Genomic DNA, 72,089 nt, shown 5'->3' with positions numbered 1-72,089 from the left:
AGTCGCTGTCGGCGACATTCTGTCTGCCAGTGCTTACTTCTGGGCCGTTTTTTTCAGTGTGAGGCTTTGTTCCTCCACTTGTATTTGAGGCGTTGACCTCATTTTGTTGAGGTTTTGTCCTCATGTTGTATCAAGGCTTTGTCCTTGTTTTTTATATTGAGGCTTCGTCCTCATATTTTATTTTGAGGCTTTCGCCTCGTATTACATTATTTATTATTTTGGCATTTATAGGGGAGTTTTTTGCGTCGACTTAATGTCTGACAGACTTTCCCTGCCACATTTTTATTGTGTTATATAGTGGATTCGTCCATTATTTTTATTTATTACATTGAGGCTTTGTCCTCATATTCTATTTTGAGGCTTTGGCCTCGTATTATATTGAGGCTTTGTCCTCATATTTTATTTTGAGGCTTCGTCCTCGTATTATATTGAGGCTTTGTCCTCATATTTTATTTTGAGGCTTTGTCCTCATATTTTATATTGAGGTTTCGTCCTCATTATTTTATGTTGAGGCTAGGTTCCTCAGTTTGAGGCTTTGGTCCTCATTGTTCTAGGCTCCTGTTCCTTTGTTTGTACTGCTTATTTGATTTGTTTGCAGTGATATGTGTGTGGTTCTGTTGTTGTATTTTTGTCTAGGGTAACCAGATGCCAATATTATTTGGTTTGAATTTCTATTCACATTTTTTGCCTTTTTTGTCTATTTTTTAGTCTTTATTCATGCAATCCGTTATTTTGGTTTACATGCAGCTACATTAACTTTAATCTCCGGTTTTGTTGGCTCCCCTGTTTTGATATGTGTGGACATTACAGTCCTGCATTTATTGTGATGAGACACTGTTATACGTTGCTTTATGCTTTACTCTCCACGTCACATCAGTGCTTTTAGCTTTGTTGTTTCTGAGGAATTACGGTTTATTTGTTTTGTTTGGGAGATCCTGATTGATTTATTAATTGGTTACACATTGTTCTTTAATGGTAGCACATTCTGGCTTTTTTAAAGAAGTTGTTTTTATAGTTTTTTCATTTTACTGTAGGTGCTAAGGTATACACATGCAGCTCCCTTTCATGAACGCCTTTTGAATGAAGCCAGTCTTGAGCAGAGTACCAACCAGCTTTATCCAACCATCTTCAGCTTTCCCTTGGCATCTCTCTTAAGAAAGTCAATAGCTCTGCATTCTCTTTGGTTCCTCAATTCAGTTCAACATAGTATGCAAGAAATGTTCCAAAGAGTTGTACACATTCTGCTGATCAGTTTTCCAGGAGTTGCATCTCTAGTGTCGGGCTACTCAAGAGTAGCTGCTGCGTCCCTTGGCACGTGGCACCTACGTGTACATCTACTTGGGCAGAACTTTCCTCAGGCAACTTTGGCTTGCTGGGCATTGTGATTGGGTATACATGTAGCTCAAGTGTATAGGACATGTATGTCATTTGATACTTATGTGCAGGACATATGGGCAGTGACATTGTAATATGTAGACTTCTCACCACATGAGTCAGGGTCATTCGGCCATCTTACAGTATATTGATTTTTTCACTTTTAAATTCACCTGTTAGTTTCCTAGGTGATTTCTGCTTACAGTATAGTTTCAAGGTGACTGTGTGAGCAGGGGCCATACAGCCATCTCACAGATTTTCATTTGAATCAGTTACATCAGTGAGTTACGTCAGACTTTTTATTAGTATCATTCAGGGTGACTGTGTGAGCAGGGGCCATACAGCCATCTCACAGATTTTCATTTGAATCAGTTACATCAGTGAGTTACGTCAGACTTTTTTATTAGTATCATTCAGGGTGACTGTGTGAGCAGGGGCCATACAGCCATCTCACAGATTTTCATTTGAATCAGTTACATCAGTGAGTTACGTCAGACTTTTTATTAGTATCATTCAGGGTGACTGTGTGAGCAGGGGCCATACAGCCATCTCACAGATTTTCATTTGAATCAGTTACATCAGTGAGTTACGTCAGACTTTTTATTAGTATCATTCAGGGTGACTGTGTGAGCAGGGGCCATACAGCCATCACACAGATTTATTGTAATCAGCTACATCAGTTAGCTATTTCAGACTTTTGATAAGTATAATTTTGCATGACTGTGTGAGCAGGGGCCATACAGCCATATCACAGATTTCCAAATTTAATCCGTCCATTATGTCACTGAGCTATGACAATTTAGAGTAAATTGTTATTATTTAAATTCATGTTTACTCTGTGAGTAGGGGCCATACAGCCATCTTACCGATTTCATTTTAATCAGTTACATTAACAAGCTATTTCAGCTTTTTGATAAGGGAGCAGGGGCTATACAGCCAGATCACAGTTTTTTAAATTAAATCATTTCATTATGTCACTGAGCTATGACCATTCAGCCTAAATTGTTATCATTTAAATTCCTGGTGACTGTGTTAGCAGGGGCCATACAGCCATCTTACTGATTAATTTTCACTTCTAATCATTTCAACCTGGTTTAACTTTACAGCTTTTAAACACGTTTGAGCTTCGTATCGATGTGGCATTAGTGAGGCCGATATTATAAGTTGACTGTGTGAGCTGACAGGCTATGCAGCCATTTCCTTTATTCTAGCTACAGTAGCCCATTTCTGTTGGTTACATCAATCCACTTCTGTATCCAAGACTTAGGAAAACGTTACTTAAAACTCATTTGCTTATATAGGCCATTTTATTCCCATCTAGTGTCCAGTGCTTAGTGAATAAGTGCAATTTATGATGGCTGTGTGAACACGGGCCATACAGTTATCTCATTCATTTTCACTTTTAAACTGTTAGTTAACTTAAGTGATTCACACTTTTTAATCTGTATCAGATTCAATGACAGTGTGAGCAAGGGCCATTCAAACTTGTACATTTCTGTTGGTTACACTGATCCATTTCAGTAAGCAGGGCTTGGTAAACAGCCTTACCATTCTATTTCTATATGTTTACGTGCATAACCTCCACTGAACTAAACTGGTGGAACTAAGCTGTGAGTGACAGTGACAAAGAATGTATACAATGTCCTATTGCTATGGACACACATGAGCCGTTATGGCGCTAGTTGACGCTATTGTTGTAAGGTGTACACGGTTGGATGATTATAATACATGTATATTCATCTCAGCTCTCGCACATTGACCTTTTTTATTTTTAATGTGGTATCTTTCTTACCTTTAACCCCCAGAGGTTTTGTGTGACTGCATTGGTTGGGGGATACGTTCCCAATTTTTCCCATGTGGTTTTTCGGGTTTTCGTATCAGGCGGCGCACACCTTTTTCCATTGTACATTTTGATTTGTAGGTACCAGTAGTTTCTGTTGGCGGTCGTCTTGCTTTGGCCTCGGGTGGGGCGGCCCTTTCACTCGTTCCTTGCTCTGGGCTGTGGCGGGTGTGCCCTCACCTTTGCTGGTATAATGTTCTTATGTATCTGGTTTTCCCAGCTTTATATGCTTTAATTTAATAAACGGCCACTCCCGTGGCCAAAATATCCCATAATGGGTTTGTGATTATTTGTGTCCCAGCAAACAGAGCTCACCCAAAGCGAGACTCCGCCAACATCAATAACTTTCGTAATATGTAAAGGAACATGAAGCATAAATGAGATTTATTTCTAAAAGAAATAAATGGTTTTATGCTTAATGTGACTGATCATTATTGTATTTCTCCAGCTACCAGCAAAGGAGGGTTTCCTGTCATCCGGGTGATTTGTCACGAAAGTGTCATTTATGTCACGGGTCATGTAGGTCACAGAAGCGAGGCACAAGGCCTCCTTCCTCGCATTACAAGACAGTCAGAAACATTTTTCCCTCCCTTCCCTCCCGTTAGCTTTATTTTACCCTAGGGAGTGGCGGGTGTGCCCTCACCTTTGCTGGTATAATGTTCTTATGTATCTGGTTTTCCCAGCTTTATATGCTTTAATTTAATAAACGGCCACTCCCGTGGCCAAAATATCCCATAATGGGTTTGTGATTATTTGTGTCCCAGCAAACAGAGCTCACCCAAAGCGAGACTCCGCCAACATCAATAACTTTCGTAATATGTAAAGGAACATGAAGCATAAAGTATCATTATGAGAAAAAGATTGATCAAGTTTCTAAAAGACTAAACCTGACTGAGGATCAAAAGTATTGTTTATACAATAAACTAATGGCGATAGACAACCACGTCATGGAAATACTAAACAAACAATTTTGTCGAAAGAGAATGACAAGTATTTTTTATCTAATCAAAAAATTCTCAGAAGAAAAGGGAAATGAAAGGTACAAACTACTTTATCTAAAGATTTCTGGACAAACTCTGGCGAATTATGAAAAGAAGTGGAATAGTTATAAATCTCTTAACAATGCGGCGTAGCTAAGGGAGGGGGGAACCGTAGGTTCCCCCTACACGACTCCTCTGTTAAATCGCCAGTAAACAATTCCAGTTAGATAACCAAGTACTTCAAATTCTTTAAACGATGTGTTGGCGACATAAACACATCCTCGCCCAATGCAATACTGTTTCCAGAAAGCGCGAAAAGCAAGACTAAATATTAAATGATTAGCGAGAATAGATGAGTTTGATCTGCAACTATGTCTCGCGTCTGATAGTCTATAAATAATTTGGTTTATGTCTAGTTTTTGTGTGAAATACTTCGCATAGAGAAACTGATAAACAAAAAAACCCTTAATAAAGTTGTCGCAGTAAAACTGTGTTTTGTAGGTGGGAAAGTAAAAATTCACATATGCTACAATTATTTTGATCATTTCTATCTTATAAATAGATAGAAATGAGGAAACCTCAAATGAGCTCAGCTCAAATAGGAATAAGGAAACTTTATACATAAATTTTTTATTATATTTCTTAGCAAATCTATCTGCTATAGGAGTCTGATCAATTATCATTTCATCTATTAGTTTCATGCGATCAATAAACTCTTGTTTGTTAAGGGAGTCTCCCCGAAGAGCTGAACGCAGTTCAACGAGCACTTTTTCATACGTCGTAAATGCGATTCGACTCATCTCAATTTTTCTCTTGTAATTCTTTTTCTTTCCAATACCCGCCACGACAACCCCAGCACCATTTACAACTACGAGAACAACTGGGTTTAGGGGTTATTCCACCAGCGATCGTCCCTACAGCCACTAAGCATATTCCAGAGATCGTAAATGTTTCATCAATAAGTTTATATCTCAAATACGACCGTTTGAAACACCAGTATTTCTTGTGATAGTGGCTATAAAAGTCTTTTAGGGTTTTAATATCAGATTCTGACAGAGAGTTATCTATGTGATTAAATTCAAATATGTCTTTCATTTTAATAAATTATTATATCAATGCGGCGTAGCCAAGGGAGAGGGGTCGTAGGGGGGAACCGTAGGTTCCCCCTACACTATATAAAATCCATTTAACTTTTCTTGAAGCATTACTTTGTGATATTGCTCAGAGTCAAAGTCGTAAAAGTTTGGAGAAAACATTGATCTTTTTAACTCTCCATCTTCAGTTGTAAACTTCCAAAGTTTATTAGTGGAGTATTGAACGGCTGGTATAGTTAATGTTGAGCTGTAGTTACTTATTGAAGCTTTTGTAACATTTGCATCAAAATTTTCTGCCAGCCATAAAACAATCTTTTTTCCATTAAAACTACTTGGCAAGGTAAAATTTTGAGTTGTTTTATTGACAATTAAATTTACTGAATTGTTTGTTTTATCATAATTTAATTTTAATAAAATATTATTGTTTGTTGATATATATTTAGTTAGGCTAAAATTCCTATTTCTCCAATGATAAAAAACAATACATAAACTAGATTTCGAAGAATGTGAAGGAGAAAAAGTAAGATTATAACCATTAACATTTAAGCCATCTTTTTTTTATAAAACTTAGGTCTTTATTGGGTAGTGTAATATTAGGATTTAAAGAATTGAGATGAGATGAGCCACTGCTTAATACATAATTATCCGCATCAGCAAAGTCATAAAATTCTACAAAATGTTTTTTGTACAAAGCATATTTGGTAAAAGGAATTATCTCTTTTACAAATCCAACTATTGCCGCGTTATTATCAAACATTCGATCAAGTTTGATATTTCTAATTTCTTTATGATTTGCATTGATGCCAACATTGTATACCACTTCTGTTGGGAGGATGTCAAATGCTGTGTGGTAGTCGTAGGTTTTATCTGGATCGATATTGCTGGCTGTTCCAATGATTCCATAAGCAATCATGTAAACTCCTGAAAAGTTGTTTGGATACGCCGCCAGGTCAGTTCCATCCTGAGGAATATTAACAAGTATATGAAGAAAATAAGGGCTCAACGTTGTCTTGCGAAAATTAACTATTATTCGGTGGTAGTACATAAACTGTGGCTGATTTTTTGGGTCAAGATACCTGTGGGAGTATTTTCTTACACTAACATTTCCAATAGTTAATCCTTGTGAGGTGCCCCTGTCAACAGATGTTTGAGACTTATGCCACAGCTGATAATCAGTGTTGAGAATTTCTAAACAAAAGGTATAATCAGCATTTGCAGTTAGTCTGTAAAAATTAATTCCCATCTTATACTTATAACCACCCTGGGAATTTTTAATTATAGTCGTATAAAGAACTTTGTGGTTATAGTCATAAAAGTTTCCTTTGTTTGGTGGTAAATCACCTATCTTTATTATATTAAAACTATTTCCTCCATCGATTTCATCCGTCTATTGATTCGAGCTTGACATGAGAAAACCAAACTGATCTTTATAATGACTTGGTTGAATTGAACTGTGGTGAACGAGGTTATCAATATACTCTTTGGTTGTCGCGTCGCTATCTGAAGTGGTAGTTTTAAGATTCGTTATTTTATGACCGCCAACATTAAAATCTCCAGTCATTGGGACACTTCCATCTTTTTTTAGATAAGGACTGAGATCTGGGGCAGTTGTGTTGTCATCCACATACTTTTTGGTTGCGGCGTCTGAGGGGTCTATTGGTGACCTTAAATGAATTATACTTTTATTGTATTTGTTTTATTGTATTTGTTATTGTATTTGTATTTGTATTTATATTGTATTTGTTGCTGTTCTATCAACATAGGATTTATTTGATGCTTGGTCGTTTAAAGTTGGAGTCATTGTAAATGAAGTTGTCTCCCATATCCAAATATGTTTTCATTGCCTCTGCTTCGTTTAAAGTTTTCTTTTACTTCTTCGTAACTAACTAATGATTCAGTATCTGCTTTGAGTTGATTAAATGTTCTCTTTTTGCTGTTCTGAATATTGTAAGACTTTTTCAAATCAATATCAGCTGTTATATCACCAAACCCAGAGCTGTCCAATTGTTTGCGCGTAACAGCGTCACTTGGACTCACCCCATCACCAACATTTGTAAGTTTCTTACCAACCATATCATAATTTCCATCTGAGGTGAGATTAAATCCAACTCCTTGAGCACCTTGAATTCCTCGGGCAAATGGATTATTATAAGAATGTTCGTTAAATATTCCCATTTTAATCATTGCATATATAATCAGTGAAGTTTTTTGCAATGAATTTTTTTGGTTTATCCACATACAGAAATGTGAATGGTTTTCTGTGTCTGAAGGCATAAAGGGAAATAATTGTTTGAAATTTTTATCTGAGTCATCAGTGTCATAGTTAGGTATTTCCATTTTATGTACATATTAGATAAAATGGATATTAACGAAATCAAAACTTGGGCTAAAAATAAGATTGAATCTGATGATCTTGTCAAACAGGTGAGACGCCGAATAAATAACAATTATTCACCGAGGTGGAGGTGGCTAGTCTTGGATATTTACCGAACTGCGAAGCAGTGAGGTAAATATCCACGACTAGCCACCGACACTGAGGTGAATAACTGTTTCAGTATATACTAAAACAGTGAGATAATTGAGCACAAAAATGATGATTTTTAACTCAAATACTGTTGCCAACGATTACAATTTTGGCGCGTAATGACCGGGCGAGCGCGGCTGTCGCTTCTTCTTGCCGACAATTAAAACTTTTGAAGGCATTTGTTTAGCTCTTGCGGGGAAATTTCTTCAAAAGGAGTTGTGAATTCTTTTTGTATTTAAAATCATTCTATAAAAAAAGATTATTAAATTTAGTTTTAAGCTTATTTATGAACAAGTCAACTAAATAAAGTAACGCAAGACCCATCATTTTTCGAAATTTTCAATTTTTAGATGATTAAGTAGAGCTCATCAAGAGCTTTCTTTTAAAAAAAATTCCAGAAAAAAATGTTTTTTCTGTGCAGACTTATGGAGCGCAAAAGTTTTTTCTATACTAATTATTTTAACTGATTGTTGACAAGTCCTGTCATACTTGATACGCATGCCGCTGTTGAACCAAGCTAATCACGCAATTTGACAGAAATCGTGGTCTACAAGTATAGTGCTCACTGTTTTTCCCTGGATTTTGGAAGTGAATGCCTCCAAAGAAGAAAAAAGAGCTTGTTCGTTTTCGTCCTTGACTCCAAGACGAAAGAAGACGACAAAATCGTTGTGCAAAGAGTGGGTTTCGAAATTAACAGAGAGTGACAAGGGCTCCTACTACAATCAAGAAAAATGGCTAAAAGATGACAAAGCTTCTGAAAAACCCATTGAAACAACCGCGAAATCGAGTTTCACGAGTTTCTTAGTGAGCGGAGCGAGCTTTTTAGGTCGCGAAGCGGCCAAGCAAGCGACAAATTCGCGACCGGTCCCGCGCCATATAAAAATCGGACGAAGGACTTTTATGAAAGTCTATTGTAGCGGGAGAGCAGCTTCAAGAAAAACTCCAGGAAGCGGTTTGTTGTCGATTTTTCCAGGTAAGTGTCGAACTTTTAGAAAATGTATCGAGTAAAAGTTGGCTTGTTTCAAAATGAAAACTGCCCGTCGCAAATAACTAAAGATGCTTTCTCGACAACAGAAGGAACGAACAGAGCAGAGCGTTCGAAATAAATTGTTCATCTGTTGTTGGGTTTCGTTTGTAACCTTTTCCTGCTGTGTCACTATTGTTGTCCCTTTTCTGGTATGCATCAACATTGACAGCTTCGGTGTTATAATCTGTTATAATCTCGTCACGGGCAATACGCCGCCAAAAGTCTTTTTCCCCTGTTTTCTCGAAATGAAAATCAGAGCAAGTTGAGGGTACGTTTTAAACTCCAAGTCGGCAACCCGTGAACCAATTTGGCTGAAATTTGGCCAACTTACTGTCAAATAGTTTTTCTAAAAAACCGTGTCTGCGAATTTTGATTTCTTTTTTCGTTTTCGAGTAAGAGTATTTTTTTCACAGGTAGTGCTAATGATTTGCTATCCCTAACTTCAACTGCTTATAACAAAAGAACAAAACCACTTGACAAAAATCTGAGACACGGTTTTTTAGTCAAACGTGTTAAGAAGCGAATGCGATCTTAATTGGCTTCCTCCGTTTATTTTCGGCTGGCCTGGACTTAAATTTACAGCGACACCCACTTTCACAAAAAGCTTCTCATTTCTGAATCGCGTTAACATTTTGATTTTTTAAAAGGAATAAGCAATAATCTGGAACTATTAAGCTTTCAGAAAATGTACGGTTTATGGGGGTATTTATTAAAAGCAAAAGCGCTAGCGCCGATCAACGCGGGGAGGGTGCTTAAGGGTGGATGATACCTTAAACTTAATTTACATTTGTAAACAAAAAACTTTTTCACCGGTTTTATCGATAAATTCGTGTCAAAAAGACAAAGCTTTACCTGTTAAAACTTCCAATCCGAACTTCGTCACCTTCTTCGTGTATTTCGGAAACAGCTTGCTTGATTAGTTGTGAAATTTCTTTGTTTGTTTACGGCAGCAAACCGGGAAGGCATTTTGCTTGCAACTTACGCGAGTTTGGCGTTGCTCGCTCGGAGGAAGTGGAGGGGAATCAGTGAATAGTGCAGGATATTCACCGATTGAGTAGCCAATCAGAGCGCGCGAAAAACACTATCCACTGTTTTATTTTATACTAAAAGAAACTACCTGGGAGCGCCAGAATCAGAGAGATGGTTTTCGTGAGTCATTTAAACCTCTGATTTCCCAGTTTGAAAATCCTGGGGATACCGCAACGCGTAATATTTTTACTCAAAACCAAGAAATGCTTCGCAATCAGTTAGCTCTTACAGAAGGAGTTAGAGCCAATCAGCGGGTATTACTCAAGGTTTTAATCAATTACAGCGATTAGCTGATATAAGAGAATTACCGCCAATAGAAGGTGATAATCAAGAACCATCAACATCACAATCAGAAAAAACTCCGGCAATATATGACTAGAAAAAAAATTTAACAAACGGGATAGAGAAGTTTTAAATAATCTTGGTTATCCAAGACCAAATAATTTTATTGATACTAGCACTACAAGACTAAAAGAAATTTATAATGAAGTAACTAATGATAAACACGTTATGGGTAATAGAATTGGTGCTTTGAAGAGAACAAAATATAAAACAGAAGATGAAAAATTAGAACTTGATCTCAATACAATGCAACATGGCGTATTAAGTAAATATAAAAACGTTCTTCAACTTTATTTAACTTCACCTGATCTACAAGTAGGAGAAGGCATTAAGAATCCTAACCAACTAACTGACAGACTTAAACTGCTTGGGGGGAGTATTATGGCCGGAAACAACGGAGTTGTGCCGGAGTTTACTCAGATAGCAAACTATCTAAACTCGATAAAAGTTTTACAAACAAAAGAACTAAACAAAATGATGAAAACAATGAAAATCTATCTCGGTATAACATAAAATGGACGTTTCCCAAGCTAAAAAACTTTCACAAGATAAAATTGAGGCAGATTTTCTCACGCGGATAGTCAGACGAAACATAAAGCGTAAAGAGAGAGAGCGCCAGCAAGCGCGTGAAGCCTTTAGAGAAGCATTTGAAGTACTTTTGGATTCGCAAGGTAAAACCACTAAAACACAAAATTTTAATGTTAGACGAACTACGAAAAATAAATAAGCGAAAAGGAGAAGCGGGAGTGGCAGCGGCACAAGATGTTATACCTCCTACTCGTTCTCGCTCTCCCGGCCGAAGATACTTTGAACCGAGTGAACCGAGTGACTCAAGTGAAGAAGAAATCAAAGATGAGGATTATCCTAGACCTCATATGCGCTTACCAGGCCTGTTATATCAAGGTGCTGAGTGGGTTGGTGATAAGGCAAAACAGGGGGTCGCCAGTGCTGCTGATCTAACAAGACAAGGGGTCGTCAGTGCTACTGATTTGTCTAGCCGTGGTTTAAGGGGATTGTATAATTTATTACCCTCTAGAAGGCGTGCCGCTGCTGTACCCTAAGAGAAGTCAGAAGAATTACAGAGGTTATCTCAAGAAAGAGAATTAATAAAACAAAGGAGAGAAATTTTAGATCAAAAAACCCTATTATTTCAGGAAGAAAAAGAACTCAAAGAACTAGAACAGCAGAGAGAAGAACAAGAGCGAACCCAGGAACAACAAATAAAAGCACAACGAATACTAAAGCAATTAAAAGAAGTAATGCCAGTTACTCCAGAAATGGAGGAAGAAATGACGAAAAAATCACCAAGAGAATTAGACAAAATACAAGAAAATATAAATAAGTTAAAACAACTATCATCGCAAGAAACTCAAACAACACAGTTGTCTCAACAGACGGCAGCAACACAAACTCTATCGGTGCCACGTCCATCACAACAGACAGCAGCAACACAAACTCCATCGTATGAACAATTAGAAAAACTAAAATTATTAACAATGCAGTTATCAAAAGAAAAAGAAAAAACAAATGCCTTAGAAAAACAATTAGAGAAAACTAAAAAAGAAAAATCTGAAGAACTTTCACGTATTAGACAGAGGAAAAAAGAAATAGAAGCTCAAAAAGAACTTTCAAAACAAATTCAATTAATGAAGTCTGCTTCTCCCGAGTCAGATGTTAGCCACCTTACTTCTACTGCGGGGAGTTTTGCCTCGGCAGCAGCCAAAGCTTTAGGAACTTTAGCTTCATCTGATGTGTCTACTTTAGTAGTCGATCCTTTAAAAAAAGCTGCTGATGCTATAAAGAGTTCATTTACTCCTGTTAAATCTTCTGATGTTTTTCCAAGTTCTCAATCTGTTTCAACATCAGATGTGTTTCCTCAAGCAGGATTTCAATTTGCACCGACAGAAGGATTAGTAACTCCAAATCAAACAGGGCAATGGCCGTCTTGTCATCATTTTTATTATATGTCTGGTTCACCTTACCCGCAACTAGGAGAATATTCTTCAGATTTAAAATCACAATCAACCGCCATAGAGTCTGTTAACGTAGTTTTTTGGACTATGCTAGGAATTCATAGTTAAGGAATTTGCGGTAGCCTCGTACACGCCCAACAGGAAACTCGAATAGTAGATAAACCTCAACTTTAATTAAGTAGTTTAGTCTTACCCGAGATCTGAATTGGACATGTTTCATGTGATTTACTGCTTATCTGTTACACTCTTTCATGGTTATCCCGATCAAGGAAAGTTAAGAAAACTCGCCATAGAAGTAAGTTTATGATCAATGTTATAATATTGTCAATCATTTTAGTTTTGTTAGTTTTATATGGATTTCATGAGTTTTTGGATACTGACGATCAGTGACCGCATGGCATAATGATTGTTAAGAGTTTATCTCAGTTATTCCCGCTTCGCTCGTTTTAATTGTTTCGTTTATTACCAATTGAATTAGTTAATTAGAATACATTGTACATTTTAATTTCAGATCGAATAAATATATTATCAGTTATACGATTGCGAGTATTCTTCGGTAGTGGATCGTCTTAGTTCCCTTACGAAACAGATTCTACGTTACAATTGATCCAACAAGCAGCACAGCAATCTTGGGCACAGAGACCAGTTTCAGCTCAATCTGACACCTCATCTCGTTTGTCGTCACGTTTAACATCAGAATCTATACTCCCCCCACCCGATCCGAGCTCCCAGTCCTACAATCCTATACATGGAATTTATGTTTCTCCCTATGTGCAACCTCCTGTTCAGTCCCCACCGCAGGATTATGATTTTCAACAAGCACAAAACGTATTTTTACCACCATTAGAAGATTTAAGTCAGTATGATACCCGTTATTTAACACAATTGTCCCCTCAATTAGACAGCCAAATAAAATCTATAACATCAAAAATTAATGGAATGAAAAGAACAGGAAATCCAACTCCAGAATACCAAAATGAAATAAAAAGGTTTAGTAAATATAAACAAGATCTTAAAAACTATAGAGATACTTTTAGACAGCATTTAAACTACAGATACCAAACAGGCACAGGAATTTGGAATGAAAGCCCCATTATATTTAACAATATTTCTCCCCAAAAACTACTAAACAGACTTGAATTATTAGATGGCTCACTGAGAGCGGGAAACAATGGTGCGCTACCCGAATACATTCAGATTGTTCATCGCCTTGAATACATCGGAATTGTTTCTAGTACACAAGTTAATGAACTACTAAAGAAGTATATAGACTTATAAAATAGGGGAACCTACGGTTCCCCCTATGACCCCCTCCCTTGGCTACGCCGAATATAAATATATAAACATTAAGTAAAATGAATGAAAGCGAGATTCATATTTCCTCTGTTAAACGAGAGGCCATAGGAACAAACAAACCTCATTATTTTATGGTTAAATTCAATCCGCCTTTGAAACTTGATCCAGAATTTAGGCATTTTCTCGCCCTCGATAGGTTGTCGATGACTTACTCTTGGTACAACATCAGAAGTGACAATACCCTTAAATACACCCATGATGGATCAACCTGGCATACAATTACTTTTACAGATGGAATATATTCTTACTCAGATATCAACGATTACATTCATCAATACATCTCCCAGAAGTCTCATCACTCAACAGGCTGCAAAGGAGAAAAGGTGTATTCAATCAATTTGACTTTTATTCTGAGTACGTATCGAGTGTTAGTATCACTTGATGGTAACTATCAACTTGATCTGCGTGGAACAGACTTTGGAGACCTCATCGGATTTGAAAAGAAACTGGTGACTAAAACAGAGTATGGAACACGCCTCTCTAATATTACGAAATCGATTGACTCATTAAACATAAACACAACCGCTATAAAGGACTCCGTTGTAAATGGAGTAAGTACAAACACAATTGCCGTTATACCAACTGATAATCTTACGAGGAGTTATCCATTCACTTTCGAACCAAGAAGGCAACTGTACTGCCCTGTGGGTTCTAATTATATTTCTGAAATGAGAATATATGTAACTGATTCACTCGGAAAACCTATTGATTTAAACGGTATTGATTGGTTTATGACGCTGTTGCTTCGTCATACTGAAGAAAATTCATTAGTATAATTCTACAGATAAAATGATGCGACAATCAGAGTTTAAAACAAAATACGACCCAGAAATAGGAAAATACACTAAACAACACATCTATGGAGAAGGAATAATGGATTCAGTAAAATCCTTTTTAAAAAAACCAACTCCTAAAAAATCTCCACCTATACCGCCTCAGCCTCCCAAAAAAGTGACATTTGCCAACAAAAAAGCGGGTAATAAAATAGTAAAAATACTTTCTCGTGAAAATTCCCCTTCCACCAAAAAAACAACATCACACAAAAAAATGACTGAAAAGGAATATAACCAATATTTGGAAAACTTAAGAAAATTATATAATTATTAATATAAAAGTTTACTTGGCAAAATGAAATCGTTTAGAAACCCAAAATATCTTGAGAGATATGAAGATGTTATATTTGATCTTGAACAACCGCTAGTTACAGCAGACCCAGCGAATAACGCCGCCCAAGTCAGAGCGCCAAACCTTAAGTTTATCGCTGATAATACGGGAGAGGCTACTCCATTTGATTGGTATAACGCGCGTTTTTCAAAGGATTTTGAAGTCCAACTACTAGCCAACGGCGCTGATATTGCAGTTGATGACCACAATGGAATTGTAAATGGTTCTAACTCATTTATAAAAAAATTAACTATCCTGGCAAATGGAAAAGAAGTTTATAGTTGTAATGAGGCAAATCATGTTGCAAATATTAAAAACTTACTTGAGTACAATTCCTCTTACGCAAAGAGTATTGGAACCAAAGAATTTTACTATCCTGACACATCACGCGCTGCAGAGGAACGTTCTGCTCAAGCAACCTACAATGTAGGTTTTCATTTAAGAAAAAAAAGTACTATGTACTTTCGATTTAGTTAACTGTGAAATTCCTCTTAATAGGTACTCTTTCTTTGAAGCATTAGAAGATAAACTACTTCCCAACACAAAAATTGAACTAAATTTTGAAATCGAAAGTGACGCAAATCTGGTGTTCCAGGCTGGTGCTAATTGCAGAGTTATTGTTAAAAGACTTCAGTTATATATTCCAAAGTTAACTTTTAACGCAGAAGGCCAAAAGTTATACATGGAAAATTATCTTAAACCTTACAAATAGACTTATCTTAACGAAGTCGTTCATATATCAAATAACTTACAGCAACAAACAGGTCATTACAGAATTACAACAGCTATTTCAAAACCACGCCATGTATTTGTTTGGGCTATCACCACAGCAAGAATTTACGCACAAACAGCAAATCCATTTATATATGATACTTTTGTTAAATTACCAGCCAATGCTAACGTATCGCGATGTTATCTCGAAGTTGAAAATGGTAATGAATATCCTGATTTTCACTATAAACTATCTACAGATTTAACAAGAGTTTTTAGAGGCTTGCTGGAGTATGTTCACGCAAACAACGACTTTCAAGGTGGAACAATTCTTGATATGGACAGTAACAAAAAAGTTTATCCAATTATTTACTTTGATTTAACAAAACAAAAAATGGACATCAAAGATGGAGTAACAAAGCTAGCGTTTCATTTCGAACTATCAGCCAATCCAAACGCTGATTATAACTTGTATGCTCTTGTTCTTCACGAGCGAGAGTCAGAATTAAAACAAGAAGATGGAAAACTACTTCTTAGAGCTTAGAGCTTCGCTTTGTATAACCATTACATAAAATGAAATCCTTTAGAGATCATGTTGAAGGTTATGAAGATTTAGTTTTTACTCTCGAGCAACCTTTAATAATCCCTACTAATAATAATTATCAAAACAGAGGTAATTGTAGATTTGTTGTTGATAAGACTTCACTTGATTGGTACAATGCGAGGCTGTCAATGGATTTTAAATTAACAAAACTAACTGGAAATAATGTAATCATCAATGACAAAAATGGAATTGTTAATGATGCAAGTTCATTTGTAAAAAAAAATTAGTTTTAGTATTAATGGCCGAGAAATCTACCAGTGTAATTCTGACAATCATGTAAATATTAAAAATCTACTTAAGTATAATCCTCTATGCTGATAGTGTTGGAACAAATGAACTTTACTATCTTGATACAACAAATTCCCCAAACAGAAATAACTATTTAACAAGGCAAGTCCAACACGGAAGAAATATTACAAACACTGGTTGGACACCAAGAATTTTTATTGAAAATGAAGACCCCACTTTCAATGAGGGGTTTGCTGCAAGAAAGAAACAACTAGGAAATTCGAGTATTGTTAATTGTGAAATTCCTCTTAATTGATATTCATTTTTTGATACTTTTAAAGATAAAATGTTGCCAGATTCCAGATTTGAATTAAATATCGAATTTGAAAGTGATAACAACCTTATATGGAGAGAGGGTAATGACGTTTGTAGAGTAAAAATTACAAAACTACAACTATACATTCCTAGTGTAAAATTTGATGAGAGGTGTAAAATAACAACGGCAATAAAACCAAAATCTTGGACTTCTCTTAATGAGTACGTGACAAATTTTACAGATTTAAGACAAAGAGAAGGAAATTTTAGAATAACAAATGAGGTGTCAAAACCACGACATGTTTTTATTTTCATTGTAAACAGTGCAAATATAAACTCACAAACAGCAAACCCATTTTTATACCAAACTTTTAATGTCGCAAATAACTGAAAATTTAGAAGATATTACCTTAAAGCAAATGAAATGTTTACCCCAATTCATTACAAGCCATCTAGAGTTTACAGAGATGTTATGGGATATGATTTTCAAGGTGGAACACTTCTTAATAGAAATAACTTTGAAAGTTTGTTCCCATTTATTTATTTTAAACTATCAAATCCAGAAGATAAAGTGAAACTTTTATTTCATTACAAACTAAGAGGAGAACCCAATGCTGATTATACTATTTTCGCAATTGTTTTACATGAAAAGCTATGTCACATATGACCCCCTCCCTTGGCTACGCCGAATATTATTTAATATAATTTTATAAATAAATGACAACTTATATTAAATATAGGGTAAACCTAACAGACCGACAAAAGTCAAAACTAGCTTCTGCAATCAGAAATAAATCACCACTAACCCTTCGACTTCGCCATTCTCATCTTCGCGGATAAGATGAGTTAATGCTAACCCGCAGACAGATTGCTAAAATAAAAAAATCACTGGCAGCAGGTACAGGATCAGATATAAAAATAAGTAGAACACAGATTAGGCGATCAGTAAAACATGGTGGAAACTTGTTAGTAGTCTAGCATCTCTAGGTGATAAACTTCTTCCTTTTGCAATGCGAGGAGTTTTCCAAAGTTGCTCCTGCACTTGCTACTGGAGTCGCATCAGCACTCGGAGATATAGGAATAAAAAAACTATTTGGAAAAGGAACTGCAATTCCCAAAAAAATCATTCTAATGCTTCCACCTTTTGCAAAAGAGTTCACCAAAGCACAACGAGACCAAATTAACAAAGTTTATAAAACAGGTGGCCGACTGGTTATCAAACCAACTCGTAAACAGGTAGAAGGAGGATTCCTGGGAGCTCTTGCATCTATTGGAATTCCAATGGCAATTAGTTTAGTTTCAAAGATGTTTGGCTCTGGTCTACAGGTTGACCGAGGAGCGTCTAGAAATACGAAAAATGTTTATGTACCTCCAGTAACACAAAGTGAAGGCCAATATTTCTCAGGTTATCCTCCTCGCCCACCACCATTTTTTGGTACTTGGAAAGACATAGAAAATAGAGGGTCACTAGGAATGGGAGTTTAACAAAAAGCTGGCAGGCCGTCAGAAGGCAAGGGGAAGCCAGGGGCGGGCCTACTACTAGGATCAAAAAGCCCATTCAAAGGAATCCCCATATTAGGAGACATTTTGTAATTAAACATCTATCTAACTTTGATCTCATGGATTGGGTAAAGAAACTTGGTATTAAACATTTCAGAGGGGTGTTTAGTCGCGATGGTCTACCGCGAAAGATAAAAAAAGAATGTGGGATAATTAATCTAGATGATCTTGCTGGCCCTGGCACACATTGGGTTTGTTACAGAAATCTGGATTCAGTAGTCGAGTATTTTGATCCATTTGGTTTGATAATTCCAAATGAAGCTGCTAAGTATTTTAACCCTTCTAGAAAAAAACCCTTCTAGAAAACGCACAGTGTACTCAATAGATGAAATACAAAATCGCGATACTGTTCTCTGCGGCTACTGGTGTTTATACTATCTACTAGAAAGACAAATGGGGAATAGTATGTTAGATGTAATACACAATCCCTATTTTGATGATGACAACAGTGATTTTATAAAGGCATACTTCTCTTGAGGTGATAAGTTATTAAGACTAAATATAAAATTTATATTTAGTCTTTAACTATTTACTCTCCATCCACCGGCGCATCCTTTAGCTGTTTAACCCCTTCAACTTTTATATTCAAATCTTTAACACTATCAACTATATCATCAAATTTCGAGTAAATGTCAATAAGTCTAAAAAGTTTTTTCTTTTTATCACTCTTTATTTTCAACCAAGAATAGTTCTCATCTCTGATTTTTCCCCACATCTCGCATTCGCCAGCCATTAGCACTCTAGAAAGGTCATCATTTTTTGCTGGTGAAGTCTCAAACTCCTGGTTTATTTTTGTTCGGACTTTTTTCTCAAAATCTTTTAGTGTTTTGACATTTACACTTTTTTCTATTTCAGAAAAGAGTTTGGCCTCCATTTATTATTAGGCTAGACAAAATAACTTCCTTTTACTACCTGTCGAAGCGTATTTGATCTCTATATATTTTTATAAATCGTCTGTCATCTTCTAGTCTAGAATAATCAGCATATTCATAACTTATGTTTAGCAAATTATACATCTTTTGAAGTTCTACTTTTAAAAAATCAGATCTCCTTGTCATTTCAACTAACGCTATTTTATCTAAACATTATACTAAATGAAAGAATCATATTGCATTGTAGATAAAAGAGTAACTCCTTGCACAGAGCCAAGCGGTTACCAAAAAGATAAAAGAGGGCGTACTCAATTCTTTTGCAAATGCGCAGTTTGCGGAACTAAAAAAGTTAGATATGTAAAAATGGGGTCAGTTCCTCAAACTGGAAGTGGAAAAAAAATAAAAAAACGAAAATCAAAAAACTAATAAGCCCGTCCAAAGAGGCGGGCAAACAAACGGGAGGTGATGTCTTTGATACTGTAGTTGGCACAGCCGCAGAAGCTTTTGTTGAACATGCTTTGCCTTGGATGGGTCGCAAAGCAGTTGAAATGGGACGATATGGAGCAAGAGAATTAATGAGAAATAAAAAACTACAAAAGAAAGCTGTAAATTACGGAATTAATAAACTAACTCCTCTAATCCAAGATTCTGTTGGAACAGCAATGGACCACCTGTCAACCAAAGTAAGACCCAAAAAGAAATATAAAACTGATAGAAAGGATTTAGATGGGCGAGGTATTTATCCAATGACTGTTGTAAAAAAAGCGCCAGATATAGCAATGAAAACAACACAAGAACTAATTCCATCTTTGAAACCAGTTTACGATAGATATAAATCTGGGGATATTATGAAGTCCGCTTTTGGATCCGAACATGGAATTACATCTAGTAAGTTTTTGAGACGGCCAACAGCAGCGGAAGAGCAAGCAAAAGGAATAATACGCAAAGGTAGTAATCCTGAATTATTCTTTGCGTTTAACAAAGATGGAAAACGCTTTAGGCAATATAGGTCAACATTTTTCAATAAAAAACCAGAAGCTTTAACAGATATGAATAACATTATTTCATCTAATCCAGATACATGGCCAGATATCATAACGAACAAATACGGAATTAACATTGATGAACACTTCTGGGAAATAATCCATTACTAATAGCCGGAAGTGGAGTCCGCGCTGGCAGCGGCGTTGATTTTCACAAATGGATTGGAAGACTCCCAAAACCAAAAGCAGGATGGACTCCAGGTAAGTATAAATAAATATATGGGTTCCTACAATCCTCTAGACAAACAATTAAGTTATGACCCAAACACTGGAGAAGTGACAGAGTGGAAAGTTAAACCATATAACCGCGTTGATGAAATAGCAGCTTATCATGATATCTGTTACGACATGGGAAGAAACAAGGGTGATTGCGACCGAGAGATGGTACAGTCATTGGATGAGATTCCCTATGCCGAAATACCAAAGTGGGGCTCAACTGCGAGATTCTTGATTAATACAAAGAAAAAACTTGGACTGGGTCTTCAAAAAAACGCGAGTTGGCGTTGAGTAATGATTGGGCTCAACAATTAGCCGACGAACTTCACAAACCAATCACCAGAAACTTTTCTAAGAGATCAGTAATCTCAAATGGGATTGATGAAATATGGGCTGCCGATTTGGTAGAAATGCAAAAGTTTAGTAAATGGAATAAAAGAATTAAATATCTTCTGATGGTAATAGACGTATTTAGTAAGTATGGATGGATTAGGGGTCTAAAAGACAAGAAAACTGAAACTGTTAGTAAAGCCTTTGATGACGTATTCAGGAGTAAACGTAAACCGCAAATGCTATGGACTGATAAAGGTTCTGAGTTTATCAGTAAACATTTCAAAGATTTTCTGAAAAGAGAAGGAATCACGCTGTATCACACTGAAAATGAAGAGAAATCTAGTGTTGTTGAGAGATGGAATAAAACAATGAAGATAAGAATGTGGAAGATGTTTACTGTGAATAACAACACTGTTTACTTTGATAAGATAGATAAACTAGTTAATGATTACAACAACTCGAGACATTCCAGTGTAAAAATGACTCCTGTTGAAGCGAATAAAAAGAAAAATGAGAGTAAAGTTTGGTCTAATTTATATGGCGATTTGATTTACACAAAACCTGATAAACCAAAGTTTGCGATTGGAGACCACGTTAGAATTTCAAAGTATAAGAGGCAAGTATTTGATAAGGGTTACACACCAAACTGGACTGAGGAGATATTTGTGATTGATAAAGTTCTTCCAACAAAGCCAGTTACGTATAGCATTGTTGATTTGATGGGAGAATCAATTAAGGGCTCTTTCTACGAACAAGAATTATAGAAAGCAAAACAGCAAACGTTTAGAATAGAAAAAGTTAACAGACGAGATAATAAGAAAAAAATAGCATTAGTAAAATGGAGTGGTTATCTTGATAAATTTAACTGAGTTTTAAGGATTTGGTTGATTTTTAATACATTTGTATTAAAATATAAATCCTAATAGTTTTACCTGTTCGCTCACTCATTCTTCCACTTCTTGATCAGAAATAATTAGATCTTCAATATTATCATTCTCGTCTGGCTCATCTTTTACAGTTTCACTCTCGCTGTCACCGTTGTTAGTAAAGATTAATTGTTAGTAAAGATTCACGTGGTTTCAGTGCTTTGACATAGCACTCATGCACTTTTATTTGGATAGATACAACAGTTTTACTGATAAATATTCCTTCTATTATCAGTGCCATTTTCACATGACAATACTGATCAATATATTTAAAAGGATTTAAATCCTTCTTTCCCTTTGTCTTAAACAGAGAAAGAATTTTCGTGGATTTTTCTGAGAAAACAAGTTTTGCGTAGAGAACTGGTGCGGCTGAGGGATCTATCTTTGTTGTCTTCTTTCCTTTCTTATCAGTACATTCAACGTGTTTGTAATAATATATAGATTTAGCCAGGGCTAAAAGCGAGGCTCCAATTAATAAATTTATAATTTAAATCAAACAATAAACTTGTATTCCACATTTAGAGCACATTCATGTGACTTTTCAGGGAAAGGCTAAGTGATTTTAGACAAAAATAATTTGGAAACAACCCCAGGGTGAAACAAATCTTACATCGAGTTGATGGCCTCATATGTACACCCAAAAACTGGCAATCGTCTTCGATCACATTTTTTAAGAGCCATAATGGCTCTTGATCACCGTAGGTTAATTAGGCCTGGAAAAAAGTTCCTGCCGAATTTTTTGCGTTCGACAAGTTTACTTTACAATATATTGCCAACGAATCTGGGTTCGTGTAAACCAACCTTATATATCATTTATACATCACATCTGAGGTGAAACAGTACTACAAGGCACTGTTTTTATCATACAGACCTCGGACAACAGAATGCAGTATTTGACAGTTTTGCAATGCAAATTGCTATCATTCAATATTCAGGACGATCAAAGCACGCGTGGGCTTTAGCTAAACCGTTAAAAAAAATTCCAAAATCACCTATACGGCCAGTCGGTTCTGACTTTTGCAGTGCTAGCTGTGGCGAGTGTTTGAATGAACATTAACACAGTTAAGCTCCAATATAATAAAGAATTTATTATGTTTATTTTTTTATTTTAAAATGGTTTAACGCGCGGCATTTTGAGTACTCTGGGAAGCGTTGCTCACTGAACGACTGAAAACAATCGGCACAGCAATTAAAATTACAAGATAGACTACTAATAATCAATAAAAGAAATAAAATTCGGTGAAACATATACAGAGACGAGAATTTTCAGTCAGGAAGACAAGTATTAAGGTGTCTCTAAAAATCTGAGTCTTCGAGCTTAATTAAAGCTGAAGTTTTTGTTTTAAGCCGGCTTCCCTTTGTTTGCTTTTTTCAAACACGAAGTCGAGGCAAGAAAATCGCTCAAAGCTTGTTTTACAGCCAGAATTATCACTAAAAATTCTTTGGAACGTGTTCTTTCTATTTCCGGTGCGAAAATGTCTCAAGGCTTTTTAAAGAATTGTAAGCTTATATAAACCTGATACTCGGTCAGATCATTGTCTCAAATCTTACAAACGTGCGTAAACAAAATAGCCGCATAAACTACGCTCGACTTCATTAAATTAGAAATGAAAAACAAACATCAAATACAATAATTACTCAGGCTTACCACTCGAGATGCAGCTCCTGAAAGGTATCAAGTAAGGCCAGTATCGCTTCAGACTTTGCAACCCTCTTACGCATTAAGCAAGGTGAAAACGAAAACGATGCCATCCGAAATCGGATTTCCAACTTTGACAAGTGACGTATTTTTCAACCAAAAACCCAATAAACAAACTAGCCATGAATAACAGAAGACTTCCGATAGCAGCTGAATTTCATTTCGTACATCCAGTGGAAAAAGACAGTTAAAAACATCACAAGTTGACACAAAACTCTGTCAGCTTCAGCTGTCAAAGTAAACAAGATTCAAGATGCTGCCTAAATTTTCCGCATGAACTCACCTGTCAAATTTTGACCAATCAGAGCATAAAAATTGGACGTAGAACGTGACCAACGCGTGAACATGGTGAGAAAAGTCAAAAGCAACTGTCTTCCCTGCCTGTAGCAGCTGACTGAATTCTCGCGTCCGAGGTCAGTTTGAAATCAAAATTTTAATTGTGCGGCACATAAACACAACATATTTCATATGAATTTTTTTAAAAAAAAATTAAACTTGAGCCTGCGATCATTTGAAAACCAGTACCTTGTTAGCGGATAACTTGAAAAAATACTTGACCTCGATGGGCCGACACCTGAGCCCGCGATTCGCTCAAGTGATACTGGTCAGCGGATACCTTGTTTTGACAGCTGTCAATAGACCTTTTGCATGCCGCGCGGGGACTGGTCACTGGAGGTATATGTGCGCCATCTTGGATTAAAGTGCGTGCAGCATTGTAAACAGTTTTTGTGTTCCGCTCTTCCATACTAAGTCAACGAGGGAAAAAGAACTGTCATTTCATCGTTTTCCAAAATGTGAGTTGATGAAGAAGGCATGGCTGGTAAAAATACGTCGTGATGAAGGAGAATCATTTACTGTATCGGAGTACACTCGAGTGCGTTCTCTTCATTTTACTGCGAGCGATTATCGAACAACACTTGGTGGCAAAACAGTTCTCAAGGACGATGCAGTTCCGTCAGTATTTTCCTGGGCAACACCAGTCAAACAGCAGTAGTCAAGGACAAGTTCATTTGGGCTTGGAAATGTGGGAGCGAAAGAACCATGCGAGAACTGTCAGGAGAAGGACCGTGATATCTCGCGGCTTGAGACAACGCTTCAAGAAAAGGATAATGAAATACAGGTTTTGATGTCTAATTTTTTAACGATAAAAAGAAGTTCTGAGAGTATGTTGTTTTCATTTAAACGATTTGATGGTAGTGATGACGATATCCACTTTTATACTGGCTTCCAAAATTCAGCCAGCTACAGAGAATTTATGACTTATGTTTTATGTCATGCTGAAGACATGAGTTACTGGAGCCCAAATGTTCATGGGACCTTGTCTAATAGTGTTGAGAATACACAAATGTCTAGTAAGAGTACAGGTAATACTGAGAGAGCTTTATCAAAGATGGATGAACTTTTTCTGACCCTTGTGAAACTACGTTTGGGTCTTCCTTTGCACCACGTTGCTAACTTATTCAACATTTCTAGTTCCACAGTTTCAAGGGTATTTACATCATGGATCAATTTGCTTTATTTTGTGTTGGGATCTATCAATTTCTGGTTGTCGAAACACGTCATTCAAGAAACAATGCCCGATAGCTTTAGGAAATTTCCTTCAACAAGGGTGATCCTTGATGCCACTGAATTCAAGATCCAGACGCCTTCCTCTTTGTTGAGGCAATCTCAAGTTTTCTCACAGTATAAAAGTACCACTACAGCTAAAGCACTGTTGGGTATCGCACCTTCAGGTAGTGTTACGTTTGTATCTCAGTTGTATACTGGAGGCATATCAGACAAGGAAATCACTAAACAGTCTGGAATTCTCTCATTGCTTGAAAGAGGAGACAATGTAATGGCTGATAGAGGTTTTGTTACAAATGACCTCCTTGAGCCTCTTGGGTGTACTTTGCATATACCTCCTTTCCTTAATAACCAGGGTCAGTTTACAGAAGATCAAGTAAAAGAGACTCAGGAAATCGCAAATGTGAGAATACATGTTGAGAGGGCAATAAGCAGAATCAAGACATTCAAAATCCTGCAAAATGTATTTCCTATTAATCAGACTGGTTTGCTTAATCAAATCTGGACAGTCTGTGCACTTTTGGTCAATTTTCAGACACCAATCATTGCACAAGACTCCTAAGAGAAACTTTGCTGACATCATCATTCAAGGAAATATCAAACATCAGAAACTGCAAAATTTTGTGGTGGTAAAAACATTAATGAGCCTTACATTGCTTATAAATTTCGACTTTTAAAAGAAGAATTTCTCCCACGATACTATTTGGAATATCAGGATCAAATCTCTGAGATCACCAACAATGTTAAGCTCCTTTATTGTACAGTGATTTGATTTTAATATCCTTAAGCCAAATTCACAAAGCCTCCTAAGCTAATGGATATCCTAAGTTTTGTCAAATGATAATAGCACTTTGTTATCAGACAATATTTAGGAGGTATCTTAGATTAGGAAGGTTTGTAAATCTGGCCTCTGATCAATGAGCATATTAGTGAAGCAAAATATGTAAACAAAATTCACCCAAAAAAGAGGTTTCAGAAGATGCCATTTTATTGCATTAATGATCTACTTTAACCAGCTGAAATAAAACTAAATTTTCCTGAAGTGTACTACTGCCAAGAAACAGCTAGTTGCTGCTCAATGTAAAATACCATAAGTTCAAACCATTTACAATGTAAAATTTAAACATACATGTCAATACAGAGTCACTGAGAAAAAGACCAAACAGCCCGCAAGGGCAAAACTGGTTTTCCAGACATCTCACAAAATTACTTTAGAACCCTGTCAATACGATGACTTAGTATGTTGTCACAAGGTTATTCTACTACACGTGGCTTTTCTTGAATTGATAACAAGTCAGCACCCTCTTCTTGTAAGAAACTCGTAAAAATTTTCAAAATAGAAATTGGTTAATTTGGATAGCACATCATTCCACAAAGTTTCATCAAACAGAATTCTTTGTTGAAAGAAATCTACACCAGTCCAAACACAAAAGTCGCACCATTTCATCCCAGTCACGACCATGAGACCTTGGACTTGATAATAGTAGTTGTGATTGTCTTTTAATTTAATGCCATGGTCTGTTTGTTTTAAGTAAAATTGCTTATTTTCTTTAATAACGTCAACAATTTTCTCACCCGCACCACAAAATGGACATTTTGCTTCAAACAGCCCAAAGGGATTTTCTTCCATAGAAGGGTCATAGACAACACCATCTGGGGAAGCCCCCAACCAACAGAATGCTGGGTTAACCACCAGTCCACTCTTGTAGAGTTTTGTATTATTTAGATGTTTGTTTGATCAGCTCCAATACTATCAATTGAAGGTAAGTGATAACTAAGAGGACTACCCTTTTGATGTTCACCGAAATTTGTTTTAACAGAGGTTGAGCTGTCGTTTTTTACATGGATAACTGGTGCAGCAGGGCATGCCTTTTTAAATTTCTCTGGAAACTCTTTAAACATTTCTTTCCTACACTCCGGCTCCTTTCTCTTTGGAGAAGTTGGATCGTAAAGGCAGAGCGATGCATCTCTTCTTGTCTCCTTTCCCACCGATGGTTTCGAAAAATTTAGCTGCATCCAGGGTTGCGGGTCTATTTTAGCACCTCTTGGAACATGCCATTGCTGGGGCTTTGAAGTACAAGCAGAAGCAACATCACTCTCTTTCAAAGAACTTACCACTGCGTAGGCTAAAGCCGAGAGATGATGACAATGTCCTTGTCCGGCTTTGCAAGAGCATCTTCTAAAGACAATGCTCGATCCTGAATCGCTAAATTCCAAGATAATTTTCATTTCGTGTGGCTTCTCCGACTGAGACATCGATCGAAAACATTTTCCCTTCAATACACAACATTCAGCTTTTTGAAATGTGACGAAAAGATCGTGAACATAATCTTCTACAAAAAATGCCTGAGCCCTCTGATCTGATTTTTTCTCCTTGATAAACTCCTCCAGGCACTTTTTGGTTAATGTTTCGCAAGCCTCTTCACTTAAAATCAAATGTATCCCGATCGTGATACATTAAGCAATGTACCCCGCTGGGGTTACATTACAGCACGTGATCAAAACATGGTGAAAAGTGGTGTGACAGAAGGCGGGAGAAATTCTGCCTGTTTTCTTTTTTGTAAATGAACACAACAATTTAAACACAAACACGAAGCCTCAACTAAAAAGTAACGATTTTTTAAAGTCATCCGAGAAGAGAAACAGCAGCTAGTGGAGGAAAAAGATGCAGATAATATAAGGAAAGTACTTTGTAAATCATTCATTCAGTGGTTTTAAGAATTAAATTTGTGTTGTTATAAGTAGCTAGTCGACTGTTTTGGTTCGCTTCCGTTATTTTTTTGTTGCTGTTTAAGTGAAAGTCTAGAAATATAACAAAACACTTAATATCAGTTCCCTCGGGAGACCAGTTAGTTTTGTTTTCTCTCGAGTCCTGATGTTTCCCTCGACTTGGTCTCGGAAAACATCAGGACTCTCGGGAAAACAAAACTGTTTCTCTAGGGATCTGACATTAATTGTATATTATTATGTATACAATTCTTCAATGTTATGTACTGCTGAATTTAACCCACAAGGAGTAACTTTGGAACATTTTTGTTCATTTTGAGCACATAAATCACTTTTTATGATTTCAATTTTCATATTTTATGCGAAAAACTGCTTTTTTAAAGACACCCTCAATTAAAAACAATGAAAGAAAGAAAAAGAAGAAAACTTTATTACAGTATAGCCTTTGCTACAGTGTACATGTAATGGAGAACTTTTACTGGTTTCTGTGGTCATTGAACTCTCCTACTTTATTGTAACATTAAGAAAACAGACAAACAAACAAAGCAAAACAAGAAACAAATAAAAATCAAACTCAATGTTTACACTACGAGTTTGGCGCTTGTGAAAAATTTTGTAAATTATATAATCACGATTTTTTTTGTTTTTGCAACCTTGCTCACATCGTTGAAAATTTTTCATATTAAACCAGAAATGTCAGTTAAAGGGACTTTAATAAATTGGCCATGCTCATAAAGTACAGTAAGAAGACCCAATGAAGGGTTCGCCACACGTAAGGGAATCTAGGAGAGTCTTGGATTCTGGACTCCATGCGGTGGATTCTGGATTTCAGGTACTGGATTCCTGTCTTTTTCTTTGGAACTTGGATTCCCGATTCGAATCGTTTAAAGTGGGATTCCGGATTCCAAAGCCAATGATTCAGGATTCGGCAAGCAAAATTTTCCCGGATTCCGGAATCCAGATGCCCTTACATGTAGCTGTCAAGGAACAAAGGATTTTGTTGCCTTACAAAACATTGTAGACTGCCAAATCCTCTTGATGGCATCTTTGAAGTTTGGTGGCACTTGAGAAACTCTTGGTAGGTGAAAAAAGTCGTTCGCACTAGGAAAGCCTTATCTTTTGACGATTTTTTTGCAAAACATACCAAATTTTGCTTAGTGCGAACAGGGCTTGCCATGCTGGCGATGTAAATCGATGTTTATATACATGTAGATTGTATAACAGAATATACAACATTATTTATCTGGTAGTCATGGGGTTCCAAATGTACATTTGCCTAAGTTTATGTTTCTCCTGGTCTATTATTGCAAAGTTTTGACTTTTTCTGCACAACTTGAAAAAAGAAAGAAAAATATACATGTATTTCTCAAATATATAATGACTCTTTGTTCTACATTGATCAAGTACAGGTAACTTACATTATTGACCTTTGCGATCTTTTGTCTATTGTCTGTCATTTGTAAACAATAGCTACATCACATGTACTACGTACATGTACAGACTGATGCAGACACTATTTTAGTGCTCGCTCGCGAAACACTGGCCTTAATTCTGACGAATTAATTGCGAGAGATCTATTTCAGGAGTGTGTTTTTATTTCTCCCTCAGGATTGGCTTTCTTTATATAAATAAACACGTGTGTAAGCGAATTTGTCCAGTTTGGCTGCAAGGGAGGAAGGATAACGCCAAGATTCCCCGAGATTGAAAATAATAATTGTTAAGAAAATTAACCTCTCCGCATCGCGTTCAAGTCAATATTTTGCCACTATCCTCCCACGTTGATTGGTTTTCCTGCTATTCCTTATCTTTGCCGATGAACAACCTCTTCTGCCGGTCGTGGTTTTGCCTGCTTACATCTTTGGAACGCCACCTGCAGCTGTGCCTTCTCCGGCTGTCTTAAAACGCTGTATTTTCTGATGTTTTTTTCTCCGCACGAGGTAAATTAATTTGTTGTCCCTTTAGCTTGCTTCCTCCACGTTTACTCGTCTCTCCTGTTGCCTTAGTCATTTCCCTTACCAAACCATATGTATTTTGAAACTGATTTTAAAGTATTTAAAATGTATTTCAAGTATTTGAACACTATTTTCCTGTATTTTAATATTATTTGACAAAAAAATTTAAATTTTCGCCCCTGTTTGAAATATATCTTGAGTGTAGTTAAATTGTATTTCATGTAAAGGAAAACCTCTCTCATCAATTTACAATGTATTTTGTTTAATAAATATGATGAAAATAGAGTATTTAATATGTATTTTGGGCATAGAACCACTAACACTGTTACAAACAGAGTTCAAATAGAGTATTTGAAATATGTTTTAAGGGCTTTTATGCTGACTGTAATTAAGATACTTTTAAATAGGGTACTTTAACTCTGTTTTGAGTTGTATCTAAAATGTATTTTGAGACGCATCCACTCACAAAGTTACAAACATAGTTCAAATAGACTATTTGAAATATGTTTTAAGAGCCTAAATGCTGACCGTATTTTAAATCCTTTTAAATAGGGTACTTTAACACTGTTTTGAGTTGTATCTAAAATGTATTTTGAGACGCATCCACTGACAAAGTTACAAACAGAGTTCAAATAGACTATTTGAAATATGTTTTAAAACCTTAAGAACTGACCGCATTTTAAATACTTTTAAATAGGGTACTAAAACACTGTTTTGAGGTCTATTTGAATTGTATTTTGGGCACACAGCACTCTGACTATAAAAACAGATTATCCATAAACTATTTGAAGTCTTAAATGCTTACCTTATTGTAAATACTTTAAAGTAGTGTACTTATAACTTATTATTACTAGGTTGCAATGCTGTAACGTCTTTTGGGAGACTTATACTCAGACTATAAATAAAAGTAACAATTGCACAAAGTTAATTTTTAAGCCTTCATGGTGTCACGAACTCATAAATGACTCAAAACAAGCTGTCACATATTGTGGACCGGATTCTCCTCCCAACAAAGTTCGAAGCTGAGCGAAAAATTAAATCTAAATTAAATAAAAAAAGAGAAGAAAATTAGGAATAGGTTTTAGCTTTGACTGATGACAACACGTAACTGTGACAGTGTTCCGATAAAAGATCTATCCGTTCCTCACTGTTCATTACCTGCAAGCTCTCTGCGAAAATCTCCACGTAGATTTTAGCCGTGATTCAATTAATGCAGTTACGGGACTTTCCATAAGTTTTTTAAAAGAAACTTCTTAAAATCGCATTTTCATTTCATAAAGAAATGTTTTCACAAACAGCCGAAGCCGCGGGCCGAGAATCGGATGCACGCGGTCAACAGAGGTTTATCTAAAATAAGCCCTTGAAATTACATAATAAATAAATTATCCAAGCTAAGATCTCACCTCATGTATATTGCATCAAGAAACAAAGCTCAGATATGAATAAACTCCGACATATGGTTATCTTTCTCTCATAGATTATTCCGCACATGCATGGCATATTATTTCTAAGATGTCACGCGCGACTGAAATCACGACTTCGCGCCGCGGTGATGTGACAAATGCACGTGATAAACAAACCGTCCTTTGTCCTTTGCTCATTTCAAATTATTGTACCGGCGGTTGCTGTGATGGCGGGTGCGCTTGATTTTACTGTTTGTTACGATCTTACAAAAGTATACATTTCAACTCTGCGGATTGTCTGAACACGTAGATGTTGCATTTATCACGGATCAAAAATGGGTATGACTCCTCAGCGACTGTTATGTACTTTGAAAGGATCTGGTTCAATTTCTCTCCGAAGCATGCGGTCTTGTGCTGTCTTGTGTGTTAATCCAAGAGTCTTCTGTTATGTGAGTATTATACACAATATATGCATAACATGTTACTAAGACGCTTAAGTATACGCCATATGAGAAACAAATGAAGGGCAGTAAACATTTATATACTCCCGCCTGTACGGCAATTTTAGTTTTTACAGGGTTCCATGCTCACTCAGCCTCGCTGTTCTCAGTCACTTGATGTCACGTCACCGACCTCTTTCATGCTCGTGTAAATTTTATGGTGTTATTCTTATGTTGTTCTTTATCAGCCAATAATTAAACGTTCAGGCGTAGCCTGCAAGCTTCTGATAATAATAGAGTAAAGCCGTGAATATAATAAAAAATGTAAGTTACATGTATGTAGATTATTATTTACCGGTAACGTAACGCAATACTCTTTTGAAGCGGAAGATTGATAGCCTGTGTACCGACCCCCTTCCCCTCCGATTTTTATTGAGGGGAGGGGGCTTGTACACAGGCTAAAGATTGATTTCAGCATTTCTGAAAAATTCCATAAGAATTTCCCGAGAATTCGTAGGGAAATCAACGTAAAGTAATCGGCTAAGAGATAATTCCGGTGAAATCCTAGCGTAGGACTTTGTGGAGAAATTTCGCAGAAGTAAATCTTGCTTTTTCAGAGTAAATTTTCGACGGTTTTGTATTCATTTTATTCCATGAATTTAAATGGTATTTTCATCCTGTTTTTGTACTGTTTTTATGCTCTTTCGACCGATTTTTGTACTGTTTTCAGACAACTCTAAGGCTATTTTCTTACAATTTTATACTGTTTTTGCATTTTTGCATCCTATTTTTGATGTATTTTCACAATATACACGTGCTATTGCTTTTCTTCCTCTGTGGTATTTTAATACTATTTTCAAAGTATTTTTATTGTATTTGCAAATACGATTATTTTACTAAATTTCGAAACCCATTAAAAAGCTATTAAAATATATTTTGAAGCATAACATTTTAATAGCGTTTTAAACAGGTTAAAACACCTTTAAAATCAGTCGAAAAATATATTAAAATTATATTTTTGGACCTATTTTAAACCTGTTTTTTTCAAAATACGTTTAAAATTGCCATTAAAAATAGTTTTAAAATAGTATAGCAAATTAAAATATGTTTCTGAAACTGTTTTTATCCTGTTTTTATTCCGATTTATAAGATATTTAAAAACTATTTTAGACCTGTTTTGAGCCTTGCAAAAGCCCTGGAATTTTTTATATATCTTAAACGAATTTAAAAATACATTAAAAATTCTTTTTTAATAGCGTTTTAAACAGGTTAAAACACCTTTAAAAGCAGTCGAAAAATACATTAAAAATACACTTTTCACCCTATTTAAAACCTATTTCACAAAATAGGTTAAAAACAGTTTTCAAAAATAGCTTAAAAATACATTCAAAACAGTGTTGGATTTGGTAAGGGTTCCCCATGTCGGTATTTTGGTCGGTAGGGGCCGGCTTTTAAATATAATGTCTTGAAGTTTATTGTTCAATTGGCGGCCGTTTTACTGAATTTTATTTCACTGTTTGGCCTGTCACGTTTTATGAAAGCGCACGTTTATCAAGAGTTAACACTAAATGAATTCATTCACTTGGTTGTGGCCGAGAATAATTTCTTATGTCGGTATTTTTGTCGATTGAGACCGCCTTTTAAATATGCTGTCTTGTAGTTTCTTGTGCGGTTGGTGGCCGTTTATTCACTCGGTTGTGGCCGAGAATAATTTCTTATGTCGATATTTTTGTCGGTTGGGGCCGGCTCTTGAGTTTCTTGTGCAGTTGGGGCCGTTCATTCACTTGGTTGTGGCCGAGAATAACTATTCTACGTGTCGACTTGGCTTTCGTGTGTCTCTCTAAATTGGACGATTTATTTTCTCGTCGTATTTGTCGCAGTTGTGTCGTGCAGGAGTTATTTCACATCCTCAATTTAGGACCCGTTTTTCCTGTTTTTCCTTTTTAACTCTATCTCAATTCAAATTTTGTACTCGGTTGTGGCCGAGGAAATCCAGTCCAGGCGCGGTTTTATCGTATTTCTTTACCTACGTAGTTCCACATTTTTTTTTTTGTTTTTCTTTTCGCGTTATAGTCGGTTTGGCAGCTGTTTGACCGAGTGGATTGACTTTAATTTTTCTGGTAGGAGTCCTGGGATAAATTTCCGTTGTTACTGTACTCTTTTGTTTTGAGTGTGCGTTATTCTTGGTGGACGATGAAACTCTCTTTCAACGGTCTCCGGTTGTGGCTGAGTAATCTAGTTTTTTGTTTTTCTATCGGCGTAATTTATTTCGCCGAGAGGAATTGTCTTCTGCTGGATTCATGTTTGGATAAACTTTACATCGTGCTTCAAGTTTGGTTGTTTCTTTTTTCTTTTCTTTTCTTTTTTTTCCGGGCTGTTCCCTATTTCAGGTGTTTTTCAATTTTGGGCTTTCGGGCTTTCGTCCGAAATTTGTAATCTTTTCATTCGTCATTCATTATGCACGACTGTTACCTCGGCTGGTTTCAGTTCTGGGTCTAGACCGGTGTTTCCAGTCGGACAGCCTCCTCTACTTGGTTTTTCGTTTCTACTCTTATTGGCCCTTTCTTTGTCATCCGTCGGTTGATATCATGCCATGTGCGTTTCGCCCTGCGTACATAGTGTTAAATAGGACTGGAAAGCAGAAAAAATGGAAGGGGAAAGAGCGGCTAGTTTGTTCACGCATGGTCACCCATCCAGTTCCTAACCCCGTCTAACATGGCTTAATCTAGGTGGCCTTAGCTGGGCTTCAAGGTCAAATGAACCAAAAAATTGACATATTTTCTTTTGTCGCTTTACCTTCACCAAACACTAAAAAGAACCATCCTAAGTGAGAATTGGGTAAAGATTTTTCTTCCCAAGCCTTTATGGAAAGATAAAAGATCAAAATCCGAGCATTTCCGAAGACTTCACGAAAACGTTTCTGAAATGGCCGCGTGATAGACTGGAGACTACGTGACGTCAATGTTGGTCTTTCAGGGCGGAAAAAAGTTCTGTGCAAGCTTCTGCGCATCCCATCTGCGTTTGTTTCGTTCTGTGAGAGTTCCGACTGAGACTGAATAAAATACACGAGGTGCGAACGTTTGCCCCTTTTTTTTTTTTTGTTGTTGTTTGTTTTGTTGTTTTCGTCACTTGAAAATTACTGTGGATTCAAAACAACCAATGTTGGAGTAAAAACAGATCATTCCGTCAGTCTGAGGTGGAATAAAACGTTTTAAACATTTCCAAACGGGTTTGTATTTTTCTGATAATTGTGCATTCGATTTGTGAGTTGATTTTGTGTCCAGTGCTTCGCCTTCTTTCGCTGGGTTGAATTAAAACCTGCTTGTATTCTGTTTTTAGTAGTTATGGTTACTTTTTTTAGATGCCCAGATTTATTTACTTTTGCAGAACCAGCTTTATCCTTGTCTTCAGTCAAAGAACCGTATGGCCAACGCATGCGAGTGAACAACCTTGTGCGCTTTAAACTTTCTCCGAACTTTAGAAGGCCAGCAAGCTTACTCGAGAAAAAAAAACTTACCTCGATCATTTTTCTGTTGCTCAAGTAATAATAGTCAGAGTTTTTTTCCTTTAGTTATTTCAGTTTCAATTACATAGTTTTGTTATCTTTCTGTACGCAAATTTTCCTTTCACTCGCTGTGAAGTAGTGGAGAACGACAACTGCCGGCAGTGACTCCAAAACAATCGACTCTTTGCCCGTAAACAATTGCTGAAGCTGGATTTAACTGAAGCGAGCAAAACAAGTCCTTATGTGCAGTTTACTGTTTTGCTTTTTGCTTGTCGTATCTCTTTGCCAACTTAAAGTGGAGTCTATGGTCCTTAAAGTGACCTCAATCGGTAATTAAATCTTATACATAATTGGAAAGAAGTTTTTGCAATAATGTAACTTGAACTTTTTTTGAAGGAAATCTTACTTACGCGTAGGTTTTTGACAGGTGTTATGCATGTTCAACTTGACAAAGCAAAACTAATCTGCGTGAAACGATCAAGTTTAAAAAACTATTGTTGCTTTGAAACCGGTCTTGGGGAAGATTTTCTAGATAAAGATTAACTCTTTTTCTGCCCACATATCACACCAAAACTTCTACATTGAGGATTTTGTTTATATTTTATTGATCTGCGAAGCAAGAAGTGCCCGATCGAGCGTGAGTTTTAAAATATCAGCGCGAGAGCGACAAAGTTCAGTGACTTCAAAAACATTGTGGGCAAACTTGAATTTCTTTGGGCAGATTATTATGAAAAGATATTTTGTTTTTGGGTTCACAGTGGAGCTCCGGAGCTAATATATCCAGGAACTTCCTTATATGAACACATTTTGTGAATGCATCCTGAAAAAAATCGGACTTACGCACGCCCATTTCCAGTACAATTCAAGGAAATTAGTGAATGTCGTTAGAGTCTGTTTTACTATGATGTATTCTTCGAGAAAATTAACTAATAAGGAGGTTATAACCAGTGCCTTCCAGGTTTATGGCCACACAAACCACTTCTGCGTCAAGTCGACTCGAAAAACTCTGTTTTGAATTTCCCGCTTTTTTTCACCTGACCAACACTGACGTCACAAGCTTTTTTTTCCGACAATTTTTCCGAACGCTCTACGAAGATAAGGGCCAAAAAATAACAATTTTTAATTGAAAATATCTCGCAGATACTTGCTTCAATTGAGCTGAAACTTCATAGTATGTTTATTTGGTTCATATTAAACACATTTCACTAGAATTGAACTAAAGTAAAAAAGGTCGAAATTTTGGTTCATTTGACCTTTAACGGATCTGGTATGTTCTTTTTATTTGCCGCCCCGCTTCTCCGTCTCCCAAACAAAAAAGTCAGAAAAAGGGGAGCAGGACCGCCTGATCGCACGTTATTTCGTTGTCAGCTAGTCGGTGTCGGCTTAGTTTGCAATTTTTTTTCCTTTCTAAATTTCCTCAAGTTTTATCATTGTTGAGTGTCCTTTTACTTACCACTTGGCTTTTTTATTTACCCCCTACTTTTGGGTAGTTTTCATACCAGATCTTAAAACGCAATTGTATGATAGGCGTAGAGGCGTCACATTGCGGAAGTCTGTTTTAACTGTTGTCAACACGTGGAATCAAAAACTTTTGTAGCTCATTTTGATCCTGAGATGTTGTCTTGTTGCAACTAAGGAAGCTGTTTTATTTTTCTCTTGTTTCCTGTTTCTCGAGGTTGTTAGTCTTCCCTTGCGTACCCGTATTGCCGTGCCTTGGGTGCGGGTGTCTAATGCCTTTTATGCCTCTTTGAGGTTGCTTAAGGCCGGAAATTCTGGTGGGCTTCCCTCGCTCTCCCTCTTAGTTTTCCGTTATTTTATGTCCGTGAATCACCTGTTTGGACACTTTTTGGGGTCCATTCTTGCAATTTACTGGCCATGCTAAGCAGCGCAAGTGGGGGAGGGCAAGCCCAACAGTTTTGTCGGCCTAGCTCCCTCGCCTGATCGGACCGCATTGCATGCTCATTCAGCCGTATCCCTGTCTTCAGATACCCGTCTTCCTTTAAATTTGTATCCAGAGAACTTACCAACAGTTTAGCTTAATGGGAGGTCATTTTGTAACAAGTTCTTCCCCATGAAGAGCCCAAGTATTAATACGAAATTAAGTCCGTGAAGATTTCTTTTCAAGGCAGACTCGAGGGGGAATGTACCTCGCTCCGTGTCCCCCTGATCGGAGTTTGAGGAATTTACTTCCGCCATTATACTACAAGATGAGAAATTTCTGCAATTTGACTGGCTTTGAGCAGTGGTATTTCAGCTTAATTAGAGATACCCTCACATCAAAGTTACAAACCTTTGGCGGGTATTAGTATAAACAAATATTTATAGATTGCGTAAATGGCTTGTGCGCACTTTGGGGCAAGATTTTAGAGGTTCAACCTCCTTATCTCGTCATGCTCATAACTGTTGAGCATGTTGAGGCGCAATTGCGCCACGACATACGCTTTCTAAATTTGTGAATCAACGATATTTAGGGTATAGCACCCTCCCTCTCGGCTTGGAGGCTGGTGCCTATGCGTACCACACAACTAGTTTATTGGCCACTAGTTACCTTTTACTTCTTGGAGTTCAGCCTGTTCCTAGTACTTCACTGATTGTCGTGCAGGCCAGGTAATGGCGCGCGAGGCGTTGAGCCTTCTAGAAAGTAGTCTTCCGCCCCTCCTTTGGCAAAGGCAAACAATGCTGCGTAACAACTCAAGTCAGTCCCTTGGTTGAGTATACGCAGGCTTGTACAGCTGTTACTGTTCCTCTGCTGGCACCGTGTTTTGAAATCCTACGTCGCACTTGTCGATCAAGCAGTAACTTAAATATATTTATTAGGTACAGTTGCAGGCTAGAGTCTGTTCTTAAAGGGCCTCTGTATTTTATCGGGACGAAACAATAGAAATAAGTCGTGTACCACTTAAGGTATATTCTGTTAGGTACAAGCTGTCTATTCCGAACGTTACTGAACATTAACACTCGAGAGCTTAGATTTTTCTCGCTTGGTTTTTTCTCTGGTGACTTGGCTTCCGATCTTCCTATGATAAAAACGCAGTTGAAGTGTTAGGACATTCTGATGGCGCTTGCCTCCTGTTTTACCAATGTCCGGCATAATGTTAAGAGAGATCTTGGAGGACAGAATTTGCATTCTATCGTCGACGTATGTAAATCAATGCGCCTTGACATCTCCTCCGACTTTTTCAGTTTAACTTCCACAATAACAGTATTTTCGATAGTCGAATCCTCGCTTCTACCGTGCTGGCGAGGCACGTTAAATATTTTTAAGACCCCCTTCGCAGTTCAGAATGATGGTGACTTTGTGAGTGGATTTGGGCCGGACACTCCGCCCTTCTCAGACTTAACGGGGTGTCTAAAGAAGATCGGGCGACGCACATTGGTTAGAAATCTGCTCCGTTAGTCGAACACGCTCTGAATTTGCAAACCTCTAAATACCAGCAGCTCTTCAGATGCCTAATGGCTTGTAGTTCAGTTCCCATCATTCGAAGTGGTTTTCTACGGAATATTTTGGTAACGCTTTCCGTGATGGCATCATCATCATGGCATCATCATATGGGGTCTAGGATTCCTTTACAGTTCATCCTTTGGTTTTTAATCCATAGATTGTAGATGTAATTCTGGTAGTCATCAACTTAGAACCGAAACAGGTCGATGCGAAAAAATCCCTCGCAATGAAAGGATATGTTCCTTTTGTAACAGTAACAAAAGTGAAGATGAAAATCGTTTCCTACTAGATTGTAAGGCCTATTCTAATATTAGTGACGTATTTTTTCCAGAACAGAACTTAAATTACCTAACTTCAAACTTGACTTTAACACGATACTTTAATAGCTCATCTTATGAATTCTTCTGATTATTTAACAGTCAATTATTTTTATTTATCTCACAATGATTTGAATTAAGAAACAAATTAATATCAATGAATGAATGAGATCTGTAGTGCTTTGAAACGTTTTACATTAATTAGTTGAATTAATATTCAAATTTGGACGAGTAGCTTTTGTAATACTGTATTACTTGTATGGTCATGCAAATGAAGCTTTTGCTGCTGTTGCTGGCTTCAAACCGACATTTTTGATAAGCGCTTGTGTTGTCGTTTTAGAGTTAGTTACGGCTGATGGGGTTGGGGAGGCTAGTGGAGACCTTTCACTTCATCTAAGGCTATCCTTCGCCTCCGAGCCAAGGACTCGCATGGCCCGTAACTCATCTCTTGAGTCCCAGGCCTTTAATAAGCGAGCGTCCACTGGGAATAGATTACTATTCCCAGTGCTCGCTCGCGAAATACTGGCCTTAATTCTGACGAATTAACTGCGAGAGATCTATTTCAGGAGTGTGTGTGCGTTTCTCCCTCGGGACTGGCTTTCTTTATATAAATAAACACGTGTGTAAGCGAATTTGTCCAGTTTGGCTGCAAGGGCGCAAGGATTGGGTTCATGCGCCCGTCGAAGCCCCTTGTGGGGGTGGCAGGGGGGTCTACACCCGCTTTGCTCTGAGGTTTGTTTGCTTAACCCTCCCTCCCCCCCTACTTTTTCTCTTATCTTGGCCTAGTCCTATCGCCTTCTCGCCTGCGGACTCTAATGTCCCGTAACTCATCTCTTGAGTCCCAGGCCTTTGTTAAGCGAGCGTCCACTGGGAACAGATTACTACATCAACTAATCAGAAATCCTAAACAGATTCCAGACAGACTTTACGTCATCAGTATGGAATCTCTGTCATTGAGGAACGGACATCTCTCCTGTTGAATGTCCAGCTGGCAGGGGAAAACGAGGGGAGATGGCTGTGATCGCAGTCAAGGGCTAACCCTCCATCAGGGTCAGTCTACAGTGCACTTAATTTCAACCATGGCGTTATCAGACACATTGTACATTCTGATATTGCGGAGCGCCACTTCCAGAAAGCAGGTGTAGTTTCCTCCATCTCTAACACCAATATTTTTAAGAACAAGCGGCCTAAGGTTGTCTAATGGCTCATCTGGGTCAGGGTTTCTGATACTTTCCAGCAAAATCCCATCTTTGTACCAAGAAATTCTTTTCAATACTGGCTCTTTGTCTGGATTTCTAGTCAGGTTGCATGAGAATGTGGTGCTCTCACCATGTCTCAGAACACTGATTTGAGGCACTTTCACTGATGAAATTTCGTCACCTAAAGAGAAAAAAAGCAAATAAAAAGGGAAGAATACATGAAGCTATAATTTCTGTCCATTGCCTCTAATACATTATCCATACATGTAGTTCCAGTGGTTTTAAGACCAGGCAAAAGATCCCCCTTTCATGTGCTGTACAGTTAACTTATGGTGACTCAAACTTTCTCCAGAAATCGAAAAAAATTCCAGTTATCAGGAGTACAAGTTATCGGGAGCGAGAAGCAAATAACCAAAAATAAGGAAGTGGGATGGGGAAGGTAATGCAAGTACAGTGTACATGTATCATGCAAAGTTTACTTCAGGAGCAAGAAAAGTTATAATGATATTTTGAAAAAGGAATTCAAACAACAAAGCTTGATCACTATATACAGGGCTACACACTGTAATTGAATTTGACTACAAAAATGTATAAAAGACAAAGAATACATGGTTGACATGGTTGTTTTAAAATAAATTCAATGTTTTTGGACAGCACTGCAATAAATGCTTTTTTTCCTGTTTTTTGCTTTGTTTGTTCACTGTGCAGACTTGCTTGTTGCATGCCTGGATAAAGAATAAAAGAATCAAAATGGTTATGTCTTGAAGAAACATGTACTGCTATCAATGTTGTGTTTAAGTCCTTACTTACTCTGCCCTTACCCATACAAAAATACTTTTATAGAGATATGAAAAATAATCAAACATCCTATCAGGGACGACAAACCATACTACGATAGTTATTACTATTTTTGGTGATATTTGGAGGCGTAGTATTAAAACTTGAAAAAGTTGCCCTAATAATTTTTTAAGATTCAATCCACGTCCATCTTTTCCATCCCTTGCAACAAACAGCAGGAAATAGTTTTAATGCCTAATGTACATGTACAGTCCTAAAAAAGGACCATTTTTGGAATTCAATTGATGCTGAGTCATGTTTTAGCTTTTTAAACAGACAGCAAATAACATGGCATATGTATAGCCCCTTTAACCCTTTAAATCCCAAGAATGACAACAATCCATTTTCTCCTAACAATTATTATCAATACAAAAGGTTTTGAGATCAATTAATAAAAATATAATGTTTTGGTCTTTCATCAACTCTCAAATTATAACTTTTTTAGAGAAATGTATAATGACCAGCTTGGAGAATTTGTATGTGGCATGCAACCGGGATAAGCTTGGGCCGTCTAGGCCTCAGTTTGGCTCGTCTGCACCTTTACTCCCGTTTTTTATTGGCCCAGTTCAAATATCGAATTTCACATGTGTCAAATTTAATTTTTGAATTAACCAATGTGAGCGCAACGTCTGAATCACTTAAATTTGGCAGTTTAAAGTTAAATACGAATTTATTTATTTATTTATTACAGATTCACTCCACTGCATAACAAGCAAATAATGAAATGAAATAAGCTAACACTACTTTAACAAAAAAAAAAAAAAGTTGTGGAGAAGGAGACAACCAAAAGCACCAATGCGCCATACTAGGGATGCCCCCACTAATTAACATACAAGAAAAATATATACAAATAGAAATATAAATGTTCTAGTTATCCTTAATAAACTTTAAAACATTTCTTTTAAAAGTTGCAATACTGTTTGATTCTCTAATATGATTGGGTAAACCATTCCATTCATCTACAACACGGTTAAAAAAAACTATATTTAAAACCATCAGTTCTACTAAAATTTGGAACAAGGTCCTGTGTGTCATTTTTCCTCAAGTTATAACCTGTATTTCTGTCCTTACAAAATATGAGCTTATTTGAAATGTCAATATCATAATGTCCATTACTTACATTTAAAAAAAAGGTAACATCTCTAGTGAACCTCCTATTAGATAATGACAACAATTTTAGCTTAAATAGTCTAGTATTATAATCATCATCAGACCTAGTGATCCATCTGGTAGCTCTTCGCTGAACAGCCTCCAGTTTATCAATGTTACGTTTAGTATGAGGGTTCCAAGTTTCGCATGAATATTCTAATAAAGGTCTCACAAGACTACAAATAAAGTGTGTTCATGGTATCAATATCCTTTAAGTCCCTACAAGTCCTCTTAACCAACCCTAAAACCCTATTAGCCTTAGCAGTTATTTTATCTACGTGTTGGTTCCATGAAAGATTACTAGTAGTAAATAATCCTAAATCTTTATACACATCAACACTTTCCAAAGGTTGACCTTCAATATTATACTCCCCAACTAATGGTGACTTTTTCCTTGTTATACGCATGATCTTACATTTCTTGGTATTAATTCTCATCTTATTCATCTTACACCAATCTGAAATTTTGTCTATGTCACTTTGAAAAGTAGACAGATCTTCTTGAGTACTAATAACCCTATACATTTTACTGTCATCAGCATACAGAGCAATTGAACTGTCCTTACTAATTCCCCCCGGTAAACCTTGTGGGACACCAGAGGTTACGGTTAACCAGTCGGAAGCCTCTCCTTTCACTACAACACGCTGTTGACGTTCTGTTAAATAATCTCTACACCAATCTAGCAAGTCTCCATGGACACCATATTTGTAAAGTTTGGTTAATAGAATATTATGACAGACAAGGTCAAAAGCCTTTGAAAAGTCTATAAATACTACATCAACTTGACCTCTCTTGTCCAAGACTTTGAACCAATCATGATGTACTAAGAGTAGTTGAGTAGTGCAGGAACGACCAGTGAGGAACCCGTGATGAGAATCATGTATGAATCCAATAACTTGATCATAAATAGCATTGTACACAATTCTCTCCTGGCATTTCCCAGAGATAGTTAAGAGTGAAATGCCTCTATAATTTTCTACTGGCTCTCGATCACCATCCTTATGAATGGGTGTAATATTAGCTGATTTCCATAATTTAGGTAGGCGTCCCTGTTTAAACGATAAATTGAAGAGCATACTCAGAGGAACTGCAGATGTGTCAGCAGTCTCTTTAAGTAAACGAGCAGGTATTTTATCAACTCCACAAGACTTATTAGCATTAAGACAGCTAAGTAGCTTTTGAACTTCCTTAGTGTCACATGTTACATGGTTGGTAACTACCTCAAAACTTGGATCTTGTAAGTCAGTTTGTATTGGAACTGGTACCCCAGTACTCTGTTTACAAAAAACTGAATGAAAGTGAATATTAAATAAGGTAGCTTGCTCATGAGGTTTTATCGCAGATCTTCTGTTGTAGGTGTTTACATCAGGAAGCCGTTTTGATTTCGACTTAATTGAGTGGTAGCTCCAAAATCGTTCTGGGTTTACCTTCAGCTGACTCGACAGATGCTCTAGATATCTCTTATACTCAGATCTTACTAACTGCTTGACGGATCTTCGTAACTCTTTAAACTTTCGGCTAAGGATTTCTGATGGATGAGCCTTTAGTTTTCTCCATAACCTTTTTTTCTTTTTGATCTTATTGAGAACTTCCTTGGTAATCCATGGAGGATTAGTTTTCTTTTTCACAGTAAAGGTTGGAATGCACATATTAGCAGCAGCTAGTAATAAGTCATTGACTCTTTCAGTACAGATGTCCACATCCTCTTCCAAGAAAGCACAATTCCATGGAATATACTTCAATAATTCATTCAGTGCAGTGAAATCTGCCTTTTTAAAGTTGTAATTTTTCCTTGAGACAGACTTACGAGGGCGACCAGATAAAAGCTTAATATTTAAACTAACCGGAAAATGATCAGAATTAAAATGATCAGTGAGTACTTCAACATCACTAACCAGGTCAGGAGTTTTAGTCAGGATTAAATCAAGTATATTGCCATCAGTTTCATTAAGCATTCTTGTTGGATTGAAATTACATTGAACCAGAAAATGATCATTAAGCATGTCACAAAAATCAACAGAACATAAATCACTTGAAGTAGCAGTTAAACTATGCCAGTCTATGCTTGGAAAATTAAAGTCGCCTACAAGATAACAGGTAGCAAATCTAGTCATCTCAATTCTCTCCAGACATTGACGTAATTTGAGGGAATACTCCACATCAGCACTGCCGAATCTGTGACTGAAAGAGTCAAAGATTCAACTTAGGTAAGACATTTGATTCAGACGTCACATTTCACATGTGCCGGATGTATGTACAGTCAAGTCCCTTTATAGCAGACGCCGCAGGGACCTTGAGTTAGTGTCCTCATTTGCGAGATTCAATAATAGCGAGAGGTTATTTCAGTCAAACATCTATAATTTATTTTTGCCTGGGATTTAGCTGCTGTCCGTATTATGGAGATGTCCATTATAGCTGGGTGTCCACAAGGCGAGAGTTGACTGTATGTATCATATTGCATTAATCATAGAAACTATTATCCATACTCGATAACAAGTTGTTTTAAAGACTATTTTTAAATTATAATGTACAAATCACTTTTTCTTTTCTTATAGTATTTTTAAATTCGCTTTGTTTATCTTAATAGTTTTTAATATCGTAAATTTAGGATTGTATCTTGTAGTATTTTAAAATTTCAATTCGTCGTGTCTATTTTTATTAGTTCTAAATAATTTAATTACGATTGAGGGCCACTAGTTCATCAGTGTTTACTGTCATGTGTTACCCTCATTAAATAAAGTTTCTACCTACCTACCTACTGGGAGCAAATTACAGCAAACGGAGTAAAATCGGCACCATTAAATCCGACGTCTGAATCAACTACTGTATTTAATTATTTTTATTATTTGACTAAAATAGGAGTTATTGAACTCGGTACATTTTAACCGGGCCTTCAAAGGATAAAAGAAAACGCTTGCTAATACCACAACTACTCACATGCTGAGAACACTTAAAAAAGAACATGATAAAAAAAAAAATTACAAGTAGAATTCAAAACAATTATTCTACCAACTAGAAGACTTATATCACGTGTTTTAATAATACAACATGTACACATAGTCAAATTTTTCTATTTTTCTTCAAATTCATGCATTAGTCTCAAGATTCTCTAATTTCCATTAACATGTTACTCCATTTTCGACACATCCCGGTGGGGGGGTCAATAAGAGACGGTGGTCGCAAAATTCACGTGAACTCGCCGTCTACTTTTTTTTTTAAATTACCCCTAAAAAAGCCAAAATTTAAAGATGTCTGTGTTCTGTTCAAACACTCTCATTTTTGCTCCAGAATGCTGGGAATGCATTCTAAGAGGCTCAGATTTCAAAATTTTCCCAGAAACTCGCGATTTTTTTCATTCTCAGTCTACTCCAAACCGTGGCTTTTGCTACCCACTTAAAATCTTACTGAAAACCCTGGGGTGGGGGGAAGGGTTAACTAAATAAAGGTTTACATGGGGAGGCCACGCCCTGAGGTCTGACCCCTTACCGTTTTATGTACCATTACCATACCATTTTATGACAGAAAAGCTACATGTACCCCTTTAGTATACTTTCTATTGATCAAAGGTACCCCTTTCACATACCATACATGTAGTTTACAACTTCGTAAATGCACTGTCCTTAAGAGTGGCTCCGTGCAAATATCAACTAGACGAGGAAATAGTCCAAAACTAGCCTGTTCCAGGCGTTCAGATAGTGCGGAGCGGTGCGAAGTAAAAAGGAGTGCGAAAAAATAAAAGCTAGGGAGGAGGAGAGGTGAGAGGGGGGACGCCTGTAAGATTTGTTTTAAATAGACTCTTCCATCCACTCAGACCCCATCAGCTGTAGGTGGTCTCCACTTGTCAATCAAGACTGGTGTTACAGCTCCATATACATTTATTATTTTTCTTGCGAATAAATCAAAATTTTCCAGATCAAAAATTAATATTAAGTATACATAATCTTACCAAAAACCTAATGTAAGACTTTCAGACAACAGAGAGCGGGAGAAGTATTCATGTACAACAGGAGCCTATCACCCTGTGTACAGTGAATTTATTTACGGCCTTAAAACATGATTTCAGCGTGTACGTGACAAAAAAAATACGAATCAAGTGACAAACAAATATCGCTCATTTCGATAGAAAGCCGTTTCAATGAAAATCGTTAACTCAAGCAATGAAAATGCACAACAGTTGAAGCGAAATTTACTATTCGGTGATTGAGTGGACCTCGTCAATAGCGACAGCTGTAACTTGCTTTCCAAGCTATCCTTCTTGAAGTCCTTTTGTCCATGATTTGCCACTTCAGTATACAATTTCACAGCTTCCACTTTTAACAGCTTCATCCACATCTTCTCCCATCATTGCCGCCGCTACTCCGATTTAGTTCAAATGTTCCACTTGGTCTTTCATGATGGCAATTCTATCTAGGAGTTTGATTTCGCCGTTGACTGTTCCTGTTCCTTCTATTATAAGGAACAGTCAACGGTGAAATCACACTCCTTCAAAATCGCTCAAAACACGGCTTTTGAGGTAAAACGACGACTATATACCACAGGTAAGGTAATTCAACGTTTATTTATCATTGATTTATATACATAGTTAGCGACATATCGCCATAGGTAAACCAAACGGTAAATCCAGAACATTTACTGTAAAATAACAATCGGCTACACCAACAGATTGTGTAGGCTCCCTGTGGCCTCACCGTTTGGAAAGTCACCTAGCGCTGTGTTTGTTGCGAGTTCGAATTCTGCGTGACCGGACGTAGAGCCTGTCATCACCGCCACTGTTGACAAAAACTGTCAAAATCAACCAATCAGAGGGTATACCAGGATCTAGTATACCGGAACCCACTTTTGTTAAAAATTCTTACAAGCGTTCCCGCACCTCTCTCCCCAGTCCCCCCTACTTTTCATCGCTTTCTTTACTTCGCACCGCTCTCCACTATCTGAACGCTTGGAACAGGCTAGTCTAAAACTCACCTGGCCTCAAACTCAGCCCGAATAAAGCCCTATGGGCGCTAGTTACAAAATCGTTGGTTTAGGTATGATCGAGTGAATAATATTTTTTTAACGAATTTTTTTCTTCCCGAGGCCTAAAATGGGCAAAAATCATGCAAAATTAGAGTCATATTCAGTGGCTCGTATATTTTAAAGTAAAGTTGGCTACTAAAATATAATGACACTTCATGTTTTTACTATCTTCCTCTATAATTTGAATTGATTAGTTCGCGATTTGGTCAACAAGAGATTTTTAAAGTGCTACTGCGACGAAAATCGCAGTCTTTCTAAACGAAATTTTTGGGCTCAAACTTAATGTTTGGACTTAAAACTTCACGAAAAAATGTAATTCAGACCAATCTGACGAAGCGGTTCCCACAAGAAAGATGTCTGAAAGTGGGAAAAATGGGTCCGCCATTACATAAACAACAAATGTCCGAGTCAAAGGGGAGGGATTGGATCGAGGTCGCCCGTGACGTCATCTTATCCCCAAAACTCACCACCATCTCGCTACAACTACTTCTAGCGTGTTATTGTGTCGTCGTCTGTTCCGTGTTCTTCATCCATTTCTTCGAAAGACAGATCTGATTTAAAACAGTCGAACAGAAAGATATTTTGGACGGCAATGGAACTGCTTTTATCCCGTACGATGAGGATTTGGAGCCAAACGCGACCGTAGAAGCGGCCGCCGCATTCGAGGAAAGCGTGATTCTTGAAGAAGATCGTAATCTCGAGCTCCAAAGACATTTTACTGGTGAAATAGGCGCATGGTAGGCATTACTCCGATTAAGTTTTTTTGTCGTTTTTTGTTTTTTTTTTTTTCATCGTACTGCGTTTCTGTTGTGATGTAATTTGCTGACAGCAGAAGAAAACCCAGTACAAGTATCTAAATTCTCTAACTCTGTGAAATAAAAACAATACTGAACAGAGCACATGTCTCTTTTTGTTTGTTAAGTGCACTTGTTCGAACTGGTCCGTCGCCATCAGGTCCCATCACTACCAAAACGGACGAGTGTATTTGCTGCAAAAAAATGGACCGTGTAAGGGAAGTATGGGTAAAGTAGAACGGGAAGGTGACTGCATTTAATACTCTTCATCAAGATCAATCATCCCAGTTTTCAGGATGTTTGCCTGAACCGGTGGCTTCTTCAAGTTGCATCGCTTAATCTGAAGACGAAAACTGGAAAAAGTTACCGAAATTTGTTCACTCAAGGTCTTAAAACGGAATCAGAGTAATTTATTCACTCCTTGTTGTTTATTTTGTTGTTATTCGTCCTCTTGCTGTAGTTTTTGAAGTCATATGTTGTTCACCTGGGTGTCTTGTAGGTGAACCTGAAATATCTATTTATTTGGTAAATAAGGTTGAATTATACTCAAACCCTTGTTGACGAAGAAAATATAAACTCCTAGCAGTATAGACTTATTTTTTTTCTTATTAATTTTCTAGAACCCTGAAAAAAAATTACCATAATTGGCCCAAAACTCCTATATAAAATAAAGAAAATAAAACAAGGAGTGTACACCATTTACCTTACTGCATGATGAGAAAGAACAAGGTACAATAAAAAACAAAATCAAACAGTCCAGCATACAAACAAGTAGAAAAGACCAAACTGGGGATGGACTGAGTACATATTTTTTACTTCTGTATAGGTTTCTCCGATCAGTGTTCTACATACAATTTACTTGACTTGTTTGGGATTTTGTTGGAAGTTCCAAGCCTTATCCATACCCATGTTGTGCTTACAAAGCAATAAGGACAGCTTTCCAAGTGAAATTGGGGAACATCATGGCTTTGAAGATGATGAATCATAGACAATCATTGACCTGATCGGTCAATTAACTGGCAATGTTATTGGTTCTACAGTGAGCCACGTTGTTTTTTTCAGCTTTTGACATGGACAATTTAGGGAAAATCTGTCAACACCACTGGAATGAACACATTACAATACAGTTAACTAGACTTTCTAAAAGTTCTTTACATTTTTTTTCCTGGTTGGCCACTGTGTGACCTTGTTGAAGCTTGCTTCGCTCACTAAGAACTTATGAGAGGTCGACTTGTAGCAAGTCTAACAGTTAACCTGCCTAGTTTAAAAGTGTTAGGTCCTAAGTGAGGGAAGATAGAGCTCTGCAAAGTTGCAAAAATTTACACTCAGACGTTTGTATGGTGGGGGAAAGTTTGTGTCCCCCACCATACAATTAATGTCTGTAAAATTTTGCAATTTTGATGAATACTTGTTGTATAGTTTCCAACAGATCACTTTCAAACTTGGCAATTGTACTGACTGAAAGGCACTCTTTCCAACAGATTTTGCTTAACTTGCCCATGTCAAAAGTTGAAAGCCGTGAAAAGACCTGTTTATTTGTTATTTGCTTTTCTCTCTTTGTAGAACCAATAACATGACAACTTAATTCACCAATCAGGTCAATAACCAGTTTTAATTTAAAAATACCATTATAACTGACGTGATACAACCTTCTTATGAAATGACTTCTGGGTTCAAAGCTTTCACAGTTTTAAGAATAGTTTGTTATTTTACTTCAACCTCTCTCCCTCGAGGTTCATGTTAAGTGTGTGGCTCTGCTTTTGGGAGGGTTCAGGTTTCCTCCTCAGATAACATAAGGTTTTTCCTGACAGGCTGCACACATGAGCATACGTTTACAAGGTTATCAATCAAAGAACTATACTTAAAAGTTTGTTACATGGAGTAGAGGTGATGCAAGATTTAAAAGGAAGAGCAGGAGCTGGAGGAAAAACAAAAGGCTCTCCAAAGAAAGACAAAACAAATAAAAACTGCCGTCATTGAGGCAAGGTGGTTGGATGCACAGTTTCAACTTATGGCTGGGCAGCTACCCCCCTTGGCTAACCATATCTTGGCACAGGCAGATGAATAATATGTAAACCAGACAGATAAAAGTAAAAAAACAGTCCCCTCTTCTTTTAAGAAATTGTATATATACATTGGTTCCGTGAAAAAAGGAAAAAGCCTAAAAAGAAAATGTAATAAAAATCACATGAATACCAAACAGAAAAGAGTAAAAAACAGTTACAGATTGTTTTAAAAATTGTACATAATTATACAGTCAATGAAAAAGGGAATAACTCTTTTGAGAAAATGCATTTATATAGACAATGGAAAAGGATGAATAATTCTTCAAAAATTTTTCCTATTATATGTAGTCTTTTCATATGTCACTCCATATCGTCCTTTCCAACCCCTGCACCCTCTGCTTCTTTAACTGGCTTTCTTTATGTAGCAATCAGCAGTAATACTCTTTATTAGAAGATAATCAAAAGAAACATCCCTTGTCAATGCAGCACTTCTTGCATCATGTACTACAAGCCTTTTTCTCACCATCTTCGAGGGATTTCCAAATGAGAAAGTATTTGAAGTGACACCAGTCAGTAATCAAAATAAATCAAAGAGTACCCTTTACCCCTTATCATTAAATAATTATAACATCAAAAAATAACACTTGAAAGATGAAAAGGGAGTTGGAGCACTCTATCAAAATAAATCGCAAAATACAAATTAATGATCATAAAATCCAAGGCTGAAGGCCCCACCCACCAGCCTAATTTTTGGAACAAACCAAAATGATAACAGGATCTAGAGCAACAACACTACTCATAAACATAACCAAGTGGAAGCATTTCCACTGTAAAGCTATGACCAGATACTAGCACTGCAAGAGGAAAAATATGAAACTAGCAGCAGGCCCCATGGCAAGAAAATTTTGAACAATGGCACTTGATGTGGCTGGCTATGATGGAGGGACAATGTCTAAATAAAATACAAAGATGGAAGTGGTTTGAACAAACTAACCCCCTCAAATAATTACCTACAATGAAAGGAAACTGTGCCACTTGTGAACTACTGCTATGGTTATTGTACTACTAGCTGTATGGTTATTGAACTATATAATTATTCTGTCTTGACTGAACTGTACCTACAGGAAAATGAAAACTGAACTAGCAGGCCTCAAGGCAAGATAATTTTGAACAGTGATACTTACGATCACTTACTGTAAAATAGGAACAATGTCTAAATAAAGTAAAATACAGAGACTAAACAACTTTAATATACGTTTTTTTTTAACTATTGCTATGGTTATTGAACTACTGTGTGGTCATTGAGCGTCTTACTGAACTTCACATACTGGAAAGTGATCACTGAACTGCACCTACAGAAAAATGAAGACTGAATCAATGATTTCATTGTCAACTAAGATTTCACAGTTCAGTATCCATAAATGATTTTTACGAGTTCAGCGACTGCAGCGAATACGACCAAAACAGACTACTAAAAAATTAGCCCCTTTTCTAATTTTCGGTCGACATTTTTTACCGCCGCGAAGTTACGCGAAACACAACAAAATACTAGATTGGGCGATCGTTTCTTGACATCTCTGTTTATTTCTCCGTCAGTGTGTATATAACTTAAGTTTGTGTTTTCGAAAAAAACCGTACTAATGATTTGTATCTTGCCCTTTCTATCCCGGCTCCAAACTGAAAATTATGACACGATCCCACAAAGCAAGAGTCAAAGGGCTATGAGTGTTAACTCACCATAAGCCGGCTTCTCGCGGACATGACACTGGACTTGCCAGGTACGTTATTTTTACAAATACTTAGATTTGCTGCGGGAATTCCTCTTCTACGTTCTCGCAGCGTCTTTTACGTGAACTTGCCTCTCGAAGCAATCGGACGTGAAATTAATACAGAGCTCCTTTAGGTTGAAGTTCTCGCTGCACGTTCGAAAAATGCGTTCCACAGCGCTCTTTTGCCTGTGCAAAGAAATTCCCTTTTTCGGATTGGAGACTGTTGCTGCAGTCCTGGACAACGTAGCAACAAGGGCATCTTTTCTCGATGAAACTGACCAAGAAGAGTTACCAAGAAGAACTTTTCTTTCAGCCTCTGGGGATAAGATGACGTCACAGGCAACCCCGTCGACCTCGATCCAATCCCTCCCCTTTTGCTCGGACATTTTTAGTTTCGGTAATGGCGGACCGCCACTGAAGAAAAACACGGCTTAGAAAATCGGACTTCCAGTGAGAACTAGGATCTCAAATTTGGTATGTGTATTTATTAGCTATCAAACATTCTAAAAATCGTAAAACACAAATAATGCCTGATTTGATCACAGTAGCACTTTAAAGGAATTTTTTAAGTTGTTGACTCAAAATCGCTTAATCATGCAACCGTCAAAATTTAGCACTTTTTCACGAGCTAAAAAGCGGATTGGTACACGGCTTTGAACACCAAGGCTTGTTTAGCCTGAGAGAGCATTCCTTTTTCTTCAAATTAGCGACATAAAATTTTTGGGTAAACGAAATCACGAGCGCTGACCGAAGCACAACCAAATGCGAATTTTTTTTTCGGTAGGCGCCAAACCTTTAATTATTCGGTAACTTCTTGAAACAATATTGGTCCGAAATGTGTATAGGTTTTTTAAATAAAGCTGAGTTAAAGTATTAAGAGTCAAAAAGACCACAAAGCGGTAAAAAATAGACCTTGTCACGGTTTTCGTCGCCATCTTTTCGTCGACATCTTGTTTGTATGAGAATCTAATTTAAAGAGGGATATGATGGTGTAGCTATCTATGTGAGAGAAGGTTTGGCTTTTCGCCTGCGGAATGATTTTAATACTGGCCGTCAGGAATGTCTATGGATTGAGTTGATAAGAGACAAATGCAAGCCAACACTCGTCTGCTGCGCTTATAGAGCACCGGATTCTGACTTTCAGACCGTTATTTCTTCGCTACATGAGAGTATGTCATCTGTGGATCTGGAAAAATCGGATGTGGTAGTTCTAGGCGATTTAAACGCAGGCATGATGGCGAGTTCTAAATTGCCAAAAAGAGATAAACTGACTTCTTAATTTTTCGCGGACCTACAACTTCACTCAGTTAATAAAAGAACCGACGCCCATAACTGACACCTCGCGGACAATGATCGACTTGGTTTTTGCTAATAATGAACACCGTATTGTCAAATCTAGTGTTGTTCCGCTACCGCTTAGCGACCATTTTCTAGTATTTTGCATAATCAAAGCTGGTATTACAACAAAGGCTAAACCGAGAATACTCGAGTATCGCTCCTATAAGAATTTTAATCCGACTTTATTTAATGATGATTTTAGGAATATTCCCTGGCATATTGTTGAAAACGAGGACAACGTCGACGATGCCTTGTTTACGTGGAATAAAATGTTTTCGGAGGTTGCTGATCAACACGCACCAGTAAAAAGAAGGCGTCTCAAGGGAACACCTCTTCTATGGATGAACAGTCAGATAAGTGATTCTATGAAAGAACGTGACTGGGCGCATAGAAAGGCGAGAAAATCGAACTCGGCGCGTCATTGGTCAATGTATGCAAAGCTTAGGAACAAGGTTAATGGCTTAGTACGAACTGCGAAGTCTAAATATTACTGTGACATGATCGAGGAAGCCAAGGGTGACTCAGATAAGGTGTGAACGAAGCATGCAATCGGAACTCGTCTTCAGAGAGTATTCAGTGTATTATCTCTGATGGTGTTCAGCATATAACATCCCAATCCATTGCTTCTTCAATGAATAGCTTCTTTGCTTCCATTGGCTGAATTCTAGCAAGTAGAATTCAGGCTTCCGTCTTGAATTTAAGAGTGGTTGTCAGAGAAAATCGGGCAAAATGTTAAAAATGTCAACGGAAGGGGGTCAACAGAATAAGTTCATACTAACATCTTAGATAGGTCTGGTGGAGTATTGGACAAACATACCAAACATAGGTTCTTCACTGCTCTTGTATTAGAGATACGAGCATCACTTTATTCGACCCCCTCGGACGCCATTTTTATAAGCAAATTTTCACCATTTTCTGAAACTCACAGAAAACTCAAAAGTTAACGAGCGAAGTTTATTTTTTGCATGCGATACAATACATCACAGAACTACTTTGTAAACCCATGAGATTTGTTAAGCAGCCACGGACACGTCTAAAATTTTCTTATTTTATCTGACCTAAACTCAGTGTCTGCAAACGAGCAAAAAATCGGGCATTTTTGAATTGATCTACAGCGCACAACTAAAACGACAGAACAACTCTGACAGCCAAATTACAGTCTACTATTATCCATGTAACCAAAACACTAATAATCATTTTGGGCCATTGGAACAGGAAGAAATTAGGAAACTCACATTTGTTATAGTTTCCAAGCTTTTTCTTGCAAACAGGCTGATCCCTGCGTGTTTGTTTTAAGTCCTCTTCGTGAATTTTCTTCCATATCTCGCTGTAAAGTATGTTCAGCAGCTGGAGGAAATATCAAAAAGCTCGAAATACTGCCTAGGTTACATGTTCAAAGGGTAAAAAGTGCTGAACGATAGGATGAAACTAGAAGATAACAAAGCGACGCCATCTTGAAAATTCAGCACTCAGGAGGGACTGGCACTAGTAGCTGCGTTCGATATCTAACATACGGACAAAAATTGCAAATTTTCCACGAGCACATAGAAAACCAAACCTAATATAGAAATGTAACCAGAAAGCCTCGGATTCACGTTAGAATTTTTCTTTATCGAACGTGGGCTATTACGAACTATTAGCAGGAGCAGGCTCCTGCAGGAGCCTATGGCCTCCTGATTACCAATAAGATAAAAAACAAAAAAACAAACAAACCAGCTTATCAGTGACCTACTCCAGTCTTATTTCTTCTTCAATTACTTCTTTTAGTTGAATTTAGCTTTAGAAGAACGCCTGATCGCAGGTTTATTGGTGATTAACTGGCATTGCTTCATTCCCTCCTCATTTAGAGGTGTCCCGTGAATGTAGATAATATTAAAGATCTATTTTGTCTCTTTATGAACACTTAACTTCGCTCTCATGCGAGCTAGCTAGACTTGCTATATATCAACCTCGCGAGATTCGATGCGGTGGGCTAACTGCGGGCAGTGGATATTGCTTGCTGTAAAAAATTAAATTAAATTTGAATCAGTGTGCGGAGCGGCCATAAGGCCGCAAAGCGGCCAAGAGAGCCAGCGGACGAAGTACTTTTTTGAAAGTAAGCCTTCTAACTGATGATCTCATCGCTGTCACTTCGCATTTCCATAAGGTAATAGACCTTCGAATGTTGACAAGAGCAGTCAAAATAAACCATTCATAGCGTTTACCAGAATCTGATATTCCGGAAGGATCCGGAAGGAGCTTTTGTTGAAAAGTACCATTAAAGGAGTTTTCACGACTCTCACTCCGTACCCCTTCCCCTCATTGTTTTTCCTACTCACTTCGTTTTCAGAATACTCTTTGCACGGTCCACACAAGATAAATGCCACGTTTAGAGGGAACGTGCAAATTCTCTTACAGATTGCGGTACTGTTTGCAGCTCAAAAACTTCATGGCTCCGCCGGTCGCATGTAAAGAAAAGGCGGATCCGTCCAAGTTTTTGGCCATTCAAAAATTTGTGAAAGGGGTCTGAGTGTTAACTCGAGTTGGTACCTTTTCGATCGTATTGATCATTGATAGAAGTCGTACACCTGGACGTTTAAAGCCACTAAGTTACTTTTAGTTTACTGGTGTAGCTGTGAAAGAATTGAAATCTCCTACATCTCTTCGTCACTGGATTTGCTTCTCACTACGTTGTTTAACATAAGCATTCCTCACATTTAGAGAAATTGTCAAGGTCTTGCCTTAAATTCAGAGGAGGCAATGATGACAGAAATGGAATTTATTCATCTCCTAAGGAGGTAATTATAATTTCCAACGCCATTTCGTTTGTTAATTTTTTCCATAGCCTCCCACGCAGGCGTTTTTAGGGGAGCTCGTTTTCCATCCCTAACCACGAAACACGAGCTCCCCTAAAAACGCCTGCGTGGGAGGCTATCTTTTCCACGACGTTGTTGCAAAAAATGCGCGTGCGAGTCACACGAGATGGCACAAAATGTGCTAAAATTAGCACATTTAATGGCTATGATATATATTTCAGGGGCACCCAACGACAATTTTCGGAAAATATCTGACGGAGGACGATTTGTGATCTAGAATTTTCGGAATATTTGTTGTAAAATTTCTTGCTTGCCCGCCTCTCCAAGGATTTTCGAACATCTAAAAAGTGGTATAATTGCCCATTCTTGAAGGATTTTTACCCGTAAAAGGTCACCTAGAATTTTCGGGAGCCTTTTTTCTTGCTGAAATTTTCGAAAAGGTAAGTTTTGATCCCTTTAATTTTCGGATCACTAGACTTTCAGCTAGGAAATCCGAACACATGAAAAATTTTTAGGGGATAAAAATATGCCTATATCTACCGTTTAAATACTAAAATACGTTTAACAATGCTATGTTTGAGTGGTTTTGAACTATCTTCTCGTTGCGTGCCCCTGATATTTCGACCCCATCCCTGGAAAAGGTATCCAGTCTTGGTCAACATCCCGATTTAGATAAATATGGCTCCTGGTAGAGTATAAAAACGTAATTTTGTGCTATTTCGTAGCGTAATTAGCGTTGCTAGATAACTCTGTCCGCCATCAGGAGCCCGTAAACCACAATTAAAAGCAAAAAATGTATGAGTAAAGACTACGTATCAATATTAATATTAATCTTGTAAATATTCTAGTATGAGCCATTAAAATTGTTGAATGACCTTCTTGACCTCAGACACTCGTGTCAGTCAAGTGTGAATCGAAGTCCCCCATTTAATTTTGCCTTTTTTGTTAAAAAAAAACCTCTGACCTAGCAGCCTATATAGCTGCATCTTGCGCCCATCATATTCCCCCAAAAGGGTGAGGACCTGGCTCCTTTTTCATAGGAAATTCATAAATTGTCTACTAAAACACTGTGCAATATGGAAGCAAGGCCAATTTAAGCACGAAGAGCTGCACTAAGAGTCGCTCAGATATCTCAGAATTGAAAAAAAAGCTAGTAAGAGAAATTGCTCAGAAATTATGCAAAAAGTTGCTTGAAACGAAAAAAGTTGCTCAAAATACTAGAAGTTGCCGAAAAGTTGCCGACCAACTTGTGGGAAGCCCTAGGGAGAAGGGGAGGGGGGTGGGAGGCTACTCAATAAAGCCTTGTTCGGAGAGGCTTCGCCCCGAGGTCCAGTCCCTTACCCTTAAATACACTATTTTTGACAAAAGATACCCCTTAACATGTAAATGATATTGCCATAAGGCGTGTTCCTTCGAAGCATTTGATAAAAGGCCCTTTAAAATACTCAATGAAAGATTTTCCTCTCCTTTCACATACTTCAACTTGTGATTTTCCTACCCTTTGTTACACCTGATGCTTGAAAGAGGTACCCTTCGGGCGAAGCCTTCCGGACTATGAAAAGTGCATCATGAAATCATGAACAGGAGATGAGTGGACCTTCGGACATGGACGGTGATTGAATACTGACGCAAAAATAGATGATACAATAAAGAGTCCAAAGAAATGCTAAGACTTATACGGGATAACTCAAAATGAAGTGAATGAAGAGTAAATGACGACTGAATAAAGTAATGGCAATTGGTCACCTTCACCGCACCCTATCATTCCGCCAAAAAAAAAAACGACAACACAAAAAAAGTTAAATTTAACTAAAAGTAGTGACTGAGGAAGAAATAGGACTGTAGTAGGTAACTGATAAGCCGGTTTGTTTGTTTGTTTTTGTTTTTTATCTATTTGGTAATTCATCATGTTGTGGACAAGGCAGCTACTAGTGCCAGCCCCTCCTGAGTCCTGAATTTTCAAGATGGCGTCGCTTTGTTATTTTCTAGTTTTATGGTATTGCTCAGCACTTTTTACCCTTTGAACATGTAACCAAGGCAGTATTTCGAGCTTTTTGATATTTCCTCCAGCTGCTGAACATACTTTACAGCGAAATATGGAAGAAAATTCACGAAGAGGACTTAAAACAAACACGAAGGGATCGGCCTGTTTGCAAGAAAATGCTTGGAAACTATGACAAATGTGAGTTTTCTAATTTCTTCCTGTTCCAATGGCCCAAAATGATTATTAGTGTTTTGGTTACATGGATAATAGTAGACTGTAATTTGGCTGTCAGAGTTGTTCTGTCGTTTTAGTTGTGCGCTGTAGATCAATTCAAAAATGCCCGATTTTTTGCTCGTTTGCAGACACTGAGTTTAATAGGTCAGATAAAATAAGAAAATTTGAGTCTTGTCCGTGGCTGCTTAACAATTCTTATGGTTTTAGAAAGTAGTTCTATGATGTGTTGTACCGCATGCAAAAAATAAACTTCCCTCGTTAACTTTTGAGTTTTCTGTGAGTTTCAGAAAATGGTGAAAAGTTGCTTATAAAAATGTCGTCCGAGGGGGTCGAATAAAGTGATGCTCGTATCTCTAATACAAGAGCAGTGAAGAAACTATGTTTGTTATATTTGTCCATTACTCCACCTAACCTATCTATGATGTTAGTATGAACTTATTCTGTTGACCCCCTTCCGTTGACATTTTTAACATTTTGCCCGGTTTTCTCTGACAACCACTCTTAAATTCCATTTCAAAACACACGCTTTTCCAGTTCGAGTTGACTGAATTGGATCAATCATTTGTGCTTGAGTAGCTTTTGTCATTGAAAGCAAACAAAGCGATTGGTCTTGATACAATTAGCGCGAGACTTCTTAAAATCTCAGCTCACACAATTGCACCATCTGTTGTTAAACTTTTGAATCTTTCAATTCGCACTAGTCAATTTCTCAAATTGTGGAAATGCGCGAAAATCACGGCATTGTTTAAGTCAGGTGACAGGACCAACGTTTCCAACTACCGCCCCATGTCAATCCTCCCTACACTAAGCAAGATTTTGGAGAGAGCGGTACACTTGCAGTTGTATCAGTACTTGATTACCAATAATTTATTGTCCAACAAGCAGTTTGGTTTCCGGAAGGATTTCTCAACTACAACAGCTTTGACCTCATTTGCTGATGAAGTGCTCTTAAACATGGAACAAGGAAAGCTTTGCGGGGCCGTGTTCATCGATCTAACCAAGGCATTTGACACGGTAGACCATCAAATAATGTTATGCAAGCTATCCAAGATCGGCCTTTCTGAAACAGCTCTTCATTGGTTCCGTTCTACGGAGTAGACTAAAGTAGACTTAACTGGTAGACAACAGCGCACATCATGTGGAAATGAGTTATCTGAGGAACTTCCAGTCACGCATGGGGTGCCACAGGGTAGCATTCTAGGGCCTCTGTTGTTTGTGATTTTCATAAATAACTTGCCAAAGGTGCTTAACTCCTGCTACGCGTCACTTTATGCAGACGACACTGTAATTTATTGCTATGGTACATCCTCAAAGGAGTTGAGTGATAAGTTAAATAACGATCTACTGGGTGTGGCGAAATGGCTTCATGATCACAAACTGACTTTAAATTTGGACAAAACTAAATGCATGCTTATCGGTAGTAATGAGAAACGCGAAAGAAAAGTAGATTTGACTGTTTCAATATTAGATCATAGTATAAGTAATGTTCGCAGCTTTAAATACCTCGGTATACATATATCTTCGGATTTCACATGGACTGATCATATTGAACACCTAACTGGGAAAATCAATCAGAGGCTTGGGCTTCTCAAGCGTATAAAGCATTTATTGCCTTTCAGGGCGCGTCCACTTTTCTATAAAAGTCTTGTTATGCCCCTTTTTGAATATGCTGATCTGGTATGGAGCGATAAACATAATATTACCCTTATGTCTAGTTTGCAAGTTTTGCAAAATAAGGCCGCTAAAGTTATTTTAAATAGACCATTGACTCATCCTCCACTGAGGCATTAGCCGTTCTCAAGTGGCTGCCTCTAGAGAAAAGGCGATTTCAAAGAAGGTGTGTACACGTATACAAATGCATCAATGGCCTAAATTAATCACGATATGGACTTGATTAGACAAGACGTACTTCATAGGCATAATACACGTAACAAAGGCAATTTTAGATTACCACGTGTCAAAAGAAATAGGGGGAAGCAAAGAACACAATATCATGCCGTTTCCGATTTTAACTCCCTCAGTCAGACGATCAAAGACTCAAGGAATGTTAATAGTTTTAAACGTAATGTTTTTAAGTTTTTAATATAGCTACGTACGTTTAATTTTTACTTATACTTATTTTTAATTTTTTATGCATTTTTTGTATCTTTTTAATCCCTTTGTAATTTTATAGTTTTTTTTGTTTTTATAATATATATCTAGTTTTGAGGTCCTTTTTGAAAACCATATCTTTTATGAAAAAGTTTCCTCAATAAAGATGATTATTATTATGTCGAATAATTTCCGTAAAACGGCTGTTCTGAAAAAAAAAAATGAATTGTCAACGTAAGCTATAAAGCAAAGGATTGTACTAAAAAATTTTTGGGGCGTACCTGTGCTTAAACTTCTCCAGAAGCTTGCTTTAGATTTTCCATATTTTTGTCCGTAATTTTTCCCTGGACTTTCTTACAGACAAATGTGTAGAAATTTTAGTAAAGTGGTTCTAGGTCTTCTAGCGCATGTAACGCCCTCAGTTTTTTCCAGTAGAATCTTTAAGAATGATGCTTTAGTTTAAAATTCATATTTTTTTCAGAACAGTCGTTTTACCGAAATTATTCGACATTAGATTCTCATACAATCACGGTAATTTTTCACGCGTCTGCTTACTCGTCAAGATGGCGTCGAATACCGTGACAAGGTCTGTACAACAAAAGTCACGAGTAATCTGTTCCGTTCTCTGAATTTTATGCAGCGATGTATGCGATTTAACGAATTAATAATTTTTAATCCAGCGATACCCACCTGAGACTGTGTTAGTTTAAGAGTCCATAGAAGATTCCTCGGAAAGACCTCCAGAAGGAAATAAATGAAGAATTTGAACTTATAACTGTAACAATTGCACTTGCCGCCACGGCAAAACGTAAACAAGTTTCGAACTGCCACAGGCAAACCAGCTTTCAGTGCAGTCATACATAGGAAGTCACGTCACGTAATTTTGGCCCGCTCATTTGGGAAGGAGGGAAGAAATTCTTCCATGCTGTGCGCTAAAACATTTATGAAATAAAACTAGCTTTGGACTGTATCTTTTGTAACTTGTTAAAGAAAAGAATAACTTTTTCCCCTGTTTTTGCTCGAGGGGCGCTGTGCACTTCTTTTATTTTATCTGCTGTTTATAATGATTGTGTTTCAAGTTCAGAACGTGCATCTATAGCTAGCAATTGGTGTGTTCGAATTACCGAATGCTGTAGAAACGATATCAAAGGGCACCAAAGCAGTGGCGGATCCAGACCTGATACTTGTGCGAGACTAAAATCCTTACAACGATAGGATTGTATATCACTGTTTAACTGGCTGAATTTTTTAATGAAACGCGTGTTGTATTTTGCCACTAAAACTGAATTCCAGGGATACTCAAAAATGTGATTGTCTTTGGGTACCCTCCTATGATCTGTTCGCCTCTGCTCGCAAAGCAGTATTTCCCGCGCCAACAGCGACTGGCTTTCACAGATTGAGAAACACGTAGTCGTCTCTGCCTTCTCAGTTACTAGTGGGAGGGGGTGTGGGGAAAATTATAGTAACTTGCCATAAAAAGTTCAACAGTCCTTTCTGAACCAAAATTTGGACCTCCCCCCCCCCCCCAATAAAAAATTCTTGGATCTCCCCCTGGAAAGATGTTACTCTGAGGTCGGAGCCAATCAAGGCTTATGATGGCGCGTGCAAGTAAATCCATTATATTCGAGTTAAGAGGCTCACTTGTAGGACGAAAAACAGTATAATTTTATTTATGTAATATGAAAATTGTGCCTGATCATGTGTATCCTAGAGGAACAAGAGACATATTTGTTGCGAGCCTTTCTAATCATTCGGTTTATTTCCTTTGGTTCGGTGGTTCCTTGTGTTGAAACATTCTGGCCAAAGCCAACAACAGGGAATGAGCTCTTCGGAAGCCAATGAACTAGTGGCCACATCAGGATCTCAAAAAAAGATTTGGATAAGTTGAAAGGACAAATACGAAGGAACTGATCGGCGGAAAGAGAAAATAAACCCAGTACAAACAAAATTAAGAAAATACATGATATTAGTTTTCCTATATTAGTCGGTTTGCAAACACAAACCTTTGTCGGGGGCTGATACGGTGGGGTCGTTACCAAAATTGAGTTTTAAACTAAAGTACTTAATTATAACTAGAAGTTCTCATTGAGAAGGGAAGTGCTGCCGTTAGTTGCGATGCTAATAGGACAAAGATAGTATGTTGAACAGTTGAACATGAATTTTATAAAAGTTAATAACTTAGACTTGCTGGAATTATGAAACACTCAGAGCGAAATATAAAAAATGAATTGATTACAATGACAAATATGCTTACATATTCAGATAACTCGCTAAAGTTTCAATATGATTTTGTAATTCATTTAATAACTCACTAAACTAAAAAACAACAGCAGTGCTGATAGGCTGTTTCTTCATCGAACAATCATTGTACACATGACGAGAAGAGTTGCGAACAAATAATGTGAAGTCCAAAACTTGTTTACTCACAGGTCAGGTAGACGTACAGTACATGCCGTTCACATGCAACTTTATACAGTCCTGACTCCCTAGATAGCAATCTGTGTGACAAAAGAATACTCGCTATAACTCATCTCGAAACCTGCAATAACACAACTAAACCGAAAAAAAATGTTCTGCACAATACTTCTTGAACTGTTCTTACCGTGGGAACAAAACAAAATCGCGGGTTGCTCCTAAGAGAAAAACAGGCGCGGTAGCTAAGCATTCGCTTAATCAAACCGCTGACTGCACAGCGCTGCAGTCACAGATTGATTGAACCATCGAACCATTGAACCAAAAATCTCAAATCGCTCAAGAATATGGTCTGCTGCCGGCTGATGCCCGGCAGCAAACATAATTGGTGATTACAAAGGTAGTCTAATAAGCCTGAGCTGACGCAACTAAGGAACCAAAAATAACGACCTGGCCCTGGTTGATCAAACGACCGATGATTTTTCCAAAAGATACCGTGTGGAACGAAATTTTTGCGGGAGTTTATTTTTGCCGATCATCCTGGCCGGGCGATTTTTTGACCTTTGCGGAAACTAATTTTTGTGATTAGGAAAGACTGGTTTTTCGTGCTGGGGATTAATCGAAATACGTATTCTCAAACAATACTAAGTTTGCGTCAGTATTTGTTTCTGAAAAAAAGAGACCAGTTGTAATTGCACAGACACGATTTCTTGGTACTGTATTCTTCTGTAGTCAATTTAAGTTAGAGAATACATCATTTCCTCTGGAGTAAATTTTTGCGGGAAAAATTTTTGCGGTAATTTTTATTTGCGGGAACTTATTTTTGCAAAGTACTGACAGTCATGAAATCCTATCAATAAAATTCAGCCGTGAGTGAATTGGGAAATAACAAGAAGACAGAGGGGAAAAAATAACAGATCAGTCCACCGGGTTTAAAATTGTTTAGCCTGACATTTTATGTAAGCGAACTGGAATGACATATTTATTAGTTCTGGAGCAATGAATTTTTTTTAAAAGCACGTTTCATAGCAAAAATTTGCCAGAACTTTAGCTGAGAGCCATTGCTAGATTCTATGGTATTTTTTCTCGTTCCTTTTTTTTCTAGTTCTGTTTGGTCACATGAACCGTGATGTCAGCTTTTTAAGTTAACATAACCATGTTTACGCCGTTGTTGACATGTCTCATATTATCTCAGTCGTGACAGATGAAACCTTTATTACACTTGGGTTCAAATGTTATTACGGATGAACCTTTATTACACTTGGGTCCAGTTATTACACTTGTGCCTTCCACAAGTTCCACGGACAAGAAATCCGGATCCCTGAAGCGAATTTGGCCTAAGAGGCAACCAAACATAAAGTAGCCTCCCTTGGTGGCATTTTCAGGGCAGTCATATTTTCCCATATTTCCTCCCTTAACTGAGACCACGATATGTATCACTTATCCCACTGTGTAAATAAAGCGAAGGTCAAATTAGAAAATTGAGGCTAACGTTGTTGAGATCAAAGGTGAAAAAAAAAATTCACACTTTTCGTTTCTGGGGAGGGAAGAATTACCAATCCCCTAAAAATGCCTGCTCATCAAGTCCAAGATTATATCGGCGGAAGAGGCACCTTTGCCCTTGAGCGAGGGCAAAAATAAAACAGTCCAAAGCTAGTTTTATTTCATAAATGTTTTAGCGCACAGCGTGGAAGAATTTCTTCCCTCCTTCCCAAATACGCGGAGCAGAATTACTTGACGTGACATGCTTTGCATGAGTACAATGAAAGCTGGGTTGTCTGTGGCAGTTCGACAGTTGTTTTCGTTTTGCGTGGCAGCAAGTGAAATTGTTACAGTTACAAGTTAAAATTCTTCATTCATTTCCTTCTGGAGGTCTTTCCGAGGAATCCTCTGAGAAGTTGTACGGACTCTTAAACTGACACAGTCTCAGGTGGGTATCGTTGGATTAAAAATTGTTAATTCGTTAAATCGCGGCATAAAATTCAGAAAACGGAACAGATTACTCGTCCGGACTTTAGTTGTATTTTTTACCGCTTTGTTGACTTTTTGACACTTAATACTTTAACTCAGCTTTGTTTTAAAAAACCCATACACATTTCGGACCAATATTGTTTCTAGAAGTTACCGAATAATTAAAGGTTTGGCGCCTACCGTAATTCGCATTTGGTTGTGCTTCGGTCAGAGGTCACGTTTTTGCACCTGTTTTTAGTGTAACATTTACATTTGCTTCGCTTTGTCAGCGCTCGTGATTTCATTTGCCCAAAAATTTTATGTCGCTAATTTGAAGAAAAAAGAATGCTCTTTCAGGCTAAACAAGCCTTGGCGTTCAAAGCCGTGTACCAATCCGCTTTTTTAGCTCGTGAAAAAGTGCTAAATTTTGACGGTTGATTAAGCGATTTTGAGTCAACAACTAGGGTCTGCCGGATTATGCTCGAAAAATAGGGTATTATGCTTTTGGGCGTCACCCGTGAAACTAGGGTATTATGCTCAAAATTATGCTCGACTGGAGGTATTATGCTCAAATTATGCCGAACTAAAATGACACTTCCACCCCCCCCCCCCCCCCCCGCCCCATAGGCCTGTATCTATTAACAAGCATTCCTAGTCTTTCATTTTTGAAAGAATTGTTAGACAATAATTATTCAGTTAAACATTTGATGAGCACGCGAAAGGTAGGAAATTGTGAGGCATTGAAAGGCTTACTATTTGTCTTTCTCCAATGAACTTGGATTATAGCAAAATGCACTGGGTACGAGTCTAACGTATCAAGTTAAAATATTCCCACTTTGATCAACTTTGTACATTCTAGAGCGTCGCTAAGAGAGAGTTGCTGGCAAAATTTGCATACACCTCTCACAGTTTTCAGAAACAGAGGCATTATGTCCCAAAAATATTAGTATTATGATGCTCCAGATATAGTATTATAGTCAAAATTATGCCGGCATAATCCGGCAGACCCTATCAACAACTTTAAAATTTCTTTAAAAATCTCTTGTTGACGAAATCGCGAACTAATCAGTTCAAATTATAGAGGAAAGACAGTAAAAATATGAAGTGTCATTATATTTTAGTAGCCAACTTTATTTAAAATATACGAGCCACTGAATATGACTCTAATTGTACATTTTTTTGCCCATTTTAGGCCTCGGGAAGAAAAAAATTCGTTAAAAAAATATTATTCACTCGATCGTACTTAAACCAACGATTTTGTAACTAGGGCCAATAGGCCTTTATTCTGGCTGAGTTTGAGGCCAGGTCATTTTTTGACTATTTTCACGTCTAGTTGATATTTACGCGGAGCCGCTCTTCAAATATCACTAATTTACAATACAAGAACATTTCTCGACTTTTTCACAGTCATACAATGCATCTGTTGGCCCTTTTTTGCTTTTTATAACAGACTAAAATGACAGATTTCCCTTCCCTACAGAAATCTCTACCCAGAAAAAGGCCTCAAAAGTCTCCCGCTAGCTCGAACTGTTTTTCGTTTTCCTTCAGATTTGGAGTTACCGGAGTTCTAACAGTAGTTTCTTACATGTACATGTGCTGTATTTCTTGGCTTGTAAGCTGCAGCATTTTTTCAACGAAAGTTTGCTTACTAGCTCTAATTCTGTTGTATTTTCGTGGTGCGTCTTATAACCCAGTATCTTCGCGCAACAAAACAAAATATATAAAAGCTCTAGCTGCTCATCCTCTTCTTTGTTATCGGTTTTCAATGACTTCTACATCTTCTAAAGCTGGTATTAAACGGCAAACAAATCATTTTGCATTCGAAACAAATCATCATGTAGCATCGATCGTTTTTAAACTGAATGTTGATGCTTGGCAACCAGGCAAATGTTTGAGTCATTCTTACACTGCGATCTTGCGCTTGTTTCAGACCTTTATTTTCTAAAGAAAGCTTCCAAATTTGTTAACCCTCGGAGATACAAATTTTTCTTGCGGCTTCCGACAAACAATGCTTTTGTGTTGATAGGTGTGATTTTTAATCTTTGATTGAAATATGTAGCCTTTTTTGCTTTTGTTCACATAGACGAATGGCCGAAATCAGCATCTTTGGACAGCGGGTTGTTGTAGTTAAAGTGAAAATCGCCAAGATGAAAAATCGCCGCTGCACCTTATAGCTGGGTATTTTGGCTTAATATAATTTTCAGTTTGCTAACTTAGAAAAATTGCGTTGAAAAGTTTGGGTTGCGCCTTATAACCGAGTGCGCCTCATGACCGCAAAAATATTACGTACTTATAGAATGACTGGCTAATGATTGTAACAGGCAAGCAAGCAAACTGACAATTCAGAAATTCATAAGCGAGCCACTAGACATTCAAACATAAATTTGGTGTGCCCCGAGTGTAAACGAAAAACAGAAGGAGGTCGTACTTTCACTACTAGGACTATAAAGGACTGGAATTGCATGAATGCCAATATAAGAAATAATGGCTTGCTAGCAAGTTTTAAGCATAACGTTTTTAAATCCTTTCTAGCTCCTTAGACTGCAATTGTATATCAGTTTTATGTTGCTTTTATCTATCTTAGCCATAATGTCTTTTTAGAAATTATCTATTATATTTATCTTAAATTATCTTTGAAAATGGTATATTTTATAGTTTTTAGTTGTAGAATCTATATTTGTAATTTGTTTAGCGGGCCACAGCGTCATCACTGTCTGAGGACTACTGTTAAGAGTTTTACCCTCTTTAAATAAAGCCTATTATTTATTATTTATTTATGTTTTCAACACTTTGATATTGGTATGCCTCCAAATACTGTACATACAGTGAAATATCACAAGAAATGACTAATGGAGAATTCCAGTATAGCCACCATAATAACAACAACAACAATGTATTTATTTTAAAAAAATATAACGTTTACAATACCTTATGTCCTGCAAATAGCTTTTCTGCTAATCTAGGCAGGACAAGACTTTAAATAAAGACGTTATTAAATTACACAGAAAAAAGAAAAGAAAAGAAATACAATAACATACAGAATGAAAAAACACTCGGGGGAGTATAATCATGACTATTGACGAAAAGAAAAAAGAAGGTTACAAGAGATTGTAAGAACTATCCTTCCAACAATGTAAGAAACTGATGAACTGTTACAATCGTTATGGATAACTGAATTTTTTCATGATTGATGGATTGTTACCAGAACACTTTCAATCACGATAACAATTGTACAAAACATCAATGTAAAGTCTACCATTGCACTGGTTACTACAATTGAACCTCCAATGATGTGCGACCACCACTTGTTAGCGACGTACCACCTCCCATAAGCGACCATCTATCCAAACACCAAATTTTCCCACTCGAAGCCCTAGCGTTTTAATTACATTCTTTTAACCTTCTATAAGCAACCACTTGACTCATGGTGTGTTCTGGCTCTTTTTTTCGCGGTTTGTACTACACCACTCAGAGTATACGAACAACTATCAGTGGAACATGGAACTACATGCACAGCAGACGTAACTTACAAATTGCGTGCAATAAATTCTCTGCCAAAATGTAGACGTGTCGCGAACTCTTCTCGAAAGAGACACCATTAGTTTGATTCTCCAAGTGACCACCTCCTGGGAGCGACCACTAAATCCTGGCATTTTGGGCTCTCGCTTTCAGGAGCTAGATTTGACTATATTATTTGCAATGAACAATGCACAATATAAAATGATGATACACAAAATGATGTTCCTAAAATAAGATACAGTTGTACTTACTTAAAATGACTTTGACACTAAATTCATGTCTCCTCTCCACAGGGTCTCCAACTGCAAAAGCATGACACTCGTACCTTCCCAGTGGACCATACGTACTGTCATCATTCGGTGTAACATTCTTTAGGGTCATAGTTACAATGAGCTTTCTGCCTACAGGACAAATGGGGTTTTAAGTGTTACAATATAATTACTGTACATAAAAAGAATAATGATGACTATTATTGTCTACCAATTTGTACTAGTTTTTTGAACTCATTCATGGGGCATTGGGGTGGGACAGTTATAGTTTTTACAGCTTTTGTAGCATTCATTGGGGCATTGGGGCATTGGGGCATTGGAGCAGGATGTGTTTGCAACATTTATAATGGGGGTACAGTGCAGGCCAGAACTAAGCGAACAACGCAGATGCGAAACTGACGCAATGGATGCATCAGCTCGGTCGAGGGTACGCGTGAGCAATGACGAAAAACTGCGTCCGCTCGGACACGTCCGGGAAGAAAAATATTTTTCTTTTGTTATTCACTGAGGCAGCTTTGCTTTGAGATCCATTGTTGTAACAAACAAAACAATCCTCGAGTTTGAAGAAGGTCGATAGTAACTCATTCTAGGGAAATTTTCATGAGGGACTTAAGCCGTGATTAATCGAGATAAATTTGGTGACGTGCACGCAGGGTTTCGTTTGTAAAATCGCTTCATCATCATTTTAAATCCTTTCTTTACAGCAAATTTTACAGGATACAGCCGGTTGTTAGGCGAGGAGACCTCAAAAAACCACCAGGCTTATATAGAGAGGCCACCTCGACATCACAAGAATTATAAGAAATACCGTAATGATTCGATTTAGCGCCCGGGGCGCTTATTTACTTTTGGTACCTCCAGGGAGGGCGCTTATTCGAGACAGGGCGCTTATTCGGGACAGGGCGCTTATTTAATTTTTTGAGCAACAACCTAATATTCAAAACAAAACTTTAATAAATATTAAAATAACTAACAATAACAGAAACCGTAACAGTAACAAATTGTTGAAAGTTCAGTTACTTTTAAAATAATTCTTCATTTTAGCAGTAACAAATATACATGTACGGTACGGTGAATGTTCATGAGTTTATCTACGGTAATTAACAATAACAGAAACTTAAACAGTAATAAATCGTTGAAAGTTCAGTTGCTTTTAAAAAAATTGTTCATTTTAGCAGTAATAAACGGTATACATGTACGGTACGGTGAATGTTCATGAGTTTATCTATTCGACGTCGATGACTTCAGTGTCACTTGCGTCAATTATCAAGCTATTGGTGCCGCATCCTCAACGTCGGATTCTGTGATCCCGTCGAAAGGATCTTTGTCGCGTGAATTGCTCATGGCTTGTTGGACAACCTTGAGCCGTTCTAGCCCTGCAGGGCAAGGCTGATTTTCCTTGAAGCAGTGAATGTGTCCGTCCTCTGATCCATCCACTGCAACGGTTAGCGCACAGCTCTTGAATGAATCGATAATCATTCTTTTGTCCAAGCCATCCCACGCCGCAAGGATCCACTTAACTATCTCTCTCCGGGGTGGAGCACGCATATTTCCCGCTGCAGTGAAAGAGTGGGCTTCACCAGCCATCCATTCATCATACTTCTCCGTGACTTTACAAAGCGGCGTGGTCTCCAATCATAGGAGAGTCTCTGGCATGCAGGAAAGATGACCGTAAAGAAGCTAAAGAGCACGATGAATACGCAGTTGGGACTTACCTTGAAGCTGATAACAAACTTGTTGGACATGTGCCGATGGAACTTTTCTTCCTTATATTCACATTTCTCAAAGCCCGCCATGAGAACAATGTACAGGTCAAAGTGACTGGATCAAGGAGACTGGAAAACGGACTTTCTTTCCTTTCTGGCCAGAACGACCAGCACAAAATTTGAAGAAGAAATTATTCGTTTGAAGGAATTATGTACTCACATGGACATTACAGTTGAGAAACTCAGACGAAGACCACTGTTACTGTTTTTGTAATACATCATTACGTTTGTCAGCTATTAAAGGAAGATAAACCACGTTTGATACATACTCTGAAGGCGCTGTAATAATATTAGAATAGGGGGCGCTTATTAGAATAGGGGCGCTTATTAACAAAAACACATTCGAAGGGGGGCGCTTATTTGGAAGGGGGCGCTTATTGGAAGTAGGGCGCTTAATCGAATCATTACGGTAAGAGGGTGCCAATGGGGTTAGTAGTTATCTGATATTTGGCCTGAAAAACAGCAGTTAACTGATACTTGGCCAAAAAAATTAGTAGTTAACTGAGAAATGATAAGTTAACAGTTAAGTGAGGTTCTATTAATTATACTGAATACGATCGTTAATGTTAATGAAAGTAGCAAAGTTTTCCAAACAGAAATGCTATTTTCTGACTTTCTTCTGTCCCACTGATGACCTGGTGGCACATTAACTGATTTTAGTATATGCAAAAAGGCACCAGAGGAGTACCCGGAAAACAGAAAGCGTCAGTCATAGAGCTGGTTGTAGACAACTCAAAGGTCGTCGTCAAGTTAAACATTGCTAACCAAAAAAAAAAGCTGTGACTCTTAGCAGGCATTAGACCTGGCCAAAAAGAAGTTCTGATGGCTCAAAAAAATCAGCGTTTTTTTTTTTAAGTACATGGAAGTTGTACTTACGAGAAACAATGTTTGTAAAGGTAACATTGAGGGACGCGTAAGAGGATGTCGACAAAGTCTGTATCGAGGTACAAAAAACTTCTGACAACGCAGGTGGAAAACCTACAAGCGATTTCTCACTTCAACGCAAAACATTTAGTGCTTTGAACTACGCCGAAGACTTTGGAAACACAGTGAAAGAATCGCTTAAAAGAACTAGGAATTCGAAGTGGACTACACTCACAAAGAGTCGAATTGTCCCGTGTCAAATACTATCATGGTTTTGTCAGCAGTCTCAACTGTCTCTCCCATCGGTGCAAACAGTGACAATAGAAGATGAAGTTGTAATGAGGGACTGGATAGAGACCTTTCGACCTGTTTGACGACGAACTATAAGAAGCGAATCAACTCAAGATAAAGCGGGATCTTAACCACCAGAGTCACGGGACTATGTCATGCTATTTGCTATCTTTTTAAAAAGCTAAAACGTTTTTCTTGCATCAATTGAATGCCAAAAATATTGGTCCAGTCTTGTTATTTAAGACGATATTTTGGCATTGATATTGTTTCCCGTCGTCTGTCTGTTGCAGTGGATTGCAAGGATTGAAAATGGATTGAAACTTACAATTCATATTTTTTCAGAACAGCCGTTTTACGGAAATTTTTGGACATTAGAATCTGATACAAACACCGTAATTTCTCACGCGGTTGCCTACTCGTCAAAACCGTGATAAGGTCTATTTCTACTTACAGCAAAAATTGGTTAATAGGAGTCTTAATAGCTATCGCTTACCCATTTATACTACTTCGGTAAGATAATTATGTTCTTTTAATTTCTATATTTTCAGTTACTTATAAATGGTACTATAGTGGCGGAGTTTATGTGAATTCATTTAAGTCTAGACCTGAATTTAGTAGGGTCTACCCCCAAAATTGATTGACGCGCTGAAGTAAAATTCAGGTTATGACGGAATAATATGCGCTGTAGGAAAGTGAAAGTTCATAGCTAACCAAAATTAGTAGTTAACTGAGAATTGGCCAAAAAAATAGTAGTTAACTAATTTTTGGCCGAAAAATTAGTAGTTAACTGAGAACTGGGTACCCCCATTAGCACCCTCGATAAGGGCTGCGAAGAAGTGCGGCTAAACTAATTTAGTAACTATTTTAATAAAAACTGTAGCACTTTGTTCTTAACGATAGAAAAGCTTGACAAGTTTGTAACAGATGCAGGAAGACAGTTCCATATTCTAGGTCCTTTGGTAAAGAGTTGTGAATTTCTTGATGTTCGTACGAGAGGAATGCAGTCAATAATTACTAGCTGTTCTTGTGTCATATTTATGGACTTGTTTGCTTGTTTGTCATAAACAGATTGCGGAAGAGCGGAGGCAGCAGATTATTGTGGTAGCGAAACATAAATTTAGCAGTGTCGAGCGTATTAACTTGGAAAATAGCTAGAATTTCCAATTTGGAGAATAGAGGAGCAGTATGCTCTCAATATTCTGAATTTGTAATAGCTCGCACAGCCCGCTTTTGTAGATAGTAAA

The 72,089-nt window shown here is 37.4% G+C and overlaps 3 protein-coding genes and 1 pseudogene across 3 annotated transcripts; 3 read left to right on the top strand and 1 right to left on the bottom strand.

Moving 5' to 3' along the window:
- The first annotated feature begins 24,375 nt into the window (after nt 1–24,375).
- Nucleotides 24,376–25,338, top strand: LOC140925370 (uncharacterized). The gene has a single exon (XM_073375350.1). It carries the CDS (start codon nt 24,376–24,378, stop codon nt 25,336–25,338), a length of 963 nt encoding a protein of 320 aa, XP_073231451.1.
- Nucleotides 25,339–39,613: 14,275 nt separating this feature from the next.
- Nucleotides 39,614–46,079, bottom strand: LOC140925369 (uncharacterized). Its single transcript, XM_073375349.1, has 3 exons — nt 45,982–46,079; nt 42,049–43,928; nt 39,614–39,942 (listed from the first exon to the last, which is right to left on the bottom strand). Exons 1-3 carry the CDS (start codon nt 46,077–46,079, stop codon nt 39,614–39,616), a joined length of 2,307 nt encoding a protein of 768 aa, XP_073231450.1.
- A 6,602-nt stretch (nt 46,080–52,681) lies between these two features.
- On the top strand, nt 52,682–53,206 carry LOC140925368 (uncharacterized). The gene has a single exon (XM_073375348.1). It carries the CDS (start codon nt 52,682–52,684, stop codon nt 53,204–53,206), a length of 525 nt encoding a protein of 174 aa, XP_073231449.1.
- A 5,605-nt stretch (nt 53,207–58,811) lies between these two features.
- LOC140925367 (uncharacterized) lies at nt 58,812–59,771 on the top strand (annotated as a pseudogene).
- The last annotated feature ends 12,318 nt before the right edge of the window (nt 59,772–72,089 follow it).

This window comes from Porites lutea (assembly GCF_958299795.1).
Source record: "Porites lutea chromosome 5 unlocalized genomic scaffold, jaPorLute2.1 SUPER_5_unloc_1, whole genome shotgun sequence".
Classification (NCBI taxonomy): Eukaryota; Metazoa; Cnidaria; class Anthozoa; order Scleractinia; family Poritidae; genus Porites; species Porites lutea.
This window is presented reverse-complemented; position numbering and strand designations above follow the sequence as displayed.

What these genes read in the sequence shown, in the direction of transcription:
- LOC140925370 (XM_073375350.1), top strand. Translation starts at nt 24,376, where the DNA reads ATGTTGTTTTCATTTAAACGATTTGATGGTAGTGATGACGATATCCAC.
- LOC140925369 (XM_073375349.1), bottom strand. Translation starts at nt 46,079, where the DNA reads ATGTGGATGAAGCTGTTAAAAGTGGAAGCTGTGAAATTGTATACTGAA. An exon ending in AAGGATAGCTTGGAAAGCAA is followed by an intron (nt 43,929 to 45,981) that starts GTTACAGCTGTC and finishes TGACTCTTTCAG; the next exon opens with TCACAGATTCGGCAGTGCTG. An exon ending in TTTAGGATTATTTACTACTA is followed by an intron (nt 39,943 to 42,048) that starts GTAATCTTTCAT and finishes TTTTCTCTTTAG; the next exon opens with GTGACGAAATTTCATCAGTG.
- LOC140925368 (XM_073375348.1), top strand. Translation starts at nt 52,682, where the DNA reads ATGATCGACTTGGTTTTTGCTAATAATGAACACCGTATTGTCAAATCT.